Source organism: Trachurus trachurus, assembly GCF_905171665.1.
Source record: "Trachurus trachurus genome assembly, chromosome: 22".
Lineage (NCBI taxonomy): Eukaryota > Metazoa > Chordata > Actinopteri > Carangiformes > Carangidae > Trachurus > Trachurus trachurus.
The window spans coordinates 30,521,699-30,593,787 of NC_139907.1; the positions used below are offsets into that span (position 1 = coordinate 30,521,699).

The following is a 72,089-nucleotide window of genomic DNA, read 5'->3' on the forward strand; positions in this document are numbered from 1 at the left end:
GTGTGTGTGTGTGTGTGTGTGTGTGTGTGTGTGTGTGTGTGTATAATCACATGAAGTTACCTGTGTGTGTTAGAGTGTGGGAGAGGAGTGCGCTGTTACCTGTGTGTTTTGATGTGTGTGTGTGTGTGTGTGACTGACTTGACACATGTTATGAGCTGCATCCTGTCAGTCTGATTTAGCTGTGTCTGTGTTTATAAACATTTAAACGAGCGCCAGGTGGATTGTTTATGAAGTTAACGAGCTCTGGCCTGGTTACCACGGCAAGTCCAGGTGGTTACCACGGCGATAGGGGCCCCCCAGACTGAGACAGACAGAAACGTGGAGAAAAAGAGCGATTTTATGCCTCTGCACCGGTCTCACATTTAGGCTTACTGTGATAAAACGGTAACTCCTATCAGAACAAAACACAGATCACATTGCTCTAAGGACTTCCTGAAAAATTTGGTACGATTTGGTGTTTCTACAGTAAATATTTTGGAGATGCTGGCAGTTTTAAAACATCGGTCCGTTCTGCTTCTCTCAGAAAATATTTGTATTGGAGTCAATGAGGAGCAGAGACAGACGTGGCCACTTATTCTGTAAATTCTGTAAGTCTCTCTGATATTTTGAGCACATGATATGAGAGATAACAAGTTTGTCTTACAAATTCTGAAAAAATTATGTGTGTAGAGTGTAAATTGTGGCCGGGCCGAGTGTGGAAAGGGAAAAATCTGGAGTTTTTCTGGCATCTCTCCCACTCTAACCGATGATGTCACGCGCTCTGACATGAACATTCCGTGCAATACACAACCATTATAATCTCATAATTTCTCCAAAAATGATCATGGTCATTGAACAGGGATTGATCAAAAACTATATGACCTATCAAAACGTGGAGTAATACGACAACACACAAGACTTGTGTCTACTGTTTGAAGTTTAAATTGAGTCTCTAGGTGAAAGTATGCCTGAGCAGTAGACGTTTGTTAAACTCCAATGATTGGTCTTTTTCGCTCTTTTTTTCCCGCCCGTCCCATTGACTTCAATGCAAAATTTTGCGCAGTTTTTCGCGACTTACGTCGCGAAAAATTCGTAATCTGTTGAGAGAAGTAATAGCATACCGATCCCGATCAAACCGCACGTTTTGATATATAATTTGTTGACTAGTAGCGAATCGAAAATCGTCCGGAAGATGAAAAATAAAAACTAGGAAAAAATCCACACAATAACAGTAACCCGGGCACTGGTCCCTGCAGCTATTTCATAGCTGTTGGGACCAGTGCCCGGTGCGATGGTCCGTGGCCCTAATTAACACTTAATTAATTAACAGTTTGGCCACGTGGTGGTAGCAGAACTGAACTGAAACTTATCCGTGCAGGGTTGTTGGACCTTATGGGATAGGGCAAGGGTGGTGTATACCCTGGACAGATCTCCAGTCTATCACAGGGCTGACATAAAGAGACAAACACACACATACACAAATTGACACGCTACAGGCAATGTAGAGTCACCAATAAATGGTTTCTACCCAGAAAGGAGCACAAAACCTTCTTGCTGAGAGGCAAGGGTAATAACCACTGCACCACTGTCCCGCCCAAAACTGACATCACAACATTGAAATATTTTTATCTTGTCGTGATGAATGTGTAACAGAAAATTTCCCATTACATGTCTCATTTAACTCCCCACCAGCTCCTGTGCCAAACAACTGGATCTGAAGCAGTTAAATGATTAAAACTGTAGCTGATGGATATAAAACAAATGAGCTGAATGAGCTGAAAAGCTCTGTACAGCTGAGGGAGGAAGTAAAAATTCAGTGTAGGTTTCACACTGTCATATTACATATAATCATCTTATTTGTTGTCATTAGTGTAGAGATATTGAACATTGCGGCTTTAAAATTCATTTATTTTTTGTTTTTAAAAATGTGTTTCCCTTCTATTCAGAGTGTGTCAGTTTTTTTTAATATTACCTGATGATGTTACGATGATTATATCATTTAATTAGGAGGATTTTTTTTTTTTGATGCAAAGAGAACAATCAAAATTGATGTTTTTTCATTGTGATATGATTTGGTTTTTGTCTGTGTGTTGTGCAATTACATGTAAAACTGAGCTAGTCAAACATTCCTCAGGTTTGTTCTGACCCAGTTTGTTCACCTGATCCAACACTGTATTCAGGAAAGAAAGAAGAGAATTCTCAAGGCAATACAAAATTGGAAAAAACTGCTGAGAGATGTGCTAAGTCCTAATGTGGGGGGAGTTCCTTCAGTTCACCGGTCATCCAGATCTTTGATGACCGGTTCTCTGTTCAGGTAGGTGGCCCAGTAGACCAGGTTAAAGCTCCCAAACAGCACAGGAAACATGATACGGGAAATACGGTCAATCTTGCTGACGCTGTTGAAGGTCTTCCTGTTCTGCTCAGGCTTTGTCTCAAAGTCTGCAGTGATCTTGTTGGGGTCGCTCAGAGCACTTTTTGAGATGGTGGGCAGTGTGGAGTCCTTTGTTATATTTGGAGCATAGTTAGCCACAGCTACAGCATAGGTGTTGTTCCTCTTTATGATGGATGCTTCTTTTTTCTGCAAGGAAAATGTCTCATGATTAGTGAGAGGGTTGGACAGAGTGATCAGTGATCAAAATGAATTCTAGGTGTCACTATGTCCTATTGTGATTAGAATAAATTTGACACTGAGGTTTAATACATGAGGGAACGAGACACAGGTGAAACACATTGGGTAATCAAACAGGCAAGAAACTTAACAGGAAGACAGGGGTAAGGCACAGACTTCAGAGTAAACAGTTAACTCCTGTGTTCCATCACTACTCTTATCCGGTGATTTGATTTTATGTTACTCCCTTCATCCCACAGTCTTTGGGGTTCGTAACATAAGTGGTGGTTCATCCGGGATCGAAGGAAGTTTGTTAAACAATTTTTACATCAATTAAATCAATTAACACGTTACAGTACATTAACTAATAACATGAAACAGCTGCAGCAGAGGTCAAGAGGAACACTTGGTCCTCCAGGGGTGTGACAGCATTACCTTGTCATTGACAACACTCTTTCCATCCCAGGCCCATCCTCTTTTGGTGAAGTAGTTGACTGTAGCAAATTCAATGAGTGCAGAGAAAACAAAGGCATAACAGACAGCAATGAACCAGTCCATGGCTGTAGCATAGGCCACCTTAGGCAGTGAATTACGGGCACTGATACTCAGGGTGGTCATAGTGAGTACTGTAGTCACACCTAGAGGAATAGAGAGGGACAGACAGTAAGGAAAGATGAAGGATAGCTATATTTAGAAAGATGGGCAGATCTGGGGCATTGGCCCCATCTAAAATCTAATTGCCACCCTGAAGTGACTGTGTCCTGTTACTCATCCGTCAATCAGATGATAGGTGAATGACAGAAGAAGAAAATCATTACTGTATTTGATCACAGACAGTGCAGTAGGTGGTGGCATGCAGCTTTTTGGTTTGTAGGCCACCAGTAAAACAAAGAAGACAATGAAGAACACTCAGATGACACGCACACAGCACACAGAGTAGGGGTGTAACGATATTGAACTGTTTTGATACAGAACATTCAGTTCGGTACAGGGCTGTGCGTGGGTGAGTTCCTGAAATGGAAGTTGTGTGTGTTTATTGTCTGTCTGCGGCTACACGTGCAGCCGGTTTAGTCATGGCTACCGCTAGTGAGAAACAAGGGCAGCGGCGGTTGTTCCTCTCTTTCTCAGTGTTGGGTATGAGCTTCAGCACCTGTGGGTCAACCGCAGATGTGCCAAGAGCAGGGTTGTGTGGGCGCATGACTGCATGTTGCCCCTGTGTTGACAGCACTGTGGAATTGTGATGATCCGCTTTATTTATTTGCGACACATTGTCAGGCAGCCGTTGTGGCATTTGCCCACATTGCCATATGGCCAGTCCATCACTGGCTTGTTAGTGCTGCATTTTACACGTGGAAAAGGTTTGTTAATCTGCACCAACAAGCTGAGAGAAATTCATTTTTATAATATTTTATATATTTTTTGTTTATTTGAGAATATTTTATTTATTGGAAATCTTATTTCTATGTATTTTGTTTATTTGAGAATAATTTATTCAACTTATTATTACCAGGCAGCACTTTACAACACTATTCTAATTTTATTCTATTTGATTCATCATATTTTGTCTAATGTTATAATAATTACATTTGACTAAAATGTATAGCCTAAATTGATGGTTTACAAAACTTCATAATAAATAAGCAAATTTATGTTTTTCATTTTGTTCCCATACTGTACCGAAAATGAACTGAACCGTGATCTCAAAACCGAGGTAGGTATTGAACCATGATATTTTTGTGTATCGTTAGCCTACACCCCTAACAGAGAGAGGGGAAAGTTTTCCTTCTGTTTCTTCATTACAAAACTGTAGCTCCTAGCAGAAAACAACCCAGACCATCCACGGCCAAAGGACTTGATGAACACATGATAATAAACCACGGGGGACACGCACGCACACACACATAAGCGCGCACACACACAGCTGGTTGGTTGTTGTAAGGTACACAGGGCGGGACCTCGGGTGTGGATTGGTCATTTGGATGATTGACACCTCTATCAAGCTATCAGCGCCAGCAGGATTGAGTGACAGGAAGCGATCGTGGCGTCGGCCAATCCCAAGCTGATCATCAGCTAGTCGGCTAATCAGGAGCTAGTGGCAGCAAAAATGATGCATGCCCCCTCCTGGGAATGAAAAGTCCTCCGGAACTGACACTTTGAAATCTAAAGTGTCAGGAATGATTTCAAAGACGGACATACACATTGGACTAACTAAAATCCGCGTTTATTGCCTTCAAACACAACTTTTCATCACAAAACAGCAAAGGTAAGCCATTGTTTATGGTTCTAGCGGTAGCCTATAAAAGTGTTTGTTATTTTTGCTCATCTCTGGCTGCTGATTTACATAGTTTTGGTCATAGAGTGACATGGATGACACCGTGTTTATGTGTGTAGCATGAAGTAGCATACCGCTAGCGGTGAAAATGTTTGAATGGATGGTGCAATGGAGATTGGTGTTGGCGCTGTGTTCGGTGAATGTAAAAATGACTTGTACGAGCTTGTAGCAGAGTTTCCTCTGTTTGATTTGATGTGTAGCATGAATATGTTTATACATGATTAATATTCTGTTGGGCGCTATTTATTTTAGGACGCGTCGGTAGAGCCCAATTGACCTATGGCTAAGCCACACCCCCAAACACGATGAGCCAATCACAGTGCGCATAGCTAGCCCATACACTCGGACATTCTCTGCTTCCACGTCCATTGAAATGCATTGCAGTTAGTCAGTTTTCATTCGTTTTTATGTTTTCTCTTGACATTTTAAAGGTACAGTATGTAAGAAATCTAAAGCAACTGGCTGTAAAATCGTCCTAATATGTAACAGAGACTCAGGAATAATGTTCATATAACATACTGAACTCACCAACAACAATCCTACAGCCAAGATATTCGCATTAAAAAAATTTTTTTGCGGACCGCAAATCATGTTTATGTTTTGAATTTCTATGGTTGGCTTGTGTCGCCACCCAGCGCTTTCTCCTAGTCACAGCGTCTGTGGCATTTCAGCCTCCGGGTTGCCAGTTAGCTTCCACTGAGCTGCAAATACGGCTGGGAGATAAAACGAGATCATGAAAAAAAAGATTGTGTTCTATTATCGGTTATTGGTCATATTTGCTTGATATCACACGGTAGAAGCGGCTTGTCGCTCTGTCGTTTAATAGGCTACACAGCTTGCTGTTGTGAGCATGTAGCCTGGTTAGTTTGAGCTGCTGCTAACGCTAAAGCTAAAGGGAAGAATTACAAAGTGAAAGTTAGAAAAGAGGGAGGAAACGTGGCGAAATGGAGCCGATGGTAAATGAAGTGATTGTGAACGTGTGGAGCGGTTCATGAGAGGAGTCTGTCCCGGTCAGGTTGCCTGTCTCCGGTCCTCGTGTTTTATGATCCGAGTCAGAAAGTGGAGGAGAACCGGAGCGGCTCGCGTCGTTTATTCTGCGGTAAGACGTCTCATATGTTGGCTCATCTACGGCGTGATTAACACGCACTACGGCTCCGGTAGATGCGGGGTTACTGTGTGTGTGTCTGTGTGTGCGTGTCTGTGTGTGTGTGTGTGTGTGTGTGTGTGTCAGCGCTGCAGACACAGCGTCGGAGCGGTGAATGTAACAATAACTTGCAGATCACCTGAGTGACGTGAACTCCGCTCGTAGTTACTGTGAGTCAGAGCAATAAAACAGTGAGGTTGTTGATGAATATTTAGCTTTTTACTCTGCTTTGAGACTGACTGAGTGAGCAGAGTGGAGGTTAGCGCGTCGCTGTCTGGCAACCTGGAACGCGCTGCTGTGTTTTGAATTTGACTGCAGCAACAATTTTGGCCACATTCTTACATATCGTACCTTTAAGTTTAAATGGTCAAACGGTGTGCATGGGGTACATGCAACTCTGACACTAGGTATCCCGAGAGGCTGGGCGACGGGGTGTATTTTTTTAACCCTTTAAGCCACATCTCAACCAAGAGAAGTGTCTGCTCTGGATAAAGTTATGCGGTAACTTAGACCACAACACCAACTAAACGTGGATAAAATTAACAAGGATGTCTACATCTGTTCTAAGTTAAGTCAACAACGTATTTGAGGCAACATATTGTGAGAGATGTTTGGATGTTAGCCAGTATCACAACTAAGCATAAAGCCCGCTAGCTTAATGCTAACGTATAATGCAAAACTCCATAGACAGGTTAACAGAAGTTAGCCCGTCGCTATCGGCGTTTCGCGGCAAACGGCAGCCATAGCAGTAAAGTTAAGTTAAAGCAGAAGTAAGTGATATATTTGTGTTAATATAAGTCTTAAATAGTTCTATCTTCCGACAGCAATCACTTACATAGAGTGTTTGGTCTGAATCACGGGTCTGTCAGTCACTCTGCTCTGCTCTGAGTCGAGGAGAAAACATTTATCGTATCCTACAGTTTTTATCCAATGAGGAGAGAGAACGGCATGCAGGACTGTGTGTGCAGCCAAGGGACGCCGTGAATGTGGCGACGTAGGGACGAGGACTGTTATGGTGCGTTCAAGGAAACTCGTATTTTTCCGACCTGTGAAGTCGTACCAGTTCGATCTGGTACATAGACTGTACAAAAAGACGTACTGGTACGATTTCACGGGTCGGAAGTTACGAGTGGCCGTTATAGTGACTTTCACCGGTAAAACAGGTCGGAAAAACACAAGTGGGTTGCCTGGAACGCTACAAAGTCGTAAGTTGTGACTTGAAGCTGTAATTTATGATTTCAAAAGCCTGCCTGGAACGCAGCATTAGCGAAAACGACCGGATCACTCACTTCTGCTTTAAGTTTTGGTGACTTCGAGATGATATTTAATCTTTCTGTCTCCAAAAACCATCAATTGCCTCCTGTGAAATGTCTGCTACTGTGACAGCTGCCATAGCAACTGCCTGTCACCGAATGTTGACTGTTTGTCCGAGTGAGTGGAGGGGGCGGGGCTTAGCCATAGGTCAATTGGGCTCCGCTCGTGTTGAGGCTGTTAGAAAAGCATCAACCCCTTTAGGGAGCCTGTGCCTCATCTGGTGAGAGAGGTGCAGAGGCCAGATAAAACGTTCACTTGTCAGCATGACTACAGATAGTCAGGACCACAGACCTGGTCATGACCTGCAGGTTCAGGAACTACTTGGAAATCCTAGTGGGGCAGTGACCTGCTTCACGCTGTTCCTTCTAACAGTTCCAGGGCTCTCAAGTCTCACGCATTTGGCGTGTGACACACGCATTCCCACCCGTTCACACGCTCACACGCCACACATTGTATTTCTCACGCATTTAAATTACCACGGTGACGTCCATCAAGTTGCACCGCTTTAACAGTGGAACAGATTTGAGGGCGCACTGATCACACGAGAGAGGTGAAAAAAGACAACAACACTGTTACCTGTTGTAGCCTACTGGCCTTAGCCTGTACCATCGCTAAAACACCCACGACCAGTGAGTAACGAGTCAAAAAGCCGCTGACACTAATCACTGCCTGAATAGTCTGAAAGCAGCCAAACTTCATGAACGCAGCTCACTGACCTGGTGCCTCAGCACGGCGACCAAGCTTTGATAAACACACCGGATCCGCGCCGGTTTACAGTATCCTACCGTATTTTAGCCGGTTGCTACCGGAGCTTCATTTTAAAAGAAAGAAAAGAAAAAAAGCGCTCGTCGGAGCTGAGAGCAGCGGAGTTTCCTCTGCTGCAGCTGATCAGCTGATATGTGGTCAAGACGTAGCTACAGACCTGTCACTGTCACAGGTGCATCTCATCTCATCTCATTATTATAGACTTCAACCTGACCTGTCCCTGGACAGCACAGAGACAACATGGAGCTGCCTGTGTGATTGGTTACTGAGTTTTATTAGGCTAATGTTTACATCAGGCTGAGTTCAACAAATCAGTTTAGCTACTGTGATTTAAGTAGTTAAATACAGTAATCATCATAGTGTAGTGGCAGGAAAGACCATTTAATCTGTTTGTATCAAATATTGTGTTGGTCAAGAACAAGTTCAAAGTCAGAGGAAAAATGTTTAGGGTGTTTTTACTGTTCCTAAATGTAAAAATGGGTCACATTGGACCCTCAACCTTATTTAAAGGTTAAATAATGTGTTACTTAAACATTTTTCAATGTGCTGTGCTCTAAAAATAACAAATACTAGTGTAGAGTCCTGTATAAGTGCCCAAAATAAGTTTTTTGTGCGCGCTGCCCCCTCCAATTTTTGGGTTGCATGACGCCCCTGGTTAACTTATTCCAGTCATAAATCATAAAGATTTTTGTTTGAATTAATTTATGCGTCATTTGTGAGACATCCATCCCCACTTCAACCAAATCCCCGCTGCCGCTGGTAAAATCTCACTCTGAACTCACTTCAAAACTTGAGAGCCCTGCAGTTCCACCCTCCTCATACACAGAGAACAAATCTATTCTCTGTGAATAGAGGTCAAATGAAAAGACTCACCAAAAACAGTTCTGGCTGGCACAGATTCTCGGTTGAGCCAGAAGGAGACCTGGGAGAGGATGACTGTCATGATACAGGGCAGATAGGTCTGGATCACAAAGTAGCCTATCTTCCTCTTCAGATGGAAGTGAGCCGTCATCACTGTGTACTCACCTGAGGGTAGAAAGACAAGCCTGGTGAGTAACTTCACACAACCCTACATGTACAATTGCAAAAAACATAGGCCTATGCATTAGAAGTCAAATATATCATTTTGTTGGTCTCCATTTTGTGCAGTTTGATATTTTTTTATTCACTTCCGTACATGCAGTTGTCATGGTCCTCCTCAGTCTCATGCTCTGAAATGCACTTTGCTCAATAAAGAGCAAAATGAGTTTTTAAAAGCTTTAAAAAAAATTCTTGGTTTGAATTCTATAAAAGTGGGTCGCGACTTAATGACCATGGGAAAATGTGGGTCCCAGAGTAAGACTAGTTGAGAACCCCTACCTTAAAGGGATATTCCGGCGTAAATTTAAGCCATGGTCCAACGCACCGTAACACCGAGTTAGACCCCCCCCTCGAGAGATGAAGTCCGCTAGCTTCTCTAGTTGTAGCAACTTTAGCAATGACCGAACCATAACAAACAGCGCAGTATACGGATCCACTATCCACCGATCAAAAAGCCACTTACAGCCACAAATAATGCTCAGAACAGCACCAAACGTCATCAACAGTAATACGAGGCATCAAACATCTGTTTCTATTGAAAAACGAAAACAACTCACCCACTCTCCTCCAGTTATACGCTATGCAGCAACTTTCCGTGTCCAGGCACTGACAACACACGTCCGAGGCCGACTGGCAGAACAATCATCTGGTTTCAGCGGCCACCGACAGGCAGTGACCAACACACTGACCACTTGATTCCCCCAGGTCCAGGACATATCCTCCACCAGCTCTCTCCCTCTGTCACTTTTAGCCTTCATTTCCAGAACATAGTCTCCACCGCAGCTGCCCCTCTTTCACTTTACTCCTCCATTTCCTTCAGCTTGTCTTCAGTAAACTCTGTCTCAAACTGATAGTGGCGCCCATCGAAATGAAACCAGTCGTTGTTGTTCTCAAACTCCATGAACTCAGCCGTGTTGTCCCTGCTGTGATGTCTACTTCACTAAATTACAGACAGTCTCTTCCAGCAACGAACAGCGTCCTGAACGCTCGTGTGACGTCGCGTCTAATCTCGCGCTTGTTTACGTAATTCTCTCCGTTCATTTCCCTGTGAATACTCGATAATAACTTTTATAAACTGAGAGGCAAGATACATAGGAACTTTGGCTGCATTATATGGAGTAATACACACACATTCATCCTTGAGCTGCGGGACTCTACTTCACTCGGTAATCGCCTCCACGCCAGCTCACTACCTGTACAAGCAGACATCACAGATAGGATATGGGGGAATCAAGCGGTCAGTCTGGTGGTCACTGCCTGTCGGTAGCCGCTGAAACCAGATGTTTGTGCTACCAGTCGGCCTCGGACGTGTGTTGTCAGTGCCTGGACTTGGGCCTCGTATTATGTGCTGTGACCCTGTTTATACTGTTGATGACGTTTGGTGCTGTTCTGAGCATTATTTGAGGCTATAATTGGCTTTTTGATTGGTTGCCAATGGATCCGTTTACTGCGCTGTTTGTTATGGTGCGGTCATTGCTAAAGTTGCTACAACTAGAGAAGCTAGCGGTTAGCAGACTTCATCTCGGTGTTACGGTGCGTTGGACCATGGCTTAAATTTACGCCGGAATATCCCATTAACCCTCTGAGGTTGGAGGCCATTTTCTCAATTTCAATTTTTCAATTAAATTCACCCTTTTAAGGTACTTGCAGATGTAACAATACCTGGGCCGTAAAAGCATACCCCCGCAGCTCCTGCATACCATATGGGGCCACCTCCGCCTGTAGAGCTGGGTTTCCGCCAAATCAACAATCTTTTTTTTTTTTACCACAACATAGAGTTCACGTGATGATATTGTCTGTATTTTGGGCATTAAAACTTCCATAGTCCATAGCTTTATTTGTTTGATATTAGACTTTTGGTTAAGTGACCATGGACAGCTCCCTACATCATTACTGTCATTACGGGCCATTTTTGTAGAGCACTGTATAAAGAAATAATTTAGGCCAAATGCTGGAAATTTGAAGTCCGCTTTTTGAAGATTTTCAAATCCCTTAAACACACCTTCATTCATGAGGACGAACTGTTTTGGTGCTTAAAATAGATTGTGTTAGCTTAGATAAGTGTAGAGAACTAGTTAGTAGTACCGGTAGTTGTTTTTTTTGGGGGGGGGGGTTGGGAGGGGGGAGAGGATCACGGTATGGTTAAGGGGGTGTTTGTTCAAAAAAGCTTGAGAACCACTGGTGTATATGAATGTGAAGCATTATTATAAAGTGTTTTGAGCTGTGTGTCTGGCTGGCATAATGTATATGGCTATATAAATGCAGTCCATTTACCATTTTTGCATTAGAATGAATGGAGGTCAAAATGACCTCTTGGCGGTTCTAGGAGTACCTGGAATGTTGGCGGTTCTATAGTGTTAAAGTCATGCAATAGTTTTATAAGACTGCTAAAATCGCAGCGCCATTATGGCAGGAATGAAGGTGATCACACCATTATGCTATTTATTATATTCTGTCACAACCCTCTGTCAGCACAGTTATCAATTACAGTGCTTTCAGAGCCTTGTATTGTAGCGCAGTTTGTTTATATTCAGCTGGATGTCCAAAAGTTGCAGGCTCACGCTGAGGATCCTATGTGACACATTTTTACATTAGAGAACAGTAAAAACACCAAACATTTTTCCTTGGACTATAAGTTGACTTCTATTGTGACCCAGAATGGGTCATACATGGAAATACATACAAGTTTTTTTTAAATCAACAGACACAAGCAGTAACATGTATAGGTACATTATCACAAACACAATATTTGGTAAATTGGTCTTTCCTGCCACTACACTATTATTATGATATAACTAAATTTTATTATTTGACTACTTAAATCACAGGAGCATGCTGATTTGTTGAACTCAGCCTGATGTAAACATTAATAAAACTCATCTAACCTGTCACACAAGCAGCTCCATGCTGTCCCTGTGTGATGTTCAGGGACAGGTCAGGACAGTTTGCAGACAGAGAGTTTTGAGGTTGATGTTCATACAAGTAATGAAGAAGCACTGTGAGACTGTGACCCGACCACATGTCAGCTCTAGGAGAGAAAACTCCACTTTTCTCAGCTCCACCACGACGGGCGTCCACATTGAAAGTAGCCTAATGTGCGCAAAAGATGCTACATCTAAACGGCCCCCATGTACACACACTTTAATCAAGCAGAATTTTGCCGAAAGGTGACGAGTTTGCACCCCTGTTTAAGTAGGCACATGGACATCTCTTCCATGGCGTCTATGACTCTAGATGAGGACATGAGCTCCTATGTAAATGTATGATTACAAATGTATTTTTATCAGTATCTATATTAGCTCTTACAGCAGGTGTTTACTCCTGAAATGATTTTTGGCATCAGAGCAGACTGAGCTCCATGAAATCACTGACCTCAGACAGTGAGCTGCACCAAATCCATAAAACCAGAGGTCAGTCGTTGAGGTTTTTGTATGTGACAGCAGCAGGGCAGAATATAAGCCGACTGTTGTGTGAGTGATGTGCCGAAGGTGACCCACACCTCCAAACTGCTGCTGCTGCTGCTTCAAATGTTTGCTGAGGTGGACAAATGTCTGTCTGAATCCCATCCAGATGCACCGCTGCAGACTCACACTTGCCACCATGCTGTGTTCTAAATTCACACAAACACTGCATCATAAAACAGTTTAACAGCACAAAATTTACCTCATTAATGATCACTAAGATATCACCTACCATCAACGTTAATCTTGACAAGCATTTTAAATTCCTAGTCACATGCTGAAAATTGCAGTTGATATCCTTGATTAGATATAGTCTGTGGAATTTAGACTTTAAGCTGAAACCGCCATCATATAAATTAGTGACTGTCTCGACATTAATCTATGGGAGAAAATTGGTGTGTATAACTGGACAGGATTTATATTTTAGATTCTTATTATATTTGCAAATAAAGCAAATAAAAAAAGGAGAGACCATGTTGTGGCCACTCATTACTAAACATCCAGATGTAGCTCCACTCAAGAGTCGAGTGCTGTGTTGACGCCAGAGGAAAATAGTTTAGAGTTAAAGGTAGGGTTGGAGATCTTTTCCTGGAGCACTTTTACTGTATTGTTTGAAATCCTCTTCACACCTCGATTGCCTGTAGAAGGTGGAGGCTGGGGTGGCGGATGCAAGCTTCGATAGCGGCAGCTTTGTGTGCAGCGGTGTAGAAGGGGAGATCAGTGTGACAGCCTAGATTTTTAATAGGCCGCCTATTGTGGGAGAATGAATGTGATTGGACAGAGACTAATGGGCTGGCTGTCAGCTGACTATAGCTGGGGCTTGTGTCCGTCAAGAATTTGCGAAAAGCTTCATTTATGGTCATATTTCCTTGATATCACACAGTAGAAATAAGTGGCTCTCTGCTGTTTGATACACAGCTTGCTGTTGTGAGCATACAGTATAGCCTAGTTATATTGAGCTGCAGCTAAAGCCAAAGGGAAGAATTACAAAGTGAAAGTTAGAAAAGAGGGAGGAAATGTGGCAAAATGGAGCCAATGGTAAATAAAGTGATGGTGAACGTGTGGAGCGGTTCATGAGAGGAGTCCGGCCGGTCAGGTCGCCTGTCTCCAGTCGTCATGTTTCATGATCCGATGTCAGAAAGTGGAGGAGAACCGGAGCGGCTCGTGTCGTTTATTCTGCAGTAGGACACGCCTCATATGTTGGCTCATCTACGCCGTGAATAACACGCAGAAGGTCCTGGGTTCGAATCCCCGGCCGCCCGAGTCCATGTTCTCCCTGTGTCTGCATGGGTTTCCTCCGGGTACTCCGGTTTCCCCCCACCACTAAAAACATGTCAGCTCGGTTAAAGCAGAAGTGAGTGGTCCGGTCGTTTTCGCTAATGCTGCGTTCGAGGCAGGCTTTTGAAATCGTAAATTACAGCTTCAAGTCACAACTTACGACTTTGTAGCGTTCCAGGCAACCCACTCGTGTTTTTCCGACCTGTTTTACCTGTGAAAGTCACTATAACGGCCACTCGTAACTTCTGACCCGTGAAGTCGTACTAGATCGAACTGGTACGACTTCACAGGTCGGAAAAACACGAGTCTACGAGTTTCCTTGAACGCACCATAACAGTCCTCGTCCCTACGTCACCGCATTCACGGCGTTCCTTGGCTGCACACACAGCCCTGCATGCCGTTCTCTCTCCTCATTGGATAAAAACTGTAGGATACGATAAATGTTTTCTCCTCGGCTCAGAGCAGAGCAGAGGGACTGACAGACCCGTGTTTCAGTCCAAACACTCTATGTAAGTGATTGCTGTCGGAAGATATAACTATTTAAGACTTATATTAACACAAATATATCACTTACATCTGCTTTAATTCTGATCTGAAAGAGTTGATGAAATTTGTAGCTCTGATTGACATAAGCTCTCTCTTCAATATAAGCGTCACCAGAAGGCCCATGAGCAATGATCTGAGGTATAGTGGATGTTGTTAAAGTGTTAAAGGTCTGTGATATATAAGGTGATAACAGGCTGCTTCCTGTTTAGTATAATTATGTTGCTGGAAACAGTCTTTTTTCCAGCACTTGTAGGGGGTCTGGCTGCTGTTATATTGATATCATGGATGTCAGTTCTCTTTCTCTTGTCTCAACATTTATTTCCGATGCTCACCAGTACTGGACTTGATGGTCTCCTTCCCCACACTCTGGCCCACCAAGTCATACTGGTTGAGTCTGGATCCATCAGCAGCAACATCCACAGACTGGGAGGCATTACGAGTCCATATGTAGGTGACCTCAGTCTTGGTGTAAGCATCTGTTATAGGGACAGGAGAAAGTCATCATTAACACAGTGTTACAGACAAATAGTCATCACATTTAACACTCAGCATCCAGAGCTTTTTCAGACATTATGAAACAAATAAAATAAATAGGCCTACGCGTAGTTTTGAAATTGTTTTTGTTTTCATTCATAAAATGCCCCAAATGATCACTGTAAACGGATTTCTTGATCACTATAAACAAATTATTTAACTCATTGAGTGCCATTGACGTCTAAGTACGTCAATCAAAATCCAACGCTTGAGTGCCAATGACATTCATGTACGTCAAACGCTGTTTTCTGCGGCTGGTTAAGGGGACGCTGTCGCGCACACTGAGTAATTCTGGGGCTTCTGGGATGCGTAGAACGAAGGAGACTGTAGATCTGGGGCCGTATTCACAAAGCCTTTTATCTTACCGCTAGGAGTGCTCCTAACTCGCACTAAAAGTTTTTACGTAGGAGTTTTTTCTTAAAAGCTATTCACAAAGCCACTGAGACCTACTCTTACTAAGGATAAATCACTAAGAGCAGAGTAAGAGTGACGCCCCTGGTGACGCCCCGTTGCTATGGATTACGTCAATTCTCGTGCACGAATTTGAGGCGCTCAACACGGTGATTGGTTGTTGAGTGCCGGCGGCGCCCCCCCTCCCCTCCCCTACCCTCCCCTCCCCTACCCTCCCCTCCCCTCCCCTCCCCTCCCTCCTCCTCGCCGCCGCCCGCTCCGCTCCACTTTTTATTTATTTTTTTTGCCGTCAGGTCCGACGGGGCTTTTTAGATTACTTCGAGTCCAAACCACTCTCTCTGCTGCCAAGTTGGGCTCTGAACTTTCTGTCTTTCTCTCTGGAATCTGCATCTTTCTGCTACAGTTTTTGTCGCGTGTCACTTCCACTTTCAGCAGTGAGTGACGCTGTGCAACTGCAACTCCTATGAGGGTCAGTGCGCACACTCGCAAAGCAGCCGCTGGTTTTTTTTTCTTCCCACATTTGAATATTAATTTTCACATTCGTTGACAGCCCTAATATTACATGGTGATCATAATAATGATGAGAAAAGAAAATGCATTAGCCACATTTGTGGCCTATAGCAGGATTTGAACCCAGACTGACAACAAGTTTAGTTTACTGTAGGAGCTGCCCTATCACGTGAGCTATTACTACTAACAGATATATGTGTCTAGCTCACCCAGCAAGTTTAAAAAAATATTTTTGGCTCACATCAGCATGACTGCATCGCAGCGGTCGCAGTTACCTCGGTCCGACCGTTGTGACGCCTATATTAGACAGTCCGTCACCGTCACTACTCCCGTTTTATAGCGAAAATGTTGTAGATGACAAAAAAAAAAAAACACCGACAAAAAGGCACTTTGGGCATCAAAGGGCAAAGGGGCAGGTGCTCCAGCACCCCCCTCTGCAGCAATTCGCAGCCCTCCATACATTTGCCTGGCTGCAGCCATTTCCGATTCTTTGTGAATAGGTCTTACTGAGTTAGGAGTCCTCACGAGGACTTTTAAGCTCTCCCAGACTTAGGAGCTACTTTTAGGCCTAAAATACTTTGTGAATTACTCTTATTTTAAAAAACTAGGAGTCCTAAATTTAAGACTGACACGCCCACTTTTTTTAGGAGTTGCTCCTAAATTCGGCCCTTAGGAGCTACTTTTAACCTTAAGATTCTTTGTGAATACGGCCCCAGAGCAAGAAGAGAAGAAGAAGAAGAAGAAGAAGACGAGCGCGATCGGTACGGAGATAAAAAAATTGGAAAAAGTTTCTATTTCTAGAGTTCAAATAATGATTTGACTGCATCTTTTTCTACCCATGCATGGATGCATGCATGGCAACTAAATATTTAAATTCCTGCTCGGGACATTATTGTTACTGTCCAGTCTATTGGAAACAGAAAACATGAGTTTATAGTGGTGGTTCACATTGTTGGACAGACTCTAGATAATGAGATGATCATACTTACAGCTACCAAACTTCAGAGGACATGAGTGAGAGTCCATTGGGAAGTCCTCTAGATGCATGGGGCACTCAGCTTGAACTGTTAGCCTGGAAATACACACACACAAACAGTGTTAACTCTTTTCACATTAAAAAAAAAACTTCATTTCATGAACACACTGCTGCATGTAAAGCTCTTTGAGACAAACTGTTTTTAAAAACAGGCTATACAAATACAATTGCCTTGCCTTGCCCTCAACCCACCTGCGTTTACTTGCTAAGTTTCTCTCAGTTCCTGCTGTGATAAGCAAAGCTTATGAATGATTTACAATCAACATTTCTGTGCATTTCAGGCTGAGAGCAGCAGTATAAACAAGTAGTGTTTTATCACAAACCAACAGAGCAAGACTGGGGGAAATCATTCACTAACAAAAGTGTTGAGGCAAGATTCAAACCTGCAACCTTGGAGATGTCAGCCCACTGATCTAACTACTTGGATATAGTTACAGTTAATTAGAGAGGGGCAAAAGAAACCCTTGTATAAAGGGCTCACTGGCTGCTTAAAGAAGCAGGATTTCTCTCGTGGCTATGCTACATTTTTACCTTCATTAAAAAGCTCTGGTTAACTACATGACTTGTCAATCAATCAATCAATCTTTATTTATAGAGCACCTTTCATACATGGGAATGCAACACAAAGTGCTTTACACACAGACTTGTGACTTGTTACGAGTGAGAACGGAGGCTCTCTGCCTTCACCTGGCGTCTCATGGCTGAAAACCAAACTCGCAACATCAGTGCAGTTACTCGGTCGCCGCCCCAGTGTCCCAGCTCTCGTCTCTGCACGGCGACACAAACATGCTCCGTAACCCCTAATCTTTTGTTTATGACGGTTAAGACTAACACACACGTCATAACATCGTATAAGTTATGTAACGTTATCCATCGCTCCATTTATTGATTTTTTTGCCGGCTTCCAGCGAATTACAAAGTTGAGCTCCTTCTACTCCGCTGTTAAAAAAATTGTACTGGGGTGAATGGCAGAGAGAGAGCACCCAGGCTGCATTTAAAGAAATATTCAAAATTATTCTGTAAGTCTCTTTGCGTTTTTGACCAGATTTTTAGCCAGAAGACAAGTTTGGCTCCAAACTGTGGCCAAAATCACGGGTGTGTATTTTGTGGCTGTGGAGAGAATTTGAAGAGAAAAGTTCTGGTCGCTTTTCTGGCTCTCCTCCACTCTAATGATGATGTCACCACTCTGACTGATGCAATACACACTCATTGAAAAGTGTGAAATTTGTCAGAAATCCTCATGTGCTTAGAAAGGCGTTATCTCAAAAATGGCCGCAAAGAAAAAGAAATACAGTCTGAGTGAGGCGCTGGAGCTGCGGACCGAGTCCCGACCGTCACCGACAACTGAAGCCTCAAGGGGTAATAAGTATGGGCCGTTGTAGTGAGCTAGCTCGATGCTAACTTCGGCTAGCGGTAGCGGTTAGCATCCGCCGCTAACACCGTCTTCCCAGCTCACCACAACAGCATAACAACATAACACCGGAGGTTCCCGGTGTTGGTGATGGTCGAGTTTCGGCCCACAGCTCCAGCACTTCACTTGGACTGTATTTCCTTTCCTTTGCAGTCCTGACTGTTGCTGGAAGGGGCAGGAGGCTACACAGTTGAGCCCAAGAGGAGGGGCCGAGTTTCAATGTTTTGTTTACAAACTGCGAACAAAACTCCAGACCCTACCTTTAAATCAAAGCATGTGAAAGAACAAATTTGACACCAAGAAGCTGAAAGTCACTCAGATAACATGTTTCATCATTAAAGTCCCTGAAAAGTGACACTGGATTCGTTTTCTGAGTTAATCACATCCCAGACATATGTCCTATTAACCATCCTGCCAATTTTGGATGCTAGAAAAATTCGTTTAGTAGGTGAAATTAGGTTTTAAAATCATGACTAAATCAGGCAGTTCTTACAGCTCTGGATGTCTGCTGCAGGCACAGAAGCCCCGCCCACTTGCTGAGCTTCGTCAAGTTTCAACTGTCAATCAAATGGCCTACCGGCCGAGTAGGGTGAAGCTGCAGTACCGGAGTAACCGCAGTTCTAGGACCGCAGGTCTAGGACCGCAGGTCTAGGACCCGTTCGATTTACGTCACAGCGCTTCCTACCAAGTGGAGACTGCCGTTACCTGCTGATAATTTCTTCTGTTCGGCCATTTTCTTCCGCCTTTTTACGGTCTTCTTCTAGTCCTTCATACTTTGTGCTATTTCAACAATTCATATATCAAAACGTGCAGCTTTTTTTGAACTTTATCGGCATTACTTTTCTCTTTTTAACTATTTATACTTTTTAAAATATTTAACTTTTTCTGCAAATTAAACTCTAGACAAATTATTTTCTCCAGTTTTGTAGCCACACTTGTCTTCTGGCTAAAATTCTGTTCAAAAATGCAAAGAGACTTAGATAATAATTTAAAATATTTTTTAAATGCAGCCAGGGAGTTCTCTGCTCTCATTCAGCCCAATGCATTTTTTTCACAGCAGCAGGAGAAGGAGCTCAACTTTGTAACTTCTCTACAACTCTGTCTGTAGTCCAGTTGGTAAGGTGGCCGCTTGCCAACCCCAAGGTCACTAGTTCGAATCAAGGCTGAGCAATCTTGTTATGTGATGTTGAATTCTGCTCCCCTCCCCCACCCTCAATTGGTTACAGGTGTTCGTTAAGAGACGCATTAATTGCTACTGCCACCGTTTGCAGCACATCATAACATTACAATGGCAACATGCTTATGTCTGTGCTCTCTGTGGCAAAGCGGCAGAGTAAAGGTTTAGTGATCATGAGGTTGTGAGTTTGATTCCTGGTTCAAATCTTGCCTCAACAACAATTATAGTGAATTATTTTCCCAGTCGTCCTCTGTTGACTTCTGATAACTTGCTTCATGTTGAAACTGCTGCTCTCAGCCTGAAATTCACAGAAATTTTCATTGTAAGTCATTCAAGCTTGACTCTCAAGCTTTCTTGGTGTTGACACAGTGTGTTTCCAACAGGTGCAGCTTTGGGCTCGTTAACTTCAGAGTGAGGCCCCGTCCAGACGAATTCGTTTTTTTCGAATCCGGATAAATACTTTATCGGATTGGCCTCGCGTCCACACGGATGCGGCGTTTTCAGGGGGTGAAAACGGTATTTTTTGAAAACGGGTCCCAGAGTGGGAAAATTTGAAAACGCCGCCCCAGCGTTTCCGTGTGGACGGCCAATACGGATTTTTTCAGAAACGATGATGTCATGCCCCCCGCCGCTCTACCTGTAACCTGACACACACACACACACACACACACACCGCTGCAGCAGCTGCTGCACACTGACAGTCTATGCACGTAACAACAACAACGGCCGACTAACGTCGCGTCGCTCAGACGCTGCAGCTGAATCACGTCTGTTTAATCATCACTGATCGTCATATTTACTCTGACACTACTCCCTGTCAACATTTAATCCATGTTTGAGTTTGAATACAGCGGGGAACTTCTTCTTCTATTGAATTACAGCGGGAACTTCCCGTCTTCTTCAGCTGTTTTAAGTGTTTATGTGTGGCAGGCAGCGCTGCAGCGACACACACACTCCACACACACGCCTGCAGTATGTAGGTACTACAGCGTTTTGGGTCGTTTTCACTGGATCAGTGTGGACGCAGATATTTTTGAAAACGATGCCGTGTTTACGGAGATTTTTTTCAAAACGATTAAGAAAAAGATCGGATTCAGTGAAGCCGCGTTTTCGTGTGGATGGGGCCTGAGACAGAGTGCAACTCATCAACAGACAACAGTCTCTGTAACTGTGTGTATACTGTGGCTTTGAGGCAGAGTGGAAGTCTACTGACCATAAGGTTGTGGGTTCGATTCCTACCTCGGTCAAACATTTGTATGGTGATCACTGTTTGCTAATTCTGCAACAGCGTTCAGCTGCTTTCAGCATTCACACCATTTCCATTCTTGGAAATGCTTTTTCTAGTTTTTAATCTCGTCTGAAGTTACTTCCGTCAGATTTATCGACTACAAATCACCTCAAACGTGCTCCTAACTACTTTCTGGACATTGGACTCTCTCTATTCTACACTCTACTGGTCTTTTTACTCAAATTAAAGCTTAAATAATGTAGAATATTTATTAAAAGCTATATTTTTTCAAAAATAACACACCCACGGGGGCGTTTAGTGGGGTACACGGGGCGTTTAGTGGGGTACAGAATGGAAGTATTGCTTTGTGGCTCAATTCTCCGCTGTTTTTATTATAATATACATGTTAGGATGGGTATATTTGTTTAGTCTTATCTGTCATAAACACGTTTACTGTCGCGGACTGCCACCAAGCTCCTTTTTTTTTTTTCACCGTGACAAGAGCAGTGACAGGGGAGGCTCTGAGCGCAGGTTTGGTTTTCAGCAGCGGTGTGGAAGGCAGAGAGCCTCCACTCTCCCTGTAACAAGCTACAAGTCATTTATTATGCTGTTAAATGACGGTAAATATGAAACATAAGGTAAATATCCATAGTTCTCCTCCTCTGCTGTCCTCTGATCAGAGCGGCGTCCCTAGCAATGGCCTGTTTTACCTAGCAATGGTCTGGAAATCGACTGCTGGAATTATTTTTCTGTTGTTTAATCAGCGCCTTTATTCATTGCCTAAACCTAATATGGCACAATTACACTTCTCACTCAAACTGATCTGGCCTGTCTACACTCTACCTGATCTTTTTACTAAACTTAACCAACTCCTTTCTTCGTTGCCTAACCACTCAAACTCAAAATGTGAACTTATAATATAAAATTCAAAGCGGAATAATATAACGGTCAAAGCGGTGACCGTTTCCATAGTAACGCAGCAACTTCCGAACGTTGGGGGTTTCGGGGCACTGTGACGTAAATCGAACGGGTCCTAGACCTGCAGTCCTAGAGCTACGGTTACTCCGGTACTGCAGCTTTACACTATTGTACCGGCCGGCCAACTATGCTGATGCTATTGCTAACTGTCACATCGTACCCGAGCAGCTACGGGCTTGAGCTAGACGCTTGAGTTGGAGTCTGAGTCCAGCTCTTATCTGAATGTCTCCGATACACACTGAGCAGTGAGGGAAATGGGGCCGCTGCCGTCAGCACACGAATCTCCGCTACCCTGATAGCGTTAGCTCGGCGGCTAATAGCCCGGCGCTAACGCGTTAGCTCGGCGGCTAGCGATCACCCCGAGCCACTGCAGCATCGGACCCACGGCTCACCGCCACAGCAACGGGAGCCTTGAAGGCTACACCGCAACAACAATGAGGGCCGCCACCGTCAGCACAGGACGTCATGGCGTGCCGGACTCCCCTACATGGTCATGCCGAGGTCTCTGCTCCAGCCCATAGACCGGCCCCGCCTCCTCCCATGCTGCTCTGTTGTGGCTGGTGTCACAGCGGAGAGCGGAGCGGTCTACTTCCTGCTTTTTCCCTGCATGTTGTAGCGCTGTAGCATCACTTTACTAAGTTTTATTTAGAAGTTTACGCCGACGTTTCATGTAAGTGAAGCTGTACCTGTGTGAGAAGCGACGTACCGCCGGGGCGACGTTGTTCGCCGACCGACGTAACACCGGACCGACGGAGCTCCGGAGCTGCAGCGGCTCCTCACACAGGCAGAGCCCGTCTGCAGGCCTCCTTGGCCGGGCAGACGTCCGTGCTCATCGCGGTAGAGAAAACCATCGCTAATAAACATACCCGTATGTTTTTTAGACGTTTACCACCGTGTGGTTATTCTTTTTAGGAGATAAATGTTGGTCTCATTGATGAAATCTTACAATTGTGGCAGTTGAATTAGTTTGAATGAAAAGTGAAGCTGTGAGAAGGAGGAGGAGAGGAGGTGCAGTGCTGCGGAGCTCTGTAGTCTATGTGCACAAATCACCACATTTACATCAATAAATAACTGTTTTATAATGAACTGACCAGTCTGCATATATTTTAAATTTATTTTATGAAGTTATATTACATGTTACATGGTTACAGTAGCCTACATGGCAAAGACTACTCTATACCATCTTTGGTTAGGGTAAGACTAGGTCATGGGCACATTTCATTACACAATGTAGACTGGTCAGATGCATACTGGAGAATTTGCCTACTGCAGATTTAGCTTTTGTTTGCATACTACATTTTGGCCAAATCAGTATAGGTACTAGTAGTAGACATCGTCATGGTAACGCAATGCTGAGGGAGAGGTTCATTTGCATTTAAAGGGAGGGGCCACTGAAACAGACCGTTTTGCAGAGCCCTGTTTTTGAGAGAGCTGTGATGTTTGATCTTTGGGGTATTTTGACCGAAGCACGTCACAGACATGTCTTTAACCCCTTCAGACCCGCATTTTTTTGGCTGAGCAAAAAAATTTTTTTTTTATGTATTCTGACTCCTCTCAAACATAAAAACAAAGTGGAAAAAAAAATTTTTTGCTAACTCATGTTTTTAATAGTATTTTTTCATGTCCATTCCAATGGACGCCAGGACTAAACGGCTGTAAAATGTCAGAAAAACTTAAGAAAAATAAGGTTGTGTTTTTCCACATAGTAATCAATCAGGTATGACCTAAACATCTAGAACTGGATGTTTGCATGGTTTTGAGTTTGTGTACAGTTCTAAACATGTACATCAACTTGATAGAAGCCTGCAAGAAGAGAGGAGGATGTCTCACTTGTCACAAAAGATGTGTTTTTTCATGTATAGTCTTCATCTGGTAGCCTCGTTTTCATCATAATCTGGCATGTCAACCATGTCATACTGTACTTTAGGTAGAATATATATAGGTACAGTGGCAAGAAATAGTATGAACCCTTTGGAATTTCCTAGTTATCTGTATTAATTGCTTTGATTTCCATTGCAGGCCTGACGTTTGCCAATCCACAACACTAATGGGAAAATATTTTGTCGACTGTTGAAACTAAGATTTAATTTATTTTTTAAAGTAAAAGTTTATCAAGACTTCCTACAGGATAATGTCAGGGTGGCTGTCCACTAGCTGAATTCAGTAGAATAGCGTGATGCAGCAGGACAATGATCCTAAACATTTAAGTAAATCTACTACCTAGATAATCTAGAGTAGCTTCAAAAAAAGAAAATCCACCTTTGGAAGTGGCCCAGTCAGAGCCCAGACCTGAATCCAATAGGGATGCTATGGAATGACCTCCATTCACACCAGACATCCTACATGGCTGAGCTGAAGCAGTTCTGTAGGACCAATGGTGTTGTGCAGTTCTGATCTGCAGCTACATGAAACGTTTGGTTGAGGTTTTTGCTGCCAAAGGAGGTTCAACCACTTATTAAATCCAAGGGTTCACTTACTTTTTCCACCTGCACTGTGAATGTTTATTGGACATGTTCAATGAAGACATGAAATATTATAATTGTGTGGAATTAGGTTAAGCTCATCGTGTTTGTTTATACTTGTGACTTAGATGTAGATCGGATCACATTAAATGGCTAATTAATGCAGAAAACTAAGAAATTCCCAAAATATTTTTTCTTGCCACTGTATACAGTATATTGTTTGAAGTAGGGTCTATGGGATGACCCTCATCAATTGGAGGATTCTCAAAGGATGTGTCCATGATCATAGTGAATGGCCTGTGACACCACTTGATTTCTTCCGTCCTTGCTACTGTCATCTCCTCCTGTCCTCCTCTTTCACTATACTGTCTGTCTCCTCTATCTCAGTCTCATCTGCCACATAAGTTCTTCTGGCATGTGTAGCCCTGTCTAGATTAAAAGCACTTAAAGAAATAAATAAGTAATAAATAAGTTCTGTTCATAACTTAATTTCATTATAATGCATTTATTTGTCATTAAGAAAATTACATAAAAGCCATGTAAGTTCATATTTCATACAAAAGGTTAAAATAATAACAATGGTTGATATTATATAATGTAAATCATTTATTTTGTTGACTCCAGTGTATAGGTATCTGACCTATTCGTCATATCCTCATTCTACCTGTCAGTCTGCTGGGTTGCTATGGTTGTGGGGAACGAGCGTCCTATCAGGCAAGCTAAGGGGGTGGGACACCTGGGACATACGGAAAACAACAGAGAGAGACGAGACGCACATGAGGTGACAACGTTTACATGCAATGTAGCATGAGCTACAGTACGAGTGTTTCCTTCGATTCCAGTGTTAAATGCAGAGTTTACCAGCGGAACAGGGTCATACTGATGCGTACTGAAGGTAAATGTTATGTTTGTGGTAATACGGACTGTTTTACTACTGTTGTGACTATGAATGCTAACCGTGATGAGCGAGTGGCTTGTGCTAACATGCTATCAGTGATGTTGAATGTAGTAGCCTCACGTTACTTGCTGTGTTTAATGTGTGTTACTATAGTATGTTATGTGAACTCGGAATGAGCTCGCGAATATGCACAGAAACTATGAATATGAGTGATTTAGAGCCGTGTGTGTATGCTCGTCAGAGATCCAGACCAGGACAACACATCTTGGACCTTTTTCGTGTATCCTCGACGCGAGCGGCGGCTAGTGGCCGAGTGTGTAACCAGTGAGCAGTCCCCGGATTCTCCTTTCCTCTCTCCCTCTTCATTCATTCCCCCACATTCATCCCCTCATCCTCATTCCCAACCAAACCCATACAAACTGACTGAGGACAGACTGTGAGTACGAACAATCACAAATACACCGGATTAACTCATTACATTTTATTTTGCTCGCTTAAGTGAAGTGGTCACAAGGTTTGAGACCCCACCGATCACAAGCAACGACTCAGGCCTGCATCGTTTGTTTTTTTGGGTTGTGTGCACACAATTGTTATAAATGTGAGATTTGAAAGTGTGTTGCATTCAGGGAATAATAAGTGACACTGATATTGAGAGTTTGTGTAAGAAAGATATTGTTTACCTGTGTTGCTGTGAGATAATTTGCTGTGTCAATACTTCATTGATATAAAGAGACAAGTTACACTTGAAGAAAGTTGTTTATTCTTAGTGGGATTTTACCTTTTATTTCATTTTAAGTTCTACTAAGTGGAGGCACCAATTCATTTATTTACTTACTTTATAACCTGAAAAGAAAAAAGGGAATCTTCTCATTAGTTATACTTCATTAGTACAGGTTAATACGGCACCAACCACAAAAACCTAAGAACCCAGAGCCCGCCCTAATATTAAAGGTGATTCCGAATAAATAGTTTCTCAGTTCATAGGGTAGGGTGCTACATAAATGGAGGCACCGCTGGGATATTTATAATTTTTATTTTCCCAGAATTCATTTCTTTGTAAAGTAAATGACAAATTTTCCCTGAACTGTTTTAATTTGTAAAGCAACTCGTTTTTCAAGTAGTGCACAGTGCAGTAAACCCAAACAGCTACCAACATGAGTCAATCCGCCCAACTTGAGTTAAGTAACTGGTGCAGAGGGGAGGGAATATCTGTAAAACATGCCCTTATGTTGTATGGTGTATCAGAAGAGGAAGACATTTCAGTCATAGAGGAGGCAGTGGAAACTATCAAAATACTGGGCAAAGTTAGAGTGAGAGGAAAAATGTTTGACACTAAGACCCAAACTGTCACTGTTTTGTGTGAGTCTAGGGAAGAAATAGACCCGACCAGGGTCCCACTAGAACTTACCTCACCCACAGAAAGTGTTAGTTGGACAATAGCAATAGCTCAACCTCAAACAGACGATACAGACAACTTCTCAGAGAAATTAGCTCAGTTTCTCCAAGATGAAGGAAAAACAATGGATGACATCCCAACAGTAAAACCTAGTGGCAGTGAATGGACCAATAATCCTGAATCCATAATTCGTGCTGTTGGTGAAGTATTGAGGCAAAGCCCCAAGTCCAGTGAGAGTAACAACTATCGTCGTCTCAGAACCTTTTCAGGTATCAGCCCCACTCCCCTCGGCGAGGAGAGCTTGGACAGCTGGCTGGATCAGGCAAGGTTCATGGCTGAAGAGTACGAGTGCTCGGAAAAAGAGAAAAAACGGAGGATTGTCGAAAGTCTTAAAGGACCAGCCATGGAGATCATCCAAGCCGTTCGGTGGTCAAATCCTGATGCTAGTTGTATGGAGTACATACAGGCTATAGATAATACCTTTGGAAGTACTGAGTCAGGAGAAGACCTTTACTTATCCTTTAAGTCTCTTTACCAGAAGCCAAATGAACGATTATCTGAGTTCTTGCGCAGACTAGAAAAATCCCTCAGTAAAGTCATTCGCAGAGGTGGTCTGCCAGGTAACGTAGGTAACCGAACTAGACTTGATCAGCTCATTAAAGGTGCAGTTGAGTCTGATCTCATGTTGATTCAGCTTAATCTGAGAGATAAGAGAGATAACCCACCAACATTTCTAGATCTGCTGAAAGAGATTAGAGAAGCAGAAGATCTTGAAGCTGCTAGGCGTGGTCTCAGGAAGCCTGCACCCCGTCAACATGTACATGTAACACAAGCAGAGAAAGGAACAGAGTTAGATGGGCACCATGAAACTCAACTCAGAGCAGAGATTGCAGAGTTAAAAGCTAAACTGAAGGAACAAAGAAACCCACTGTCTCAGTCAGCCAGTGAGGGTTACATAAAAAGGTCCAAGGAGGAAAGTAACATTAAAAGTCAACCTAACCAGGAAATACAGTCACTGAGAGCTGAAGTAAACAGTCTTAAAGAACAGTTAAGAGTCATGTCAGTGCAGTCTACTCACTACTCAAAGGGAAAACGAGAGTATGACAGAAACAAAGTGCCCTTGAACCCAAGAGCTGCTCCCTTTAAAGTTCAGCCTAAAGAAGAGTTTACTGGTTTCTTCTGTTACAAATGTGGAGAGGATGGGCACGTAGCAACTAAATGTACCGCTCCAGAGAACTCCTCAAAAGTAATTAGAAAGCTCATACGCCAAGTCCGTGGAAGCCCTACAGAGCCAAAAGAGAGCTCTAAAAGCCCAGACAATGGCATTGCCAGAGTGAACAAAATGGAAGTTCCTAAAACAGATTCTGACCTACCTGAAGGACTCGTTGGCCCATCGTCTGTCTGTACCATTAAAGTCAATGATCTTACCTGTGATGCTCTTATGGATTCTGGATCAAATGTAACAATCATCTTTGGAGGATGGTATGACAAGCATCTGTCACATGTCCCCATACAGCCAATCTCCCGACTAGCCATCTGGGGTCTTGCTGATTCCGAATACCCCTACAGAGGTTATGTGGTGACGGAGATGGAGTTTCCAGAAGAAATGTCAGGAGTTAAAGGCCCTGTCACAGTTCTTGCCCTTGTATGTCCAGAGCCTCAGCATGGACAGCAGGCACCTGTCATAGTAGGTACAAATGCTTTTTTGTTTCACAGATTGTGGGACATTGCAAAAGAAACAGGCAGCCAACACAAAGTACATTCAATGAGACTTCAGGCCGTGTATAAACAGATACAGTCACAGGAAAACTTACCTCAGAGAACAGCGGAGGACGAAACCATCGGACAAGTGAAATGGCAAGGTCCAGGTCCACTCCTCATAGCTCCTGGAGAGGAAGTGTACGCTATCTGTAAAGTGGAGAAACAGTCAGTGTCAGGTAATAACATCATTCTTATTGACAATCCAGTTAATCAACAGCTTCCTGCTGGAGTTATGATACAACCAGGAGTATTCCCTGACACCAGCATTGATGTAAATCACTTTACAGTACTGCTACATAATGAGACTCAGAAACCTACCTCCATCCAGGTTGGCACAGTCCTCGCAGAAATGTATGCTGTAGATACTGTTGTCTCCCCATGTTCCTCAGATACTGTTTCTGATCCTCTTGACCCAGAGATCTTTGACTTCGGAAATTCACCTGTTCCAGAGAACTGGAAGGAAAGACTCCGCCAGGAACTCGCGGCAAGACGAGATGTTTTCTCCGTCCACGAATGGGATGTGGGTTTGGCCGCTGGAGTAGAACATCAAATTCGGTTGAGTGACACGACCCCTTTCAGAGAGAGATCCCGCCGTTTAGCTCCAGCTGACGTCGATGATGTAAGGCGACACATACAGATGTTACTGGTTCAAAATTGCGGGGTTTTTCCTGCACTGCAGGATCGCGTGATCGCGTGACTTTTCACCACAACTGTTTTCCTCTAGGTGGCAGCACCGTACTAAATACTGCTCAGACGTTTTGGGGACAATGCTGACAGCCTGATAGCCGCGATTAGGAGTGGCGCTGTTCATGATACAGAATACAAGAGGATGAAAGGAGAACTAGCTGCAGACAGTAAATAATATAGTAGCCTCGTTTTTCAATGACAAAATGTAACGACGGCAGCTACAGTAGACTATAGCCCACGTCTCACTCTCTTTTTTCGGTCATCTGTCTCGTCATCTCCAAAATGTGTTTTTAAAATGAGCCAACTACAGTACTGTGCAGTAGTGCCGCAGATTTCTCACTCCGCACCTTGTTTGAGAGTGCAGCTGGATGATTTCTTGTGAATGAACGGGTCTGTGTCACTTTGGGGCTGGGCGATAAAACATAGGATAAATAACTTTCCCTCGATAGAAGACGCGGCCGATACAAAGTCTATAGGTTTAATTCATCCATTTTTTGACAGACAACACAAACAGCCAGTGATAATGAGAGTGGTGACACCGTCAGCCATGCAGCCGGCCTGGACTTTTTATTTTTAATTATGAAGGATCATCTGCGCAAGGCAAAGATGATAGCATCAACAAAACACGGCGTAACACACGCGGCTGTATGGGACAGGCTTTTATTTAATTCAGAACAAACCGCTTAGCAAAAATGGAAAATATAGTCTAGGGGAGAGCCGGGTCGATTGATACACTTTTCATTTAAACGTCTTTTTCAAAGATGACGTTATGTACACAAACATTTTTATCATGTGATCAACAACTCACATGTGTATTTTCTTAGTTACAAGTGTAATTTAACACATATGTTGGATGATCGCGCTGTTTTATAACTTTGAACGTAAGTTGACATTTGTCTCAAACGCCCCACCTATGCGGGTCGTTTGAGACACAGAGGAGGGACGGTTGAAACAGCATGTTTTAAACAGAAACTACTGACATTACTCTCGTTTTTATGAAGCATATCGGACAACATACTAGTGTACTTGTTATTGCCAAAATGTCACATAATTTCTCACAATATAAATAGGTCAAATAAATATTTTTGTCCCGTGCGCAATTGTCAAGATCCGCATTTCGATTAAACTCGCCTTTCTTCTTTTGTACGAGTTGTTGGACAACTGCATTTTCATTTAATTTACTTATTTCCCTGCCCTAAGTCATGTTTATGGATACACAGTTGAACATATTGTCATTTTTCCCTCGGCATTTTCCCCTCACTTTGCTGAATATCTGTTGATTCACGTCATAAACACGAACATTAAAAATATGTGGTGTTTATTAAAAATACATGTTGTTCATTCAAATCGGTTGTTGTTCATTGCAAAACAGTTAGGCTATTAATTTGGTGATTTATATACAGATATTGATCGCGCAGTGTGACCACAATCACTACGCACGGTGGCGTGAGGGACATTTGAAACAGCTGTATCAATCGTCCCTCCAGCGACTACTGACAATAAAACCTGTTTTGCCTCTAAACTTCAAAACTATGACATTTCATAATTTAGGACCTGTTTATGTACGAATTCATCTGTTGTTAGGTCATATTATTATTGCATTAAACACACAATACAACTTTTGATCACTTTCTCCCCGGCTACGTTGGTGGAGATCTCCCACACAGTAAAAGATTTAGGCAACACATTCTTCCAGCTGGCTGTTTTTCTTCCAGTTACAGAAAGTAGCCTATGTGCAAAGTACCACATTAACATCTCTATTCATATAACGCCCATCGAAACAGCTGATTTACATGTCGGCCGTTAAGGCAAGGCAAGGCAAGGCAATTTTATTTGTATAGCCCGTTTTTACAAACAGTTTGTCTCAAAGGGCTTTACATGGCATCGTAGCAACATCCTCTGTCCTTAGACCCTCACATCGACTGAGGAAAAACTCCATGGAAACCCTTTTAACAGGGAAAAACAGGAGAAACCTCAGGGTGAGCAACAGAGGAGGGATCCCTCACCCAGGACGGACAGACGTGCAATAGATGTTGTTACAGACAAGAAAACAGTTTACAGTTTGTCACAGAATGTGCGGAATATGGAAATGTTAACACATGGCGATTGGCCATTCACGCGGCTTTGTTCTTGGTTTCGGCCAATCAGCTTATAAGCACATGGCTAATTATCAGCTTTCAACCAATCGCACTGTTTTAATGTGTGTGTGTGAAAGTTATTTTCTTTAGTTCATTTTCGTTTCTTTTGGATTTTTTTTACAACAATGTATCAATATAATATTGTTTTCGTTTCATTTCGTTATAAAAATCAATCCCTTTTCTTTGAAACAATGAGATTGAGCAGCTAAAACTCAATAAACTCAACCATGGCTTGTCTTATTGTTAATCTGAACGCACATGTATAAAGGGCAGAGTCAAGGCAGCAGATAAATCACAAAACATCAACGCGTCCACCTCATTTTCTCCTGTGAAGAAGAAGAGAAAAAATAACCCCATGGTCCGACCTGACCCAGTTATTTAATGTTTAGGTTTATTTAGAAGAAGTCTGATTATGACTGCTGTTCTGGATCAGATTATTTGCTCATAATTCGGGTTATTTTCAAACAGTGGCCAAACAACAGATCAATTAATTATTATAGACTATATTTTCCATTTTTGCTAAGCGGTTTGTTCTGAATTAAATAAAAGCCTGTCCCATACAGCCGCGTGTGTTACGCCGTGTTTTGTTGATGCTATCATCTTTGCCTTGCGCAGATGATCCTTCATAATTAAAAATAAAAAGTCCAGGCCGGCTGCATGGCTGACGGTGTCACTTTGTATCGGCCGCGTCTTCTATCGAGGGAAAGTTATTTATCCTATGTTTTATCGCCCAGCCCCAAAGTGACACAGACCCGTTCATTCACAAGAAATCATCCAGCTGCACTCTCAAACAAGGTGCGGAGTGAGAAATCTGCGGCACTACTGCACAGTACTGTAGTTGGCTCATTTTAAAAACACATTTTGGAGATGACGAGACAGATGACCGAAAAAAGAGAGTGAGACGTGGGCTATAGTCTACTGTAGCTGCCGTCGTTACATTTTGTCATTGAAAAACTAGGCTACTATATTATTTACTGTCTGCAGCTAGTTCTCCTTTCATCCTCTTGTATTCTGTATCATGAACAGCGCCACTCCTAATCGCGGCGATATGTGATACATAATCATCAAGTCATAAAGCAAGACAGGCTTTATCATATTACAATAGTTTCTGTGATTTAGGCAGTGTATACAGTAGTTAGTTCTAGTTTAATAGCCTAGAGTTTAAGCTGTGGATTACTGCACAGATCACTGAGTCATCCGCCTGTCGTCCTCCGTTCTCACAGATGCCACCTGGCGGTTGTTTTGGCACATTGAGGCTTTTCATTAAAACCTCTTGTCTCGCCAAAGAAAAAAAATGCATGAGTCTTGTGCCGTCTCGCGTGGACCACGCGTGAAGTCCGCAAATTTGAACCAGTAACATCTGTACAGCAACTGCTCGCGACAGGTATTGTGAAAGAATCACGGTCCCCTTATGCATCGCCCATAGTGGTGGTGCGTAAGAAAAATGGCTCCATCCGAATGTGCGTTGATTATCGCACGCTCAATCGTCGGACGATACCAGACCAATACACGACACCCCGTATTGACGACGCATTGGACTGTTTAACTGGCAGTAAGTGGTTTTCGGTATTGGATCTCCGCAGTGGATACTACCAAATCGCTATGAGCGAGCAAGATAAAGAGAAGACAGCATTTATCTGTCCGGTCGGCTTTTACCAATTTGAAAGGATGCCACAAGGCATAACTGGCGCACCAGCCACCTTTCAACGACTCATGGAGAAGGCAGTCGGTGATATGCATCTCCTACAGGTCATAGTCTATCTGGATGATATTATTGTCTTCGGGAAAACCCTGGAAGAGCACGAACATCGCCTTCTAAAAGTCCTTGACCGTCTGCAGGAGGTCGGACTCAAAGTGTCGTTGGACAAATGCCAATTCTGTCAACCCAAAGTCAAATATGTAGGGCACATTGTGTCTGAAACAGGGATCGCCACAGACCCAGAAAAGGTCGAAGTGGTGAAACACTGGAAAGAACCAACTGACCTCAAGAGCCTCAGGTCATTCCTCGGTTTCTGTGGCTACTATCGTAGATTCATCGCCAATTACTCCCATATTGTGCGTCCACTTACCGAGCTCACCAAAGGGTATCCCCCTACTCAGAAAGGGAGGAAAACACAAATCACAGATTCAACAAAGACATACTTAAAGACATCTGAACCATTTGGAGAAAGATGGGATCAGTCGTGCCGAGAAGCCTTTAAGAAGGTCATTGACTGTCTCATTAATGCCCCGGTACTGGCTTTCGCCGACCCTGCAAAGCCATACATTTTACACATTGATGCTAGCACAAGCGGGCTAGGTGCAGTGTTAAATCAGGAACACCCAGGAGGCCTTAGGCCCGTGGCTTTCGCGAGCCGGAAACTCAGCCAGTCAGAGCAGCGATACCCTGCACACCAGCTAGAGTTTTTAGCGTTAAAGTGGTCAGTAGTCGACAAGTTTCATGACTACTTATACGGAGCACAGTTCACAGTGAGGACTGACAATAACCCCCTCACTTATGTACTCACGTCAGCCCGTTTGAACGCTACAGGACATCGCTGGCTAGCAGCTTTAGCCACTTATGACTTCACAATCCAGTACAGGCCAGGACGTCAAAATGTAGATGCTGATCTGTTATCCAGGCAGTACGCCACTGAAATCCAAAAAGATTGGACAATCATTCCACCATCAGGCATCAAAGCTCTCTGTAAATGGGCCCATGCCACAGAAAGCTCAGGTGTACCATCCAGACTTGTAGACCAGCTTGGTGTCTCTCCCGAAGTTATTCCTGAGGTGTATGTTTGCTCAGTCAGTCTTAGTGGAAACACCATTGATCAGCTTAGTTCAAGAGAGCTCCAGATTGCTCAGGAGTTAGATCCAGTCATTGGTCCTGTAAAAGCCGCCATTGAAGCTGGCACAGCCCCAGTTCATACCAAAAATGACCCCCCTGATGTAGCTTTGATATGTCGAGAAGCCCCTAAGTTACAACTTAGAGAAGGTTTATTGTACAGAGTCAGACAAACAGTCACAGGTAAAGAGACAAAACAGCTAGTCTTACCTGAGAGGTTTCGAACCACAGTCCTAAAATCCCTTCATGATGAATGTGGACATCTAGGAGTAGAGAAGACATTAGAACTTATCAAAGATAGGTTTTATTGGCCACATATGCCTATTGAAGTTGAACAATATATCAAAACATGCGGAAGATGCATTTCAAGAAAGACGCTTCCTCAGCGCTCAGCCACGCTGAATCAGATCACTAGTACAGGCCCATTGGATCTCGTTTGCATAGATTTCTTGCAGATAGAACCTGACAGCAAAGGCATAGCCAACGTGTTAGTCGTTACCGACCATTTCACACGGTACGCTCAGGCCTTTCCTACTAGAGATCAAAAGTCCATGACCGTCGCTAAAGTACTATGGGAGAAGTACTTTGTTCATTATGGCCTCCCAGCCCGGATCCATTCGGACCAGGGGAGAGACTTTGAGAGTAAAGTCATAAAACAGCTTCTCTCTAGTCTAGGAATCAGAAAGTCGCGCACCTCTCCTTATCATCCCCAGGGTGATGCCCAACCTGAGCGATTCAACCGCACCCTTTTGTCGATGCTGGGCACCCTGCAGAACGAAAAGAAGCACAAATGGAGTCAACACATTAGTCAGTTAGTACACGCGTATAACTGTACTAAAAATGATGCCACCGGATACGCTCCGTATTTTCTTATGTTCGGCAGGGAGGCGCGACTGCCTGTGGATATTTGTTTCAACACCTGTCTCGACGGAGAGCATGAACCTGACCATCTTCAGTATGTCAACAAGTTGAAACAGGACTTAAAGAAAGCCTACAAACTTGCCACCGAGGCAGCTGACAAAAGTCACTTGAGAAACAAGTCTCAGTACGATCGCCGTGTTCGAGGTCAGCCATTGGCCGAAGGAGACAGAGTCCTGTTGAGAAACCTTGGTCTTACTGGGAAGCACAAACTTCAAGACAGATGGAAATCCAATCCTTATGTCATTGTCAGACAGTTACCCAACTTACCTGTCTATGAAGTTAAACCAGAGTGTGGATCCGGAAGTGTCAAAACTCTTCACAGAGACCATCTCCTGCCAATCGGTTACCTGGTAAGGATATCAGATCCCTCAGCTCAAACAACAAAACACACGGAACCGTCTGTCACAAGGTCACAGAACAAAAGGAGGAGTCGGAGGCATCACCTGCCCGAGTCTGCAGATAGTGATCCTTCTGATTCAGAATCTGAGTTTGATGAGATACCAGGATATCCATCCTTTGACATTGATGAAGTTGAGAGACATGTCTTGTCTACTTACCGTCAATCAAATCAGATCCCTAAAGCCACAGAGGAAAACATGGACGTGACAAGAAGTGGTGAAAGTGACGCAGACTTACCTGAACAAAGTGACACAGACTTACCTGATGAAAAGTCATCTGATGAGTCAGAACCTGAAAACACAGGAAAGGAAACAGAGACAGAACAAGAACTAACCTCATCTAGTAAAAGAGATGCTAGAAACAAAGATAACTTGACTACTAGACACTCACAGAGACAAAACAAGCCAGTCATTCGTTTGACTTATGACAAACCTGGTCATTCTATGGATGAACCAGTAACTATTGTACATCATGGTATGGTCATTCAGCTAAATCTGAATCCACATACTACTGATAGCTCAACAGATAGAGGTTCTACACCTGCTAGAAAAGCCCCACCCAAGAAGCACAGGATTAGATGAGGACATCTAATGGTTTAGAAGGGGGAGGGTGTAGCCCTGTCTAGATTAAAAGCACTTAAAGAAATAAATAAGTAATAAATAAGTTCTGTTCATAACTTAATTTCATTATAATGCATTTATTTGTCATTAAGAAAATTACATAAAAGCCATGTAAGTTCATATTTCATACAAAAGGTTAAAATAATAACAATGGTTGATATTATATAATGTAAATCATTTATTTTGTTGACTCCAGTGTATAGGTATCTGACCTATTCGTCATATCCTCATTCTACCTGTCAGTCTGCTGGGTTGCTATGGTTGTGGGGAACGAGCGTCCTATCAGGCAAGCTAAGGGGGTGGGACACCTGGGACATACGGAAAACAACAGAGAGAGACGAGACGCACATGAGGTGACAACGTTTACATGCAATGTAGCATGAGCTACAGTACGAGTGTTTCCTTCGATTCCAGTGTTAAATGCAGAGTTTACCAGCGGAACAGGGTCATACTGATGCGTACTGAAGGTAAATGTTATGTTTGTGGTAATACGGACTGTTTTACTACTGTTGTGACTATGAATGCTAACCGTGATGAGCGAGTGGCTTGTGCTAACATGCTATCAGTGATGTTGAATGTAGTAGCCTCACGTTACTTGCTGTGTTTAATGTGTGTTACTATAGTATGTTATGTGAACTCGGAATGAGCTCGCGAATATGCACAGAAACTATGAATATGAGTGATTTAGAGCCGTGTGTGTATGCTCGTCAGAGATCCAGACCAGGACAACACATCTTGGACCTTTTTCGTGTATCCTCGACGCGAGCGGCGGCTAGTGGCCGAGTGTGTAACCAGTGAGCAGTCCCCGGATTCTCCTTTCCTCTCTCCCTCTTCATTCATTCCCCCACATTCATCCCCTCATCCTCATTCCCAACCAAACCCATACAAACTGACTGAGGACAGACTGTGAGTACGAACAATCACAAATACACCGGATTAACTCATTACATTTTATTTTGCTCGCTTAAGTGAAGTGGTCACAAGGTTTGAGACCCCACCGATCACAAGCAACGACTCAGGCCTGCATCGTTTGTTTTTTTGGGTTGTGTGCACACAATTGTTATAAATGTGAGATTTGAAAGTGTGTTGCATTCAGGGAATAATAAGTGACACTGATATTGAGAGTTTGTGTAAGAAAGATATTGTTTACCTGTGTTGCTGTGAGATAATTTGCTGTGTCAATACTTCATTGATATAAAGAGACAAGTTACACTTGAAGAAAGTTGTTTATTCTTAGTGGGATTTTACCTTTTATTTCATTTTAAGTTCTACTAAGTGGAGGCACCAATTCATTTATTTACTTACTTTATAACCTGAAAAGAAAAAAGGGAATCTTCTCATTAGTTATACTTCATTAGTACAGGTTAATACGGCACCAACCACAAAAACCTAAGAACCCAGAGCCCGCCCTAATATTAAAGGTGATTCCGAATAAATAGTTTCTCAGTTCATAGGGTAGGGTGCTACACATGCATGTACTATAACCTCTCTACTGTCCCTCTCTGAATCTAATAACAAAACAATCACATTTGAACTCATTTCATGTATTCTCACTCTTGAACACTTATCTATTCCATTTAGATAAGACATCAAATTGATGAAAACCAGATACTAAGAATTAAAAACTGTCTTAATTTCTAAACTTAGGCCTACCACCTATCTCACTCAACATCCTCCTCATTGCCTGAATTCAAGGAGTCAAGTTCAGATTTACGAGACGTTTACGGGAGTCTTTGACACTCATTATTATGATTGAGAACATTATGAACAAAAAATATATATTAAAAATGTTATAATCATGAATAAATAAACTGTGACACCACGCTTTACCTATAAAAGCGTACAGGTATTTAGTTTCTTTATATACTGACACTAAGCATTTGAGTGTTGGCTTACCTCGCCTAACTCCTGATGTCCACTGCAATGGACATTGGACTTTGAAAAAATCCTACAAATTAATGATATGATATTTGTTTAAAATAACTTCAAATATTATGACTTGTAACAGTTAGAAGTATACTGACAGCAAATTGCTTTGGCCAGCATGAACATAAATTTATATTTTTGATTGAAAACGGGCGCCTCCTCCTCCCTCTCTGCAGTCGGCCCACCATGCTTGTCTTGTCCGATGTCTGTCACTCTCTCAGAGTGTGCTCAAAGTCATAACATGATTGTGGTTGGATAATCAGGACCCAATCAGTAACTAGCATTGCTGACATCATTGAATTACAGAGTATTTATTTGTTTAGAGACAGAAATATGTCATGTCCATTCCAATGGACGCAGGGTCTGAAGGGGTTAAGACACCCACGAACTATTTTAGTTTGTGCAAAAAGGAGCATAATAGGTCCTCTTTAAGACAGAGACCAAGCTAGTGGACTGGTAGCTCTGGTAGTGGCAGCAGACGCTCGTTGGCATTCTTGAAGTATTTATAATATTACTGTGCACATGTGAGGAGTTATGAAAGTAGGGACGCCAGTGCGTCAACAAAGACCACTGAAGCAGAGTGAAACTGTGAAACCCTAACCTCTAAAATTAAGCACTGTACAGAAATGAGTCTTTTTGCATGTTTTTATCAATACATTTCGAACACTTTTAATATATTTTGAAACAAAACTCCAATTTCACTTTCCAGGGACTTTAACTGGAGTTTCTCACCTGGATCTGCAGGAGCTACTGTTTAAGCCAGGGACACACCGAGCCGACCGTCGGGCGTCTGGCCTCGTCGGACGGCGTCGGCAGCTCGTCTGTTTGGTGTGTTCCTCTCCGTCGGGGAGCCTCGGGTCTTGTCGGATCTCGTCGGGGCCGATTGAACATGCTCAGTCGGGACTCGTCGGCCGTCGGGAGAGTAGACTCGTCGGGTACTCTGATTGGCTGTGTGCTAGCTATGGCGATTCTGATTGGCGGTGCCCTAAGCGAATCAGCGCGGTGTGTGGGAGGGACGGAAGTGACCACAGTAAACAAACGGTGTCCTAGCCTGTGCTACAGTAAAAATGGTATACAAAATAAAAAGAGGAGTAAAGCAATATATTAAGCGGCAATATATATTTAAACATCAAAGATGTTCAATCAAACCCACATAGTTTGAAACAACGTTCAAAACACACACAGCTCACAACTAAGCATATAAAGCCCGCTAGCTTAATGCTAACGTGTAATGTAAAACACCATAGACGGGCTAACAGAAATTAGCATCGGCTATCGCCAATTCGCGGCAACCGAGCCACAGCAGTAAGCTGCTAAAAACTGTTTTAATTTCGGCTTTAGCGCTGTTAACACGTGGCTGGTTAAATTGTTTTGGGGAGATAAATGTTGGTCTCATTGATGAAATTAACTGTGGCAGTGGCATTAGTTTGTTTGAATGAACAGTGAGCAGAGCTGCCCCTGGTCTGTATTGGTCTGTATTTCTATGGGGGAGTCCTCAGTCGCTCTGGTCGGCAGTCGGGGCAGTGTGTTTCACTTTTTCCTTTCTCCCGACGAGAGGCGACAGACTCGTCGGCCAAAGCTGTCGGCGTTGGGACGCGTCGGGAAGCGTCGTGGCGGTGTGTTCCTGGCTTAACACATGGCTGATGGATAACTACATGAATAAGCAGGTATAGAAACATGGTACAAATCAGATACCTCATGGTATATAGCAGGGTTCCATCCTCCATGATCCTCAGTAGCTTGTTGGGCATAGTCATGTTGTGGGCCACTGATTTCTTGCCATTGTGGAAGAAAGTGTCTGGGGTCCAGATCTTACTGGCCATCAGATTGTTGAGAGGCAGGATATTCATTGGTCCGTGGAACTTAAGTCGCTCATCCTTCCAACTCTGACGGAAGAAAACGTCCACAGTGTACTCCTGAGAGAGAAAGAGAGACAGAGAGAGAGCAGAGAGATATTCCATCAACGCTGCTGAAGAAGTAAAGGCCAAGCTCACTGGAGCCAGGCTTAAACTAGCACCAAAGACCTGCCCAAGGCATAAGCAAACTAAAGTGCTGGTTGGTAGGGCCCCTGTGATCACGAGGGAGCCTATATTGTTCAACACAGTACTGTGCACAATAATATGATAAAAAACAGGAGGTAACAGCTGATAGTGGATCACAACATACACCATGAACATGACAAGCACAAAGCACAAGACTTAAGTACACAAGTGAAGGAGAGACTCATGAAAGCAATCAGGGCAGGGCTGCTGAAATCAGCACATGGGCAAATATAATGTACATAATGTATGTCCACAACCTTCTCTCTGCCTGCCCCTTGGCACCTGTCGTCTCTAAGCCGACCGTGCTTCAATAAAGCACTTATACTGCTTTTTGGTTGTTTGCATTTGGGTTCAGTTCCTATTGAGTCCTAACAGTATGAAGATTTAAAAGATATTATCACTAAAAAAAGAACCAAATTGCCAGTTTTTTCAGCTTGGTCAGTGGGCCAAAACACTTATTGTCCCTAATGGTAGGGAAAACTCTGCATTGAATGGAAGACTTTTAACAGGCTCTCAAGCCACACATCCATTTCTCATGCAGTTTAAAACAAATTAATTGCTGAAAAAGTTACTATTGCAGCGCAAAGAGTGGACACTGACAGAAAAAAAGAGTAATAGGCCTTGAAATATTGGTTAGAAAATGTGGAAATTAAGTGAGAGACTAAGGAATCGTGTTAATTTGAAATGCCATTTTAACTGACAACAATAGTACAGCCAAATCATGTTTATGTTTTGATTTTTTTGTTTTGCCGTGTTGCGCCACCCACCGCTCTCCCCCAAAGGTACGGCACGGTGCACATGTGTGACTTGATCCCATCTCTGGTGCTAACCATTGAACTACTGTGCCACCCGCTAAAACACACATGCTACCTATATCTGTCAACACTGCCCAGATGGTTCTGTCCTTAACTTAGATTTACAGAGCAGTTAATTTTGCTTTGGCAACGAAAAATATGAGTTTGTCTTCACTAGTCTGAAGCAGCTGTATTAGTGTTTTACGAAGGTGTCTTGCTGTGTGTGTGTGTGTGTGTGTGTGTGTGTGTGTATGCCGGTACAATCATCATATTACGTGCGCACCTATCAACTGGACGTGTCACACCCGCGTGCTTTGACGCCTGTGCAGCAGACAGCGCCTGACGTGTAATGTAGTTTCCTCATTGACTTATAATGGCCCCCCGTTCACGCGCACGTTCACGTGTGATGACTGCTGCACGCCGGTAATCACACTACGCGTAGTGACCACGTGTAACATTCATGCGTTTTTCAGCGAACGCACGCATTAGCGCTCGCGTGAAGCTGATTGAACATTTTTGTCAGGCGCTCACGCGTACGCGGAAACGACGTGCGCAAACTGTGTCACGCGTGACAAGAAGCTGCGTTCGTATGAAGCAGATTGTGCACGTCTGTCTGTCACTGTTTGACTAATGTTGTTAGGCGTTCACACACGCATGCGGTCGCATAATCTATTGCTGCGCGGCCGGAAGTTGATCTGCACGGTGCGCACCACCACGTGTAAAGTGACGCGTAGTGTAGTTGTTCTGTGTTCCATTTTCATCCAGTAGATGGTGCAATCAATCCAATACGAGATACAGATTGCATGACATGATTTATTTGTTCAATGAAGACAGAGAGAATAATCCGTGTCCCAGCTGGCCACAGCGGCCGGCCGGAGCCACTCTCTCCACACCTTGCGTCTGAGCCGCTGTGGGCCGTGGTCCACATGCCATCCCCGGGTCACGCTGCTGCTCCGCCCCGCTGACTAGGCAGCTCACAGCGGCCTCCTCCTCCAGCGCTCCACAGCGGCAGTGGCGGCTGCGGCGATGTCGCTCCCGGTCCGGGACGGAGCGATCCGCTGTAGGAGCAGGCCGCTGCTCCGCAGCGTGACCCGGGGAACTCTGGTGCAGGGATGGACCACGGAGTTCCGGCCGGGGGGTGGGGGGGGAGCGGACGCAAGTGGGGGGTGTGGAGAGAGTTGCTCCGGGACCTGGCCGCTGTGGAGCGAAGTTTCCAAATATCATGATAACAAAACAATAAAAAAGTCAAAGACTTAATTTCCCACGTTATTCTGTTTTTGTTTTATAACAGAATAACAGAAAAACAACGTTGTTTTTTTTATTATTTGGTTTTGAAACAGAAAAACGAAAGAGTTCTCTTTCTGTTTCTTTTACTTTGCTTACACATGGCCTGCAGACACAAATTAATACAAACATTTGTAAGTTAACCACGCCCCCCGCACGTAATCAGTTCATTGACAACTGCTGGGACAGCTGGAGATGTGTGTTAGGTTTGTGCACCTGAATAGCTGCAACACAACAAACTGAGTTTTTTTTTGTTTTTTTTTACAAGGAGTATTATCGCAAATCCAAATCCTTAATTCGGCCACTAGATGGAGCCAGGCGGAGCTTATCAGATATAAACAAGTGGGCAGCTGTCAGAGAGAGAGAGCAGCCTCGTTTAGTCCCTCCTACCTCCTCCCCCTCCTCCTCCCTCACCAGGCTGAATGAACGTGCAATCGCGGGAAAAAGAAAACTCGCTAGTGGAAGCGGCAGCTCTACGTCGCGCACAACCACAACAACGACAACAACAGCAACTGAAACGTCCTCCTCCTTAATAACGCTGAGAGGACAGCTGAAGAAAGACACAGGGACGTGGAGACAAAGTGTTCTACCGAGCGATGCAGTGACTGTGAGCAGCCTAACACTGCTACATTACTTACTGTAGCATATTTGTCTTGTTCGGGGGTCGGATTTGCGAGTTCTGAGTGCATTTTAACGCAGCAAGCGCCGGGCCGGCTTGGATTATAACAAAGACAAATGCTGCATTTGCCCCACGGACACTATACTGTTGGCGATTTTTTTTGTAAATTTAGTTATGGCTCCCCCCGACCCATCTTTTGCATATTTCATCTTATTTTATGCTATTACTGCTGTATTTGCGATAATGCTCCTTTAATAATTATACAGGTACTGTAACAAAACTGTCGAGCCATCAGGAAGGTTGAAATTGAAATATCAATGCAGAATCAGTGTCAACCATGGAGCATAAAAAGACATGACATCACTGAGCCTCCTCCTGTCTATAATATAATTATCTCATGGGTCTTTTCCTTTCTCCTTCTCCTTCTTCTCCTCCTTCTGCTTCTTCTTCTTCTTCTTTTGAATTTCCGGTCCGGCAGGCAAAGTCTGGCTCACTTATTACGCGGTGTGGTGCGCACGGTGCAGATCAACTTCCTGCTGCGCAGCAACAAAATCTGCGACCGCACGTGTGTGTGAACGCGTAACATAATTTGTCAAACAGTCAGTACGTTTACATGCAGAGATTAATCGAGCGATGCTCAAAATTCGATTTTGGCGTCAAGTCGGACTTCTGTCCTTGTCTCAATATACATGCAACTGAAAAAAACGAATAACTAATGCATTGAATCGGCGCTGATGTTGGGTTTTTTTCTTTACTTTGCCGGGTTTGGCCGGCTTCTCTGCTCCACTTTGTGCCGTCTCTACGGTTGTGGAGCATGCGCACATGCATTGTCCAGTTATACTCCGACTAAGGTGTATACATGACGGAGAAAATCGAATTCCAATCGCATTATCTGGGTGTCTTAATCGGAGTTCTCCAACTCCGATTTCAGTCGGACTAAGGTGTTTACATGCACTTCAGTTGTCCAGTTATAGTCGGATTAAGGCAATAATTCGGTTTTTTCAAGTGTCATGTAAACGTACTGAGTGACTGACAGACGTGCACACGCTGCTTCATACGTATGCAGCTTTTGTCACACGTGAAATACAACCTGCGCGTAACAACGCACGCACGCGTAACAAAGTAACCATGCGTGCACACACACGTCGCTGTGCGTCTTTCCGGTTGTTTTGACATCGATTTCACCCCATAGTGTGTGTGTGTGTGTGTGTGTGTGTGTGTGTGTGTGTGTGTTCCTAATGGGAGAGTTCAGGGCTCAGCTATCAGTGGCACAGAAAAGATACAGTGGGGGAGTGAAACTATCTTCTGCAAGTTTGATGGAGACATGTTATGAATTAAAGATAAGACCATCACTGTGTCGTCTTTCTTTAGAAGGTAATGTCTCCATCATGGCCACTTCCATCTCTCTGTTACTCCATGCCACTTAAATATTTGAGTGGAGCCAGGTGGAGAGGAGGAGGAGAGCATCATATAGATTATCTGGACTATGGTTTTTCCAGTCCAGAACCCCCCATGTAATGTGTAGACCAGACAACTGCACATCAGAGCTGGGTGATGTATGATCAGATCACATCTTTAATAACACAGGCTGTCCCCTGACATGTCATCACTCTCCTGTTGGAGTGGGTGGATTTCCCATAGCAACAGGACAAGCAGTTCTGACAGGTCTTTGTCTGACGGATATTGTCCGCTGGATGGCAGGCAAAGCAATTTTATTTGTATAGCCCATTTTGAAAAACAGTTTGTCTCAAAAGGCTTTACATAGCATCATGACAACATCCTCTGTCCTTAGACCCTCACATCCACTGAGGAAAAACTCCCAAGAAAAAACAGGAGAAAGCTCAGGGTGAGAGACAGAGGACGGGCAGACATGCAATAGATGTTGTATACAGACAAGAAAGAAAACAGTTTATAACACAGAATATGGAAAAACATGGAAATGGTTTACAAGAGCTGAATGTGTGTAAGCTACATGTGCACGTGTCCAGCATTTTTTTTTAAAGAATCGTGTTACAGGCTTGAAGGCTTGGTGTTTGCCTTTTGTACAGACCCTAAATTTCTCAAGAAATAATATGAGGGGATAGTGTTTTCTATCCAGGTCAACTGATGTCTTTCGTCTTCGTATAGTCCAGACGACAGACTGTAAATACAGATGGACGTAGCCTCTATGAAGTCATCTACAGGTTTCTGAAGAGATGTTTTGAAGCTCAGAGTGAGCACCTCGAACACTGCCATCTTGGCAGTGTCCGACTACCACCTGAGACTCAAAATCTCCCACATTTTGGTGTCAAATTCCTTCTTCCCACCAGAAGTAAAAATCCTACAAGTACAAACCAAAAACTGTTTAAAGGTGTTGATTTATTTGAGCATAGGATTAAAGCATCACACAAGAAGGTAACATACCATGAGGTGATTTGTGTAAGACTCACCATATCTGTGTCAGACACTGGACCAAAACTTGTCACATATATATCAGTCTTCACTTCTGTTATCCGGTCTGTGAATTACATGTATTTAGAAAAAACAAAAAAACAAGTCAGTTCCTTTTGTGAGCAGAGCCTCAAACGTATTTGTTTCCTATACATGAAACAATTCAGCAGTGTTTTATGTGAAAATCGCCCGGATATTCTATACTGTGTGTAACTTTCTGACTTCCTGCATGTGGCAACACAGAAGAGTTCCACAAGTGCTGCACAGCTATACAATATTGTCACAACCCAACTCAAGGCCGAACAAAGTAGGGAAGACCAGATATGAGTTGTAACTAAAACTAGATAAAGTAGCATTTCCTGATGGAAATGCGTGTGAATGCTGAAAGCAGCTGAATGCTGTTGCAGAATTAGCAAATAGTGCAAGCAGTTATCACCATTCAAATTGTTGACCAAGGTAGGTATCAAACCCACAACCTCATGGTCAGCAGACTTTCACTCTGCCTCTAGGCCACAGTGTACACACAGTTGCAGAGACTGTTGTCTGTTGATGAACTGCACTCTGTCTCACTCTGAAGTTAACGAGCCCAAAGCTGTAGTTCCAGTGCAAATCAATCTTAGTGCAGTGGTATAAACAAGAAACATGTTAACACAAACCAAGATTGAAAGAGGTAAAGAGAATAGGTGGAGGCGCATATGCATTTATCAAGTTTGATCATGTGACCAGACCAAGTGGTATTGGTTAAAGTTCAAAGTGGCTGACACACTAACAAGACTGGTCAGGTGGGATTTGAACCTGTGACCTTGTGGTTGGATGGCAGGAACCTTATCCACTAGGCCATTCCAACACTTCTGATGAAGTAGAGGTTGAGAGTTTGATGAATGTGAGATTTTTCAATGATGCTTAAAAAGCATCATAAATGAGCCATTAGAAGTTTGTCTACAAATCAGAATTTGAATGAAGTCTCTAGCAGAAAGTACGACATGAATGAGGCAGGAATCGAACCCATGACCTCATGATCAATAAACCTTTACTCTGCCACTTCACCACAGAGAGCACAGACATAAGCATGTTGCCATTGTAATGTGATGATGTGCTGCAAACGGTGGCAGAAGCAATTAATGCGTCTCTTAACGAACACCTGTAACCAATTGAGGGTGGGGGAGGGGAGCAGAATTCAACATCACATAACAAGATTGCTCAGCCTTGATTCGAACTAGTGACCTTGGGGTTGGCAAGCGTCCACCTTACCAACTGGACTACAGACAGAGTTGTGGAGAAGTTACAAAGTTGAGCTCCTTCTCCTGCTGCTGTGAAAAAAATGCATTGGGCTGAATGAGAGCAGAGAGCTCCCTGGCTGCATTTAAAAAATATTTTAAATTATTATCTAAGTCTCTTTGCATTTTTTAACAGAATTTTAGCCAGAAGACAAGTGTGGCTACAAAACTGGAGAAAATAATTTGTCTAGAGTTTAATTTGCAGAAAAAGTTAAATATTTTAAAAAAGTATAAATAGTTAAAAAGAGAAAAGTAATGCCGATAAAGTTCAAAAAAAGCTGCACGTTTTGATATATGAATTGTTGAAATAGCACAAAGTATGAAGGACTAGAAGAAGACCGTAAAAAGGCGGAAGAAAATGGCCGAACAGAAGAACAATAGTGTGAATGCTTTCAGCAGTCACACTAATTAAGTTTATTTAACATAAAAGGAGACTAAACTAAACTGAAATAAAAACCAAATGAGGTAGTCAGGAGAGAGTGAGAGACAGGTTGACTGCTGGCTGCTATATACACTGCAGCCATACCAGGTGAAGTGAATCACTCCGATAACCAGACTCCAACCATCAGGCTCATACAGAAAGGGCTGCCTGGACAGGGTTGTCACATTATAGCCTATATAAATAACTAGCCAGCCCTTTGAAAACAGTCTGAGAATATCTGGTGTACAAGCTGCTGGTGGTAAGTTTGAGAGGTGTGGGTATTTCCAGACATGGTGATGTGATAAGAACTTTGTTAAGTTTTATCTTGAAAAATGTCAAATCCGGTCTTTTAGTAGTTTTACTTTTGTTAGGGAAGACAAGTGACAAAAACACAGTGTCTGATGTGTGTACACTCCCCCATGTCCTACCTCCAAGACCAGGTCTGAGTCTGTTGTCATATCCATCCAGCAGACTGTCCAGGATCTTGGTGAAGGTTGTGATGTCTTTGAAGTTACGTGTTGAATTGGAATCTGCCTTTGACCTACATGAATGATGTAAGAGAAAGAAAAAATACAATAGCAGCAGGTGGAATTACAGCAAATTCAGAAGTGTTAATTCAACTCCTAGGGAGTTAAATTGAACACTTTAAAAGTGTCTATATTGGTCCACACTAAATCGAGTTAAAATAACACTTTTGAAAGTGTTAAACAATTAACACTGTGACAGAGTTGGAACAACACTCTCAGTAGTTGAAATCTAACACTCACTGTGTTGAATTTCCCTAACACTAGTGTGTAGTGTAAAAAATTAACACTATCATTGTGTTGTTTTAACACTAAATAAGGTTCAAATTATAGTAACACTATGGGAGTGTTAAATATATTATTACTGCTGCTGCTGTTAATAATAATAATAATAATAATAATAATAATAATAATAATAATAATAATAATAATAATAATAATAATTAAAGCCGCAAGCGGCTATGACGGGCCCTCGTTCCACGCCACTCGGCGTCCCCGCTACCCCCGGGCCGCTCTTCGAAACCCCCGCGCGCAACCGGACGTGGGCGGCTGCGTCGAGGGCGGTCCCCTCGTCGAACACGCGAAGTTTCGAGCAAATCGGACAACGTACGATGGAGTTACGGCAGGTTTACGGTTCGTCCACCAGGGGGCGGTAACGGGATGTGGGCCGTTGTGTTTGGGGTCGTGACCTCATCACACATGTGAAGTTTCGAGCTGATCGGACAATGTCGATGCAAAACACGACATTTCCTGTGTCCACAAGGGGGCGTCTTGAGCGAGCTAGCGTACGATCAAATGGAGGCGTAGAGGGCGGGCCTCTGATCACGTACTGAAATTTTGAAGTGACTACGATCAAGTATGTGGGCGTGGAAGGCAAACGTAATAGCATGGCGACTAAACGAGCAGTTGACCAACTTTGTCGCCCCCTAGCAGCCACGCCGTTTGACGTAGAGAAAAGCTTTTAATAGTGTTTGACCAGCTTGGTCTCCTGATGATCTGTAGCGAATATGAAGTCAATCGGGCAAAATCCGTGGGAGGTGGCAGTTCACGATGGAGCGCTATTCCTGTCGCCTCCACAAGGGGGCCATTAGCCGTAGCGTCATAGCGTTCATGAAATACTTTCACCAACTTGTTCGGCATGTTTTAGAAGTGGAATGAAGTTGATGGGGTCAACGATGTATTTTTAATGAATTTTAGCGCACTTCCTGTTACCACCGGGGGGCGCTATGAGTGACGTAGGAAAATAATATGTCGGATCGTTCAGGGTCACGCCCTCATCATGTGCACCAAGTTTGAAGCCGCTGCGATCAAATCTGTGGGCGTGTTAGCATTTAAACCTTTTTAGCTGACTCGTGGGACTTGGCCGTGCCCTAGCAGACACGCCCTTTGAGCTACACACCTGCGGAGCACAAGCCGTAATCAGCTTGGTCTGGAGATGTTCTGTACCCAATTTGAAGTCAATCGGGCGAACTCCCTCGGACGAGTTCGTTTTGCGTCAAAGAAATGCTAACCAAAATGGCCGACTTCCTGTCGGGTTTAGGGCGTGGCTCTAATTCAATTTTTTGTATGTTTGGGTATGATACACGTGTGTGTCGAGTTTTGTATGTGTACGACAAAGTAAGCGAAATTTGTCTATGGAGAATTTGGGAAAAACTTCAAGGGGGCGCTATTGAGGCATTTAGCCACGCCCATGGGAAACGACTGTATCCGCTGAAAGAGTTCGCCATTCTTGACCTGTGGATGAAATTTCGTGAGGCCACGACTTCGTTAAAGCCACGAAAAAGGCAAACGTAATTGTACGATAAAAAATCGTCAGTCGCCGCGGCGGCACACGGACGCCGTTCGTCGTATCTTCACAGCGTTCATAATGTAGCTTTAGCAACTGGTTCTGCATGTATTAGAAGTGGAATGAAGTTGATCGGGTGAAGTATGGATTTTTTATGAATTTTTGCGTACTTCCTGTTACCACCGGGGGGCGCTATGAGCCAGGCAGGAAGTCGATACATCAAAACGTTCAGGGAGGAGCCAACGTCATGTCCTTTGAATTTCAAGTGGCTACGACGAAGTATGTGCGCGTAATTGGCAAACGTAATTTAAATTGGGAAGATACACATTCGCCGCGGCGGCACACGGACGTTGTTGCTCGTAGGGTCAAAGCGTTGATGATGTAGCTTCACCATCCGGGTCTGCATGTATTAGAAGTGGAACGAAGTCGATTTGGTCAACTATGTATTTTTAACGAATTTTTGTACGTTTCCTGTTACCACCGGGGGGCGCTATGAGCGACGTAGGCAAATAATATGTCGGATCGTTCAGGGTCTCGCTATAGATTTTTGCACCAAGTTTGAAGCGTCTACGATCAAGTATGTGGGCATGAGAGCCGTTCGTATTTAAATGGCGAGCACCGAAACAGTCGCCAAACTTCGGGGCACGCCAGAGGCCAAGCGCTTTGAGCTACAGACCTGCGGAGCACAAGATAAGCTCAGCTAGGTCTGACGATGTTCTCTACCCAATTTGGAGCCGATCGGGCGTAACCCCTAGGAGGAGTTCGTTTTGCGTAAACGAAATTTGAACCAAAATGGCTGACTTCCTGTTGGGTTTCGGGCTTCGCTATAAGAGGATTTTGTGTTCATCTCGCATTGATAAATATGTGTGGCGATTTTGGTCCACTTTTATGAACGTCATTTTTTTCCCTATGGGTTTTTGACAAATTTGTAGGGGGCGCTATTTTGCCATTTGGCCACGCCCACATGCGAGACCACCACTCAACGCTAAGTTGCCACAGGCCCCACGTGCGTGCAAAATATCGTCCGTTTCTCGGCTTGGGAAAGGGGTCGAAATGGCGTTCGAAGTGGCATAATAATAAGAAAAATAAACATTACAATATCTGGGGTTTTTGCTGCCAGGTCTATGCAGTACTTGGTTACTTGCTTGCTTACTTGTTGTTACTCGTCGGCTGGCACGTTGACTAATGTGCATGTCGAATTACAATAGGGTCCTCCCTGTGACGTTGTCACTGGCTCGGGCCCTAATAATAATATATAAAGAAATCCACACAAGTTGCAGTTTGAATCAACATTTATTTCAAACAAGCACACAAAAACAGCACTGGCTTTGCACTAACCACAGCACAGGTTACACAATATACACAGGATTATTATCAACAGAGAGCTGGGTAGTTGCTGGAGAGTCTGTTCTCATTGCCTGTGAAGTTGAGGGCTCACCAACTTCATCCTGAGTGTCTACATCAGCAGTAGTAGTTAAAGCAACATCTCTATGGAATGAACACAATGCTTCTGAATAGGTGCAAAATAATAAACCACATCCCTGCTCCACATTTTAAATGTAATGTCTTTCCAGGATATAGACCATGTTGTAGTCTTAAATGCTGATAAAGCAATGCAGAACCTTTGTGGTGTGCCTGGTGTTCACGGTAGTGTTCATGGTAGTTGACACTGAAGGTGAAGAGTGCTTTGAAGAGTTCATCGAAAGCTGTCTGTGCCTTGTAAGGGATGGCCTTTTGGTCAATGATGACGAAGTATCTTTGGATTCTGTTCTTCTTTGCGCCAACACACAGGAAGAAGGGCTGTCCCGGCACCACACAGATAGGAAGGTATCGACACTGGCTCCCATCTTTAACAAAATGTAAAGAAGAATCATGAGAAACTTGTGAAATGTGTTACTGCTACATTCAACTAAGTCAATAAAAAATGTGCTTTACACATGAAGTAGGATCATCAGAATAACTGCATAAGTACATTAACATTTGAATACCTGCAAATCTGCAAATCCACTCTTTTTGTGGCCTTTGTAGGTAGGGGAAGCAGGTCACTGTCCCAGCCTAGTGGAAAAACAGGAGAAATGTCAGACACATTCACATCATAAATAATTGAGATATTTTAAAGAGAAGGAGACAAATTAACTAGGCCCACCTTGTGCGGCACAGACAAGAGGTCTTCAATGTAGGCCCTTTTGTCAAAACTCTGCCCGACACTTCCTCTCCAAACATCACGGTGAAGTCTTGGTCAATCTACAGAAGAACACACATTTTTATACTATTGTTCATATGCATAGATAGCTACAACATGGCTTAACTTCAAAGTTACAAACATTATAAAAACTCACAGACATTTCAGATGTTCAGCAGCTGAGGTGTGTGTGTGTAACTCCTGTATTAGCTGCGGCTAATGATAGATTGAGAAGATAAAATTAAGATAAAATAAAAAAAAATCCCAACAGTTAAAAAATAAATAAAAGTAAACTACTCCTGCCCGTAAAAAAGCTCTGGATTTAGAGAAGAGGTCGGTGTGTCTACACCTGTATTCCTCCAGCAGCAACATAAATTAACTTTAGGCTACCATCCGGAGCTAGTCCGACTTTTAGCAGCTAATGCTATCCCTAGACAAGCAGGAGCTCAAACCCCCGGCCTATAACATTACCAAGGTTAAGCAAATTGTGTATAGGCCTATTTATCATGTCTTATGTAGAAAGGAACATTAATGCACACTTGAAAAAATAGCATCAGGCTACAACAACCATGCTAACCTTAACATTGGACATGATGTCAGCTAACTTTACACACAGGACTCCGTGAGACTTATTATCAACACATAAAAATACTAAGGTTACTGCATAGAATAGAAGGTAATTATCAAATAGGCATGCTGCCTTTCATTTACTTACGTAAAGATACTCGGTGAAGTCCCGAAGGCAGCGAAAAGAAAGTGCTGTTGCCCCTGCTCAGACTCCTGCTCAGACTGGGAGTCGTCCCACTTTTAGGAAAACACGTCACAGATCTCTGTTCAGTGTTGATTTTAAAGTCAACACGTAACAGAGTTGATTTTAAGTGTTGATTTTAAAATCAACACTTAATAGTGTTGTTTGGATTCAACTCCCCGGATTAACACCAACTCTTTTGAGGAATTAACTCTCACATAGTTGAATTGAACTAAGCAAGTGTTGAATTAACACTGTATTTTTAACATATAACACCAACACTGGAAATTTAACACTTTTGAATTTGCTGTGTACAGTTCCCACTGACAGCAATTCATAGGTCAATCAAAAACATGCACTTCAAGTGGAATAGTTGTCAGCATGACCATAACAGCTTTACGACAGATGAATCTTAAATGAGACACCAGGCAGATATATCATTAGTCAGATATTATAATATCAGGGCAGTGAAACAATGAGAAAGTCCAATACAAATGACCAGGCTTATGTTTAAATATTGTAGCTACATCAAAATCCAGAACCGTTTTTCTGAGAGCCATGCTAAAGGCAAGGCAAGGCAAGGCAATTTTATTTGTATAGCCCGTTTTTACAAACAGTTTGTCTCAAAGGGCTTTACATGGCATCATAACAACATCCTCTGTCCTTAGACCCTCACATCCACTGAGGAAAAACTCCATAGAAAACCCTTTTAACAGGGAAAAATTGGAGAAACCCGTGTTTCCTCTCTGCGGAAACACAGACAGAGTGCGAGACACCAAGGCCAAACTACAAAGTGCAACAGAAAATGACAGTTCAAAAATGTACTGAGAGGAGAGAAGTGTTTGGTCATGGACAGGTCTGTGAGAAACACATCAGGAGTGTACAGAATGTCAGTGTCAACTGTTAACAAACAACATGTGGGAGGCAAAATGGCACAAGGCTTTAGTTTAATTCATAAGTCTAGTAAAGAAAAAAAAAAGTTCAAGTGACTCTTTTTTAAAACCGCTGTTTGATGCACAGATTAATAAGAACACTAATATTAATTTAAATGTTATCATTATGCAAACATTTCTCTATGAAGACTAGCCTTTATTATTTTTCTACTTCATTATCGACCTAAGGCGGTCTACAAACACATCGTTTAACAGCCTGGAAGTGGACAGAGGCAAACAGCCGGAGAGCCGTGAGACCTCACAAACTTACCGTGTCTGCCACAGTACGACCAGATAGATCAACACGGACACGGAATGTGAGCTCCATCGTCCTATCATGGCTGATGCCTGATCCAGATGGGAACGCTGTCAGAGCCTGTGTGAAACGTTGGAGTGTTAATTGGTCCGCGCAGAGACTGGCTTCATTAAGACTGACCCACAAGTTCACTTCATCTAAGACTGCAGCTGTCTGAACCACCAGGTCTCTGTCTCCATAGCTCCTGTAGCAATATGTCCAAGTGGCAACCGTTCAGTGATGCACGGCGTCCCCGGGGTTGCCAGGAGAGACTGGGCGCGTGTGCGCAGGGTGGAGGTGATCAGAGAAATAGAGAAGTATCTCAGGTTCCAAGCGAGAGGAGCGCGGTTACTCGCCGCCCACCCTGCCCTGTCCCCTCGGCTTAACCACTGACTGAGAGAGCGGCTCCACACCGCGCACTATGGGGGAGGGAGAGACGCATCTCTTGATGATGACGTTTCATGTGTGTGCACTGCCGATGTCAAACAGTAGACCATAATTTAATGCCCTGGGCCCGGACAACAGACCTGAAGGTTTATACTTTGGTTATAACTTCTTCTGCCCCCACTTTCGTCTGATATGCGTACAGTGTTTTTGGTCTGTTTATTTGTTTCTGTTGACTGCTGATTTTATTTTTTGTTATGTGACAGAACATGACAATCAAACTGTTTCTAAAATTTTGTTAATTGTTCTTTGACACTCAAAAACAAGAACACTTTGTGTTTCAATTCTATTTTTTGTATTTCAAAACGAAAATAGAATAAACCAATGATTTTTTATTTTTAATTCCCATTCATCAAGAGAAAATCCAATGACCAAAAGATACACTGACCTTCATGGTATAATGAAAATAAATTATTAGGTGGGTATTGGGTGTTGATTAAATAGGTAATGAAAACACACAAAATAACAAAATTTAATTCTATTGCTTTTATTCAACAATTGTCCTCCACCTTTGGTCGACACAGCCACGTGTCTGGTTTGTGAGCAGGAAGATAACTCCTTACTAATTTAGTTCAGGGAATATCTCTTGTAAAGAAGGCTCACTCTCAATGATATCCCAGTTTTTCTTTATAGCCTAATGTGTTTGATCTGGACAGCTTCTTTGATGGAGCGAGTGACAAAATAGGGTTTCTGAACTTGTTCCTGTTTAGGGGCTGAGCAAATCCCTCCTCTCCAGTGATAAAGCTCTATTATGAGCCTGAGTAAGAAGCTCAGATTTATACCCTCTCTGTCTTAAACGTTGCTGCATGTCCATGGACTGATTTAAAAAATCCTGATCAGAATCACATATGTCTTAATCTTTGCATTTGTCCATAAGGGATATTCTTAATGAGCCACGGGGGTGAAAACTGTCTGCATGCAATACAGTGTGGTCGGTTTTCTTTCTAAAAATGGAGGTGTGCAAATACCCTTGGTCATCTTATATAAAATACTAATTTGCATTGTGGTATTGATACTTTTGATCTAAGTAGACTTCTTCCAACACTCAACACTGTAACTACAACAATCATTGAACAACGGCACCATCTAGTGGATAAGATCCGCAATAGAAGTTCCCACGGAAACATTGTTAAATTTGGACATGGACTTTTAAATTTTGCAATTTTGAAAGCATGGCACAGCTTAGACACACTGTCGAAGACTGACCGTTGAAACTGGTTTGTGTGAGTAGCCTGGACCAATGAGGCATTAAAGATATCAGAAGGAGTGTTGCTGGCTTCTTGCAGCTTCTTGTACACAGCTTAGGCCTAGTCTGTTCAGCGCAATTTCAATGCTGCAACTGCTCAAAAGAAAAACAAAAAGTGAATTCAAAGGTTGAGCAAAGTAAAGGCTATGCACTGTACTCTGTAGTTCCCAATATACACAAAAATAAAGACATATAAAACATGTAAGCTATTGAAAGACTTGAATTCACTCAATTAAGTTGGGGGAAGTCACATTAACGACAGCGTACAAGGGGTTCGACATACTTTTTTTTTTCTTCCAACTTTATTGAAAGTTGCAACAACAACAAACAATTCAGTAATTCCAGCTCACGTTTCCATACAATAGAGTTACACATATATGACAGCATAACAAGAGTTAAACAAATGTCCGGCCAAGAGAACTCTTGGTCACCCTAAGTTAAAACTGGATTTTAAAATGCACTAACCTACCTGTGTTCTTCATGGTATAATGAAAATAGATTATTAGGTGGGTATCCGGTGTTGATTAAATAGGTAATGAAAACACACAAAATAACAAAAAATGAATTCTGTTGCCTTTTATTCAACAATTGTCCCCCACCTTTGGTCGACACAGCCTGTTGTCTGGTAAGATAACTCCTTACTAATTTATCCTTGATGGTGGGGGCCCTTCTAAAACTGATAACCGGTGGTTCAGGGAATACCTCTTGTAAAGAAGGGTCACTCTCAATGATATCCCAGTTTTTCTTTATAATGTGTTTGATCTGGACAGCTTCTTTGCTGTAGTGAGTGACAAAATAGGGTTTCTGAACGTGTTTCTGTTTAGGTTTAGGGCTGAGCAAATCCCTCCTCTCCAGTGATAAGCTCAGATTTATACCCTCTCTGTCTAAAACGCTGCTGTATGTCCATGGACTGATTTAAAAAATCCTGATCAGAGTCACATATACATCTTAATCTTTGCATTTGTCCATAAGGTATATTCTAAATGAGCCACACGGGTGAGACCTGTCTGCATGCAATATAGTGTTGCGGTCGGTTTTCTTTCTAAAAATGGAGGTATGCAAGTATCCTTGGTCATCTTATATAAAATACTTAATTATATATAATTAGGTATTTTTGCATTGTGGTATTGATACTTTTGATCTAAGTAGACTTCTTCCAACACTCAGCACTGTAACTACAACAATCATTGAACAATGGCACCATCTAGTGGATAAGATCCGCAATAGAAGTTCCCATGGAAACATTGTTAAATTTGGACATGGACTTTCAAATTTTGCAATTTTGAAAGCAGGGCACAGCTTAGAGACACTGTCGAAGACTGACCGTCCAAACTGGATGTTAATCAGGGGCCTAGGGCCATCCAGTATGTGCAATTATAGAATTAAGTTCTATGACTCTATAAGACAAAAATTATTTAGTAAAGTAGATCCAAATAACGAATTTGTGTGGTTGGACGATGCTGAGAAGCTAAAACTTCTTTTTTATTTGAATATTTTTGCATTTTCTTTATTTCTTGAAAAGGCTTGGGCAATGAAACGAAGAGCGATATATTGTAGAGTACTGAAAGTAATCTGAAATTGTTTATTTATGTCACACCTGTGTGGCAAGTAACACCAACAGGAAGGACTGTCTAGTTTATGTTTTTTTGTATTTGTTATTGTGTCTTGTAATCCCATATGGGATGGGCCACAGTGGTGGCATGACACGAAAATAAAATATTCATTCATTCATTCATTCATTCGTTCATACAGACCTGTCCGACCTTCACAAGGGTCAGGGGTCACCTTTCCATGTAAAATATGAGGATTTTAGCCTTAATTTCTGGAATAAATCACCAAGACTTTGAGCTGGGGAGCTGAGCTTTTAGTATGTTGTCCAGACTGTAGAGGAGATTGTTTGTGCCAAAACTCAGAGCTCTGCGACATTCAGAAGGGTCAAAAATGGCCAAAAAGAAATGCGTATGCGTTTGTAAGGCCTCAATTAAAACTACACATATTTTTCAACAGCAACAGGCCGGTTTAACAGCAGGGGGGAAAGGGGGGGGTAGGGGGCGATGCAGGCGGCGGTTGGTGCAGTGAGATGGAGCTCCAGTGGATCTGTGGAAACACAGATCCACCAAGGCCAAACTACAAAGTGCAACAGATAATGATAATGACAGTTCAAAATGTGAGGAGAGGAGAGGAGAGGAGAGGAGAGGAGAGGAGAGGAGAGGAGAGGAGAGGAGAGGAGAGGAGAGGGCTCCATGTAACCAGATGTGTCCCCCAGCAGTCTAAGTCTATAGCAGCGTAGCTATAAAATGGTTCAGAGCTACCTGGACCAGCCCTAACTAAAAGCCCTGTCATAAAGGAAGGTCTTAAGTCTAGACTTAAATGTAGTTAGAGTGTCTGCCTCTTTGACCCATGGAGAGAGCTGGTTCCACATAAGGAGCCCGGGCGGCACGGTGGCACAGTGGTCAGCACTGTTGCCTCACAGCAAGAAGGTCCTGGGTTCGAATCCCCGGCCGCCCAGGTCCTTTCTGTGTGGAGTTTGCATGTTCTCCCCGTGTCTGCGTGGGTTTCCTCCGGGTGCTCCGGTTTCCCCCACCACTAAAAACATGTCGGCTAGGTTAATCCTCCAGTCAGTGCCCCTGACCAAAGGCACTGGCTCATAATCTGGAGTTGGTCCCCGGGCGCTGCCCACTGCTCCTCAGGGATGGGTTAAATGCAGAGAAAGAATTTCACTGTACTAGCTGTATATGTGACAAATAAAGTACCTTTACCTTTAACTGAGGGCTCTACCTCCCAGTCTGTTTTTAGAGATACTGGGAGTCACTAACAGACCTGCGTTCTGGAAGCGGAGTGCTCTGGTAGGACAGTAAGGAATGATTAGTTCTTTCAGATAGGTTGGAGCTTTATCATTAAGAGCCTTATAAGTCAGCGGAAGGATTTTGAAGTCTATTCTAAATCCTACAGGATGCCAGTGGAGAGAAGCTAAAGTGGGCGAGATGTGTTCTCTCTTCCTAACTCCTGTCAAAACTGTGCGCCCACTTCCGGTTTCTTCCCGAATCCGAAGTTTTTAATCACAATTTCATGATCTAGTCTCTGTAGCAGGATGCTGTGGTCAATGGTGTCAAATGCAGCACTGAGGTCCAAAAGTACAAGTACAGAGACGAGACCTCTGTCTGAAGCTACAAGAAGATCATTAGAGACTTTGACCAGTGCTGTTTCAGTGCTATGGTGTTCTCTGAATCCAGATTGGAAAGCTTCAAAGAGCTCATTTCTGTGCAGATGTTCATGTAGCTGCTCCAGGACAACCTTCTCGAGGATCTTGGAGATGTAGGGGAGGTTGGATATAGGCCTATAGTTGGCTAGGACATCTGGGTCAAGAGAAGGTTTTTTAAGTAAAGGGTTTAGACAGAGTTTATCCATGCTGTAGATCCTGAAGGTACACAGTTAAAATAAATGGACAATGGCTGAAAATGGTCATAGATACAGGAAGTGGTAGAAACTTCATAGGAGAAGACCTGTATAAGAGAACAATGTCAAATAGAACAAAACTGAAACCAACGAAAAAGAGATTTTATGCCTATGCTCAAACTACTCCACTTAAATGTGTAGGTTATTTTGAGGCAGAAATGAGATGGAAAGACAACATAGTCACAGACAACATTTATGTTATAGAAGGACATGTAGAAGCATTGCTAGGCAGAAAAACAACTTTTGAGTTAAAAATACTCAACACAGGAGAAAAAGTGAACACAATAGAGCAGACAGAGAGATTCAGCGAGCTCGTTAAAGAGTACCCACTAGTTTTTAAAGGACTAGGTTAGGCTTGGGCGGTATTACGGTAATACCGTATACTGCAGGTATTTAAAAATAGCAACGGTATCAGTTTCAATACCGTCATGAAAAAATGCAATGCACTTATACAGGAGATAAGGATTAAATATTAAATAAAAGTAATTTAATGTCTAAAATTAATTATATGTCCAGTAGCACTTATGTGTGGTTGAATTTTAAGTTAGTTTAATATGTTTTAGCCTACTTTTAACACCCCCCCCCCCCCCCCCCCCCCCCCCCCGCGTGCTCCCCCGTCGGACACGTTCCTCATAGTCACTCTCACTCACACACACACATCACACAGCCAGATCGCTCTGCACACAGTTTATTAACTTGATTAGTTTCAAAAAGTCGGTCAGGTTTTACCGTTATGCCTGTTATTTCACCAATAAACACAGTAGATGAGCGTGAGTGACTGAGCTGCGGCGTGGAGCGGTGCGCGACTCTGACTGCAGCGGGGACTATCATCATGTCTCTGCTCCGTGACACTGTGAGACTGACCGCCGGTGAGCCTGTGGGACGGGTCCCGCTAATCGTTGAAAACACCAGTGATACGTCTCCAAACCAGAAACTTGGAAAAAGTCGCTCTTGACAAGAAAAAAAAAAAAAGGCACCGGACCTGCCGTGCCGTGTAAAAAAAAAAAAAAAAAAAAAACTGACAGCGAGTGCGTGTCATGACTTCCTGTATCTGGCCCTTCAAAATAAAAGCCCTATAGCCTTTCATATACAGTTCGGTCATATTGATTTTGACTTAATTTTGACAAGACAGGGCTCCAAATGTTTTTTTTTTTCCTGCGACCAATCGACCAATGAGATTTTGGTCTGCTAATGTTTAGCCCTAGTATTCAGTTTCTAAATGGTGAATACACAAGCCAATGTTTGGTAATGCCACTTACGTCATCATTTTTAATTAGTCACGGTAATACCGTATACCGTGGTAAAATGTGGAGGAAGTTTGACGGTATCAAAATGTGGATACCGCCCAAGCCTAGACTAGGTCAAATTAAAGGTTATAGCCATAAAGTTACAGTCGATGAAAAAGTCCCGCCTGTAGCACAAGGTTTAAGGAGAGTCCCTTATCCCATGTTAGAGGCTGTAAACCAGGAGCTAGACAAGATGCTGGAACAAGGCTTAATAGAGGAAGTAAATGAAGGATCAGAATAGGTTTCTAATATCCTGATTGTACCCAAGAAAGACACAAAAGAAGTGAGGCTATGTGTAGACCTGCAAGAAGTTAACAGAGCAGTGATCAGGGAAAGACATCCAGTACCAACTGTAGATAGCATCTTACAGGCAGTGCAGGGAGCAAAAGTGTTTGCTAAGCTAGATGCACGCAAAGGGTTTTGGCAGAGTCCAGACCACTAACGACGTTCATCACACACAGAGGGTGCTACCGCTTCAGAAAAGTTCCCTTTGGATTATCGAGTGCACCTGAAGCCTACCAGAAGGCTATGGACTCTATGTTATGTGGCATGCCTGGAACTGTTTGCTACATGGATGATGTGGTGATATTCGGAGAGAACGAAGAACAACTTGGACAGAGACTGAGACAAGTCTTCCAGAGATTCGAGGACAGAGGTCTAACACTCAACAGAGACAAGTGTATCTTTGGACTACAACAGATCGAGATACTTGGACATCTAATCACCGCTGAAGGAATCAAACCAGATCCAAGAAAGGTCGAGGCCGTCTGCAAAGCGCCCAGACCTGAGAATGTCCAGCTACTGTGCTCATTCCTAGGCACATGTGGATTTTTGATTAAACTCATACCAAACTACACAAACTTGTCAGAACCACTACGGAAACTGACTAGAAAAGAACAAGTGTGGGAGTGGACAAGTGAAACAGAGAGATCATTCCAAGCAATGAAAGAAGCATTGGTGAGTGAGCCATGCCTGGCCTACTTTAAACTAGATGCACCCACATTAGTCATTAGTGATGCTACGGACCCAGTCGGATGGACAGAACAAGCCAATAGCCTGCCGTTCATTGACTCCAACAGAACGCCGCTATTCTCAGATAGAACGTGAGGCTTTAGGATGTACGGGCTGTAGAATATTTTAGAACCTACTTGTGGGGAGGGAAGTTTACGCTACAAACAGATCACAAACCCCTCATCTACATGTTCAACCCAGAGAAAGCGACACTGTCACCACCACGAATACAGAGACTTGGTTTGAGACTGCAACCATATGACTACAAGATAGTCCAACGTAGCAGACTCACTTTCACGACATCATCATCTTTATGGTCACGACAAAACCATCAACAAGTTGTGATGCAACAAAGTTTCACCTCTTCACAGCAAATCTTTTTTTGGGGGGGGGTTTGATTGATGGGAAGAAACTGTTGTTCAGTGTTACGTGTCATTTAGAAACGCTTTCTCAGATTACTCTATTAATCTGATTAACTATTAATCTGATGACTTTTTTAAGTAATGGAGGAATGAAACACATTATCATTTCTAAAATAGTAACTAGATCACTTCCCCGTTCCAGTCGCTGCGAACGCCTACATTCTTGCAAGTAATAATGATATTCAGGCAACGCGGCACCTTCCTGCCGGGTTGTCTACGTGTGTTTACTGTAAATTATTCAACATAACGTTTTATTTATCTGTTTCAAGGAAACAGAAACGTAGTTTGGACCCGTCTTTTGTTAATTTCCAATCCAACTGCATGCGACCGGAAGATCAGGGTGTTTACAACGCTATGCGCAGGTGCTCATGGGAAATGGGGTCTTCCTTCAGGTAAAACACTACCGCTTTGGTCCACAGGCACCGCCAAACTCAACCAAAAATGTAACGCAAGGTAAATATCCTGCATAGTTTCTTTTTTCTGTGCTCCTCTGATCAGAGTGCCGTCTCTAGCAACAGTCTGTTATACTTGACGACGGTCATTATACAGAAGTAACAGACTGTAGAACGCAGCGATGGACCAATCAGAGAGCTGTGTAATAAATAACGTTATCCACCGCTCCATTTATTGATTTTTCGCAGGCTTTGTTGTAAAGAAATGCACATGGCTGGGAGGAGGGTGAGCAAAACAGCAGAAACGCGACCAGACTTGCGTAATTCCCCTTTAATGTTCAGAACTGCTGACATTTTGGTATTTTATTTTATGTAAAACACATTTTTACAACTGATCTGATGGAGCAGCTGTCGTAGTGTAGAGGGTGACCGTTGTGTGGACTCACTGTGCCTCTGGTCTTCTGCAGCTCACTGGTCGACACCATGGTTTTAAGTTCCTGCCCGCTCAGGTTTCCCAGGAGGGTGGCCTGTGTGAAACAATCATCACGCATGAAGGAAACACACAAAGATCTGCTGGTTTTTAAACATGATGACTTTGCTGCATGTCATACTTTTCACAATTGGCTATAGAAAAAGAACTACAGACATCACACTGAGGTCTGGGAAAGTGTAACAGGAAGTTTGAACTTGTTTCTAATATTAGATGTAGAGACAGTCCCGTGTATACAGCGCGTACCTGGCTGGGTGCGGTGCGGCACGAAGCCGTAAACCAGAGTGTGACAGTCGTTGAACAGAGCGTGGAGCTGCTTGGGTGCCTGAACCGGAGTGGGTGCTGCTGGGTTGAACTGCAGCCAGGAGATGCAATACGCTTCACCTGACATGCCACCTGTGGCCATAACAGATCAATCAACAGTGGTCATTTCATTACGTGTGAGGATAATGGTCACACCTCATGGCTCATTGCATTAGAAATTCATCCAGGTTAGAAAGAAGCCTCTGGGGAAATTTTGTTTGTGTCGGGCACTTGTTCTCTGTAAAAGTAATTTAATTTCTCATATCTGTTCATCTTTTTAATTTCATGCAGTCAAATGAATACCATTGACTGTCACCTCCAACGTTAGTTTCCACTTTAATAGAGAGAGCTGTAGTCGTATCTTGTCTTTTGTCTCTTTTAAGTTTTATCACAATGTGCGTAGGAATTTAGAAGGACAAAACCGACCTGTGCCAAATGAAACAACGTTGACTCTGAGGCTGTGGCCGAGGGCTCTGAGGACCTGGAGGGAGACTCTCTGGGCCATGTGCAGAGACTCTCCCCTCATGGACTCAGACGTGTCCAGCAAGAGGACGACTTCATCGTCCGCAGAGCCGGAGTTGACGTCAAAGTCTGGGTAGAAAACCAACATGCAGGTCTAGAGGAGAGAGGAGTGGATTCAAATCTAAAAAGAACAAGATGTGACTGTGTGTGATAGAGAGAGGAGGAAGAGGTCTGACAAACCGACAGGCCGACTGACCTGGCTGTCCTTGTCAGGGTGTTTCTCCACTAGGGCTGTCCCAAACGATTATTTTTCTCCCAATTAATCTATCAACTATTTTTTTGATTAGTCTAACGATTATTTTTTGGTTGATGATTAGTAATTTACAAAAAAACACTTCTGAACACTAAATTCTTCAGATACTCTTTCTGGTGTTCATTCCTCTTCATAATCTTTTTTTTTTTTGGAGGGGAAACACTGTGCCACATCAGTTTGCTTTAAACCTGGAAAATAGACAGATAAAGCAGAGTGCACACTGAAATATTAGCACAATGATTTTGAATAGGCACATTTATTTAGTATAGTCATGGAGCAGACCAGTGTTTCCTCTAGGATGTTTTTTAAGCCGGGGGTGCAGGACATCACCCTCACTTAGGATCTGCTGCTGTGCTGCGCCCGGGTGCACACAGAGCAGCAACGGAGTGGATTAAAAAAAAAGAAAAAAAAAAGGACAACACTACACAGGACGTGTTTACATCTATGGATACATAAAGCAGTGGAACCAGTGTTTCCCACAGGTTTGCAAGTTGACTGTGGCTGGTGGTCTGATTGTCCGACGAGGAGGGGGGCGCGGGGGGTCCGCGATCGGGCCGGAGTTTCGCTTTTACCGCGCACCCTTCGCTCTCTGTGTCGCTCTGTGTGTGTGTGGGTGTGAGAGAGAGAGAGAGAGAGAGAGAGAGAGAGAGAGCGTCAATAACGGTGAAAGAGCGCTATGCGGAGATGAATGAACGGAACGATACTGCAGCTTCAGGTGCTGGTTCATGGCCGTGGTGCTGCTGTGGTACAGCGTGTGTTTTTCTGCTGCACGTGTTACAGTCTATGGTTCACAACCCGACGGTGTGTTGTACCTGTCGACGTATTTACGTCATCGACGTAATCGATTAGGTCGATTAATTGGGACAGCCCTTTTCTCCACCCACATCCTGGGCAGGTGGACGTCAGACAGAGTGATTGACAGCTGGAAACCTTCTGCACCCATGACCTCTCCCTGCAGTACACTCACTACTGCCTTGCAGTCTGTTTTCTATGGGACCACAAACACAGAGGGAGAGAGACTGAGAAAAGAAAAAACAACCTGATCTTACAACACAGAAAAACACATATTATTGAAGAAGGTTGTACAAAGTGTCTTTATATGAAAACTGCAGTATTTCCTGGAGCCTGCTCTCTTGATTTATTTTGAATGTTAATATTTTCATTTCATTTTTGTTTTATTTCCAAATTGCGAAACAAGAAACAAACCATAGTGAAACTAATATTAAATCTTGTAGACTTTCATGTGAGAGACAGAGGAAATATCTGACATCCATGTAAGAAAGTGCATCATCATCATCATCATCACGTTACCTTCATCTTGACTTTGTGAGTGATGCACTGCAGTTTGGTGATTTCATAGGGCATCTCGATCGACATGTTTTTTTTTTGACCAAAAGAAAAAAATTTCTTCAAATTTCTCCAAACTCGGATATATCATCGGGGGGTCCGAGGGGAGTCCAACGTAGAAGTTTGGTTGAAATCGGGGCGGTGGTTTTGGAGAAAATGACCAAAAACCAAACAGGCGAATTTCATGTTTTTTTGTTTTTTTTTGACCAAAAAAAAAAAATTCTTCAAATTTCTCCAAACTCGGATATATCATCGGGGGGTCGGAGGGGAGTCCAACGCAGAAGTTTGGTTGAAATCGGGGCGGTGGTTTTGGAGAAAATGACCAAAAACCAAACAGGCGAATTTCATGTTTTTTTTGTGTTTTTTGACCAAAAAAAAAAATTTCTTCAAATTTCTCCAAACTCGGATATATCATCGGGGGGTCCGAGGGGAGTCCAACGCAGAAGTTTGGTTGAAATCGGGGCGGTGGTTTTGGAGAAAATGACCAAAAACCAAACAGGCCATTTTAAAAAAGACGACAGGGGGGAGGGTAACTTTTTTTTTTTTTTGACCAAAAAAAAAAAAATTCTTCAAATTTCTCCAAACTCGGATATATCATCGGGGGGTCCGAGGGGAGTCCAACGCAGAAGTTTGGTTGAAATCGGGGCAGTGGTTTTGGAAAAAATGACCAAAAACCAAACAGGCGAATTTCATGTTTTTTTTGTGTTTTTTGACCAAAAAAAAAAAATTTCTTCAAATTTCTCCAAACTCGGATATATCATCGGGGGGTCCGAGGGGAGTCCAACGTAGAAGTTTGGTTGAAATCGGGGCGGTGGTTTTGGAGAAAATGACCAAAAACCAAACAGGCGAATTTCATGTTTTTTTTTTTTTTTTTGACCAAAAAAAAAAATTTCTTCAAAATTCTCCAAACTCGGATATATCATCGGGGGGTCCGAGGGGAGTCCAACGCAGAAGTTTGGTTGAAATCGGGGCGGTGGTTTTGGAGAAAATGACCAAAAACCAAACAGGCGAATTTCATGTTTTTTTGTTTTTTTTTGACCAAAAAAAAAAATTTCTTCAAATTTCTCCAAACTCGGATATATCATCGGGGGGTCCGAGGGGAGTCCAACGCAGAAGTTTGGTTGAAATCGGGGCGGTGGTTTTGGAAAAAATGACCAAAAACCAAACAGGCGAATTTCATGTTTTTTTTGTGTTTTTTGACCAAAAAAAAAAAATTTATTCAAATTTCTCCAAATTGGATATATCATCGGGGGGTCCGAGGGGAGTCCAACGCAGAAGTTTGGTTGAAATCGGGGCGGTGGTTTTGGAAAAAATGACCAAAAACCAAACAGGCGAATTTCATGTTGTTGTTTTTTTGTTGACCAAAAAAAAAAAATTTCTTCAAATTTCTCCAAACTCGGATATATCATCGGGGGGTCCGAGGGGAGTCCAACGCAGAAGTTTGGTTGAAATCGGGGCGGTGGTTTTGGAGAAAATGACCAAAAACCAAACAGGCGAATTTCATGTTTTTTTGTTTTTTTTTGACCAAAAAAAAAAATTTCTTCAAATTTCTCCAAACTCGGATATATCATCGGGGGGTCCGAGGGGAGTCCAACGCAGAAGTTTGGTTGAAATCGGGGCGGTGGTTTTGGAAAAAATGACCAAAAACCAAACAGGCGAATTTCATGTTTTTTTTGTGTTTTTTGACCAAAAAAAAAAAATTTCTTCAAATTTCTCCAAATTGGATATATCATCGGGGGGTCCGAGGGGAGTCCAACGCAGAAGTTTGGTTGGAATCGGGGCGGTGGTTTTGGAGAAAATGACCAAAAACCAAACAGGCGAATTTCATGTTTTTTTTTTTTTTTGACCAAAAAAAAAAAATTCTTCAAATTTCTCCAAACTCGGATATATCATCGGGGGGTCCGAGGGGAGTCCAACGCAGAAGTTTGGTTGAAATCGGGGCGGTGGTTTTGGAGAAAATGACCAAAAACCAAACAGGCGAATTTCATGTTGTTGTTTTTTTTGACCAAAAAAAAAAAATTTCTTCAAATTTCTCCAAACTCGGATATATCATCGGGGGGTCCGAGGGGAGTCCAACGCAGAAGTTTGGTTGAAATCGGGGCGGTGGTTTTGGAGAAAATGACCAAAAACCAAACAGGCGAATTTCATGTTTTTTTTGTGTTTTTTGACCAAAAAAAAAAAATTTATTCAAATTTCTCCAAATTGGATATATCATCGGGGGGTCCGAGGGGAGTCCAACGCAGAAGTTTGGATGAAATCGGGGCGGTGGTTTTGGAGAAAATGACCAAAAACCAAACAGGCGAATTTCATGTTTTTTTTTTTTTTTTGACCAAAAAAAAAAAATTCTTCAAATTTCTCCAAACTCGGATATATCATCGGGGGGTCCGAGGGGAGTCCAACGCAGAAGTTTGGTTGAAATCGGGGCGGTGGTTTTGGAAAAAATGACCAAAAACCAAACAGGCGAATTTCATGTTGTTGTTTTTTTGTTGACCAAAAAAAAAAATTTTCTTCAAATTTCTCCAAACTCGGATATATCATCGGGGGGTCCGAGGGGAGTCCAACGCAGAAGTTTGGTTGAAATCGGGGCGGTGGTTTTGGAGAAAATGACCAAAAACCAAACAGGCGAATTTCAAGTTTTTTTTTGTGTTTTTTGACCAAAAAAAAAAAATGTCTTCAAATTTCTCCAAACTCGGATATATCATCGGGGGGTCCGAGGGGAGTCCAACGCAGAAGTTTGGTTGAAATCGGGGCGGTGGTTTTGGAGAAAATGACCAAAAACCAAACAGGCCATTTTAAAAAAGACGACAGGGGGGGGTGTTACGTTTTTTTTTTTTTTTGACCAAAAAAAAAAATTTTCTTCAAATTTCTCCAAACTCGGATATATCATCGGGGGGTCCGAGGGGAGTCCAACGCCGAAGTTTGGTTGAAATCGGGGCGGCGGTTTTGGAGAAAATGACCAAAAACCAAACAGGCGAATTTCATGTTTTTTTTTTTTTTTTGACCAAAAAAAAAAATTTCTTCAAATTTCTCCAAACTCTGATATATCATCGGGGGGTCCGAGGGGAGTCCAACGCAGAAGTTTGGTTGAAATCGGGGCGGTGGTTTTGGAGAAAATGACCAAAAACCAAACAGGCGAATTTCATGTTTTTTTTGTGTTTTTTGACCAAAAAAAAAAAATTTCTTCAAATTTCTCCAAATTGGATATATCATCGGGGGGTCCGAGGGGAGTCCAACGCAGAAGTTTGGTTGAAATCGGGGCGGTGGTTTTGGAGAAAATGACCAAAAACCAAACAGGCGAATTTCATGTTTTTTGTTTTTTTTTGACCAAAAAAAAAAATTTCTTCAAATTTCTCCAAACTCGGATATATCATCGGGGGGTCCGAGGGGAGTCCAACGCAGAAGTTTGGTTGAAATCGGGGCGGTGGTTTTGGAGAAAATGACCAAAAACCAAACAGGCGAATTTCATGTTTTTTTTTTTTTTTTGACCAAAAAAAAAAAATTCTTCAAATTTCTCCAAACTCGGATATATCATCGGGGGGTCCGAGGGGAGTCCAACGCAGAAGTTTGGTTGAAATCGGGGCGGTGGTTTTGGAAAAAATGACCAAAAACCAAACAGGCGAATTTCATGTTGTTGTTTTTTTGTTGACCAAAAAAAAAATTTCTTCAAATTTCTCCAAACTCGGATATATCATCGGGGGGTCCGAGGGGAGTCCAACGCAGAAGTTTGGTTGAAATCGGGGCGGTGGTTTTGGAGAAAATGACAAAAAACCAAACAGGCGAATTTCATGGTTTTTTTGTGTTTTTTGACCAAAAAAAAAAAATTTCTTCAAATTTCTCCAAACTCGGATATATCATCGGGGGGTCCGAGGGGAGTCCAACGCAGAAGTTTGGTTGAAATCGGGGCGGTGGTTTTGGAGAAAATGACCAAAAACCAAACAGGCCATTTTAAAAAAGACGACAGGGGGGGTGTTACGTTTTTTTTTTTTTGACCAAAAAAAAAAATTTCTTCAAATTTCTCCAAACTCGGATATATCATCGGGGGTCCGAGGGGAGTCCAACGCAGAAGTTTGGTTGAAATCGGGGCTGTGGTTTCGGAGAAAATGACCAAAAACCAAACAGGCCATTTTAAAAAAGACGACAGGGGGGGGGTGTTACGTTTTTTTTTTTTTTGACCAAAAAAAAAAATTTCTTCAAATTTCTCCAAACACGGATATATCATCGGGGGGTCCGAGGGGAGTCCAACGCAGAAGTTTGGTTGAAATCGGGGCGGTGGTTTTGGAGAAAATGACCAAAAACCAAACAGGCGAATTTCATGTTTTTTTTTTTTTTTTTGACCAAAAAAAAAAATTTCTTCAAATTTCTCCAAACTCTGATATATCATCGGGGGGTCCGAGGGGAGTCCAACGCAGAAGTTTGGTTGAAATCGGGGCGGTGGTTTTGGAAAAAATGACCAAAAACCAAACAGGCGAATTTCATGGTTTTTTTGTGTTTTTTGACCAAAAAAAAAAAATTTCTTCAAATTTCTCCAAATTGGATATATCATCGGGGGGTCCGAGGGGAGTCCAACGCAGAAGTTTGGTTGAAATCGGGGCGGTGGTTTTGGAGAAAATGACCAAAAACCAAACAGGCGAATTTCATGTTTTTTGTTTTTTTTTGACCAAAAAAAAAAATTTCTTCAAATTTCTCCAAACTCGGATATATCATCGGGGGGTCCGAGGGGAGTCCAACGCAGAAGTTTGGTTGAAATCGGGGCGGTGGTTTTGGAGAAAATGACCAAAAACCAAACAGGCGAATTTCATGTTTTTTTTTTTTTTTTGACCAAAAAAAAAAAATTCTTCAAATTTCTCCAAACTCGGATATATCATCGGGGGGTCCGAGGGGAGTCCAACGCAGAAGTTTGGTTGAAATCGGGGCGGTGGTTTTGGAAAAAATGACCAAAAACCAAACAGGCGAATTTCATGTTTTTTTTGTGTTTTTTGACCAAAAAAAAAAAATTTCTTCAAATTTCTCCAAATTGGATATATCATCGGGGGGTCCGAGGGGAGTCCAACGCAGAAGTTTGGTTGAAATCGGGGCGGTGGTTTTGGAAAAAATGACCAAAAACCAAACAGGCGAATTTCATGTTGTTGTTTTTTTGTTGACCAAAAAAAAAAAATTTCTTCAAATTTCTCCAAACTCGGATATATCATCGGGGGGTCCGAGGGGAGTCCAACGCAGAAGTTTGGTTGAAATCGGGGCGGTGGTTTTGGAGAAAATGACCAAAAACCAAACAGGCGAATTTCATGTTTTTTTGTTTTTTTTTGACCAAAAAAAAAAATTTCTTCAAATTTCTCCAAACTCGGATATATCATCGGGGGGTCCGAGGGGAGTCCAACGCAGAAGTTTGGTTGAAATCGGGGCGGTGGTTTTGGAAAAAATGACCAAAAACCAAACAGGCGAATTTCATGTTTTTTTTGTGTTTTTTGACCAAAAAAAAAAAATTTATTCAAATTTCTCCAAATTGGATATATCATCGGGGGGTCCGAGGGGAGTCCAACGCAGAAGTTTGGTTGGAATCGGGGCGGTGGTTTTGGAGAAAATGACCAAAAACCAAACAGGCGAATTTCATGTTTTTTTTTTTTTTTTGACCAAAAAAAAAAAATTCTTCAAATTTCTCCAAACTCGGATATATCATCGGGGGGTCCGAGGGGAGTCCAACGCAGAAGTTTGGTTGAAATCGGGGCGGTGGTTTTGGAAAAAATGACCAAAAACCAAACAGGCGAATTTCATGTTGTTGTTTTTTTGTTGACCAAAAAAAAAAAATTTCTTCAAATTTCTCCAAACTCGGATATATCATCGGGGGGTCCGAGGGGAGTCCAACGCAGAAGTTTGGTTGAAATCGGGGCGGTGGTTTTGGAGAAAATGACCAAAAACCAAACAGGCGAATTTCATGTTTTTTTTGTGTTTTTTGACCAAAAAAAAAAAATTTATTCAAATTTCTCCAAATTGGATATATCATCGGGGGGTCCGAGGGGAGTCCAACGCAGAAGTTTGGATGAAATCGGGGCGGTGGTTTTGGAGAAAATGACCAAAAACCAAACAGGCGAATTTCATGTTTTTTTTTTTTTTTTGACCAAAAAAAAAAAATTCTTCAAATTTCTCCAAACTCGGATATATCATCGGGGGGTCCGAGGGGAGTCCAACGCAGAAGTTTGGTTGAAATCGGGGCGGTGGTTTTGGAAAAAATGACCAAAAACCAAACAGGCGAATTTCATGTTGTTGTTTTTTTTTTGACCAAAAAAAAAAATTTCTTCAAATTTCTCCAAACTCGGATATATCATCGGGGGGTCCGAGGGGAGTCCAACGCAGAAGTTTGGTTGAAATCGGGGCGGTGGTTTTGGAGAAAATGACCAAAAACCAAACAGGCGAATTTCAAGTTTTTTTTGTGTTTTTTGACCAAAAAAAAAAAATGTCTTCAAATTTCTCCAAACTCGGATATATCATCGGGGGGTCCGAGGGGAGTCCAACGCAGAAGTTTGGTTGAAATCGGGGCGGTGGTTTTGGAGAAAATGACCAAAAACCAAACAGGCCATTTTAAAAAAGACGACAGGGGGGGGTGTTACGTTTTTTTTTTTTTTGACCAAAAAAAAAAATTTTCTTCAAATTTCTCCAAACTCGGATATATCATCGGGGGGTCCGAGGGGAGTCCAACGCAGAAGTTTGGTTGAAATCGGGGCGGTGGTTTTGGAGAAAATGACCAAAAACCAAACAGGCCATTTTAAAAAAGACGACAGGGGGGGGTGTTACGTTTTTTTTTTTTTTGACCAAAAAAAAAAATTTCTTCAAATTTCTCCAAACTCGGATATATCATCGGGGGGTCCGAGGGGAGTCCAACGCCGAAGTTTGGTTGAAATCGGGGCGGTGGTTTTGGAGAAAATGACCAAAAACCAAACAGGCGAATTTCATGTTTTTTTTTTTTTTTTTGACCAAAAAAAAAAATTTCTTCAAATTTCTCCAAACTCTGATATATCATCGGGGGGTCCGAGGGGAGTCCAACGCAGAAGTTTGGTTGAAATCGGGGCGGTGGTTTTGGAAAAAATGACCAAAAACCAAACAGGCGAATTTCATGGTTTTTTTGTGTTTTTTGACCAAAAAAAAAAAATTTCTTCAAATTTCTCCAAATTGGATATATCATCGGGGGGTCCGAGGGGAGTCCAACGCAGAAGTTTGGTTGAAATCGGGGCGGTGGTTTTGGAGAAAATGACCAAAAACCAAACAGGCGAATTTCATGTTTTTTGTTTTTTTTTGACCAAAAAAAAAAATTTCTTCAAATTTCTCCAAACTCGGATATATCATCGGGGGGTCCGAGGGGAGTCCAACGCAGAAGTTTGGTTGAAATCGGGGCGGTGGTTTTGGAGAAAATGACCAAAAACCAAACAGGCGAATTTCATGTTTTTTTTTTTTTTTTGACCAAAAAAAAAAAATTCTTCAAATTTCTCCAAACTCGGATATATCATCGGGGGGTCCGAGGGGAGTCCAACGCAGAAGTTTGGTTGAAATCGGGGCGGTGGTTTTGGAGAAAATGACCAAAAACCAAACAGGCGAATTTCATGTTGTTGTTTTTTTTGACCAAAAAAAAAATTTCTTCAAATTTCTCCAAACTCGGATATATCATCGGGGGGTCCGAGGGGAGTCCAACGCAGAAGTTTGGTTGAAATCGGGGCGGTGGTTTTGGAGAAAATGACAAAAAACCAAACAGGCGAATTTCATGGTTTTT

At 42.8% G+C, this 72,089-nt stretch overlaps 1 protein-coding gene across 1 annotated transcript; it reads right to left on the reverse strand.

Moving 5' to 3' along the window:
• Window positions 1-2,251: 2,251 nt before the first annotated feature.
• On the reverse strand, window positions 2,252-53,205 carry gabra2a (gamma-aminobutyric acid type A receptor subunit alpha2a; the record flags this gene model as incomplete). Its single annotated transcript, XM_083997649.1, has 9 exons — window positions 2,252-2,557; window positions 3,023-3,225; window positions 9,016-9,168; window positions 14,840-14,983; window positions 16,952-17,034; window positions 39,523-39,743; window positions 44,996-45,063; window positions 47,123-47,235; window positions 53,138-53,205. 9 exons carry the CDS (start codon window positions 53,203-53,205, stop codon window positions 2,252-2,254), a joined length of 1,359 nt encoding a protein of 452 aa, XP_083853775.1.
• Window positions 53,206-72,089: the final 18,884 nt, after the last annotated feature.